General features: G+C 37.6%; 1 protein-coding gene across 2 annotated transcripts; it reads right to left on the reverse strand.

Annotated features, from left to right (window-relative positions):
* Nucleotides 1–5470: 5470 nt before the first annotated feature.
* On the reverse strand, nt 5471–41756 carry ZBTB10 (zinc finger and BTB domain containing 10). Of its 2 annotated transcripts, none has more exons than XM_028112017.2 (6): nt 41575–41756; nt 28630–29515; nt 15289–15387; nt 11031–11207; nt 10650–10822; nt 5471–10393 (listed from the first exon to the last, which is right to left on the reverse strand). In XM_028112017.2, exons 1-6 carry the CDS (start codon nt 41671–41673, stop codon nt 10088–10090), a joined length of 1740 nt encoding a protein of 579 aa, XP_027967818.1. In that variant the 5' UTR covers nt 41674–41756; the 3' UTR covers nt 5471–10087. The 2 variants fall into 2 exon arrangements, with proteins under 2 accessions (XP_027967818.1, XP_027967812.1); XM_028112011.2 differs by lacking the exon at nt 41575–41756 and adding an exon at nt 39665–40692.
* Nucleotides 41757–72089: the final 30333 nt, after the last annotated feature.

A 72089-nucleotide genomic window follows, 5' to 3' on the forward strand; every position in this document is an offset into this window, starting at 1 on the left:
AAACTCTGAACAGAGGTCGGTGGTGAGAGTCCCCAAGGCTTGTCATTGTGATCATTTGGGCTGAATAAGAACACCAAGGGAAAGAACACTGGGTGAGTGCCTGGCACAGAATTAAGGCAATACCAATACTTATGGGGCCAAGTAAGAAGAGAGTTGTATGAAGGAAATTAGTCATTAACAGAACCAAACGCTGCAGAGATGAGGATTTGCAGCTAGTCATTAGTGGCCCTTATGAAGATAGTTTCAAATACTGAAGTTGCAGTCGAGATTGCAGTGGGTTGAGTGAATGGACTGCCCAGACAGTAACCCTGCTGCATTCTTAAGTGACTATGTTCTTCCCAGAGTTGTATCATATGTCCTTCCCGAATATATCTGATGCTCCTGATGGGATAGTATCTTACTAGAAGAGCAACAAAACTTCTTCTAAATTCCTTAGAATCAGACCTCTGTTGTTCTGATTAACTTGGGCCTTAATAATAAGAAAAAATTCTTGAAACTATTTTAAGTCAACGTTGAAACTTTTTGTAAAAGATAGAGAGAGCGCCTGTGCACAAGCAGGGGGAGGGGCAGAGGGAGAAGGAGAAGCAGACTCCGTGCTGAGCAAGGAGCTAGATCTCAGAGCGGTCCCAGGACCCCTGGACCATGACCTGAGCTGAAGGCAGACGCTTAACTGACTGAGCCACCCAGGCGCCCCTGAAACTTTTAAATAGAAATTTTGACTATGAAGAGTTGTGTTCAATACTCGGTTCATTTGACATGTATTTAGTAAAACCCTATTTGCAGGAAACTGAGGAACATGAGACAAGGCTATCCTCAGTAGGGCTTACAATGGGAATTAGTGTCTGAAACAATGACAGATTTCCGGTTCAGTTTGGTAGTCTTCAGTCTTGGGAATGTTTCCTCAAGGGCTTGATGGAAAGTATTTTTCAGGTCAGATTCTTTGGCTCATTTACTCACAAGCTTAGCATTTTCAAGCTATGTCCAAGATGACTGACAAGTCTAATTTAGTGACATCTTTTATGAATGGAGATATTGAAGACTCCCAAATAGTTTACATTCTAAAGGTTATGGAAAGTCAATATTGTAGAACATGATTAAGGTTGAGGCCTGATGTAAAATAATCTTTTAACATGGGATCAAGTGGCTAAAAGGGTCTAGATTAGAAAAGTATGTATTTTTATCAGCAAGTGGCATTTCCTCTTATTAAACACAATGTATTTCTGAACTGGATGTACTCTTTAATTCTCTTATTTAGGAACCAGGGAATGGGGTTGGGGGAGGACACCTCTGTACTGGGATATAGTATTTAACTGAGTTCAACAGGTCTTACTGTCTAATCAGAGCCAAGATGGTAAGGTTTTTATCCTTCTCAGCTAAAATGGTGCCACCAAAGTGTTACATCTTGTTGCTACTCCAGGTCTATAATTCTGGAAAGAAAATAATTGATATTAAGAAGGCACATCATTCTTTAATGTATATATTGCAAGGACAGAGAGAGTAAGCGAGAATGAGAGAGAATGAATACACGTGGAGTGGAGTGAGAACTTACACAGATCAGGGGTCAGCAAAGTACAGCCTGGGGCCTAATCTTGGAAGTAAAGCTTCATCAGAACACAGCCACATTGTTCATTTACATACCGTCTATGGCTGCTTTCATGATACAACAGCAAGGTTGACTAGTTGTAACGGAGACCTTGTGGGCCCACAAAGCCAAAAATATTTCCTATCTGGCCCCATAAGGAAAAAGCTTGCTGACTCCTACAGTTAGCATCCTGACCAAAAAGCAAACTGTGAAATACAAGGCAAACATGTGCGGAGTGAGTAAGATTGGAATTTTGAACACTGATTAGATATTTGATATTGAGACTTAGGTGTAAATATACTATGCTAAAGAAAAAAAGGCGCATCAAAATTGATTATGATACTTAGGCTATTACTTTCCTTACGAATTAACTTTGGGTGGGGGGACTACAGAAGCTTGTGATTTCATCCTTTGAGAAAAGGTGATGTTCTTTCCCTAAGGCAAAAACTAAGTGGACTGAACATTAACTCCAAGGGCTTGCAATTGTACTGAACTGCTTTCCTGTATAGGAAAACAACTCTAGGTCCAAGTAACTTCATTATCCCCCCCGCCCCCCAAATCGGAGGTAGACTCTGTTAAGGTGTCAGTTTCCCTGAGTACATAAATGAATCTTCTGAAGAGCTCGTCTAATCTTACAGACTTGTCCAATATAGTTCTTGTCCTATAGAACTAGGAGGCACCTAGGAAGTAATATATTCCTATCCCAGAAAAAGATAAATAGCGGATATAAACATTTTTGTTTGCCGTATAAGGTCCATGCAAATATTTTCAAGGTCAAACTATTTTCTATTATGTTGAAGGGAGACAATGCAAAGTGCCGTATATGCATTTTCTTAAATTGCGCCATTTTACGTTTTTAGTTATCCTACCCATCCACAATTCCCAATCATTCCTGCTTTTCAAGAAACCACTGAAATGAAGGACCTATTGGTTCCCTGCTTGCTTAATTTTGAATCTCTTTCCTTGGCAAATGGCTTGTAATAATTGAGAACAGGATAGTGTGTGAGGTCATTATCCATCACAGGTAACCATTTTCTCACAAATGAGTCTTCAATATTTATCTGTTGAATACATATGTAACCAGAGAGGAGTCCATAGGCTAAAAGGGTAGCTCACATTTTGAGTACAGAATAAGTCACCAGTAGTTAACGAAGGGGCCAGAAAATAGACTGGGGTGCCAATTAAGAGTCAGCTGCCTTCAGAAGGCACAAGTAAGGGCCAAAGTTTAGAATGCCTCCCCCAAACTGCCTGAAATCTAATGTAGGATTCTAACAAACATCTTTTAAGTCTATGAAATGACAAAATGGGGCAAATTTAAGACTACCAATAAAAGAAAATCCATACCAACGTATAAAAAACGCTTTCAAATTTCCGTTGCTTTGGGTGACGGTAATTCCCTGGACTAGTACTCTTGGTGGACAAGGACTCAGTCCGTAGACTTGCCCTTCTCTGGAATGACCTCACCGATTTAATGCTTTAGGTGACAATTACTTGAAAAATTACTGTGGTAAAATGTACTTCGGAGAATTAATTACCCACATTGTCTATGTGAATGCCAACATCCAAGTTTAGGGATCCAGGTTTTAAGAACAGGGAAGAAGGTGAGGGTGACATAAGTACTAAGTTCCGTCTTCCACACGAACACACATTTGTCCTGTTTCATATGGTATAAATGCCCACTCAACATGCCTCTCTAACAAATACAAAAATCATTATTAGCGACAAAAGCATCAGATCTAAATGATCTTTATTGACGCACTGTTGCACTCTCCATCAAGGTATAAACTCCAATAGGGTTTTCTCTAGGTTTTCACATCCTCCTTATATACAGTGAATATTAGACACTTAAGATATTAGTGGTGACAAGCCAGCCATTATTTTCAAACAAGTATTTTGCAGCAAATGGTTAATACTTAAGCTTGTCAATATTCCAAGTTCGGCAGATGGTGTAGGTTAAAAAAACCCAAAGGCTACTTGCATTGAGATTTCTGTAGTCATATTTGCTATAGGTTGGGTTTGGTCATTATGTCTTCAGATACGGTCACCTAGGGGTGTAGTGGGGAAAAGTGCCAAGGGATCCCACATACCCTGTACTTGGCAACACAAACTGCTTGTAAACCAAATTAGCTTATTAACTATATGCCATTAGATACTAGCAAGCAAAATCCTAAAAAGGTTGCTGACATCTTTTAATCATCACTTAGTGAACAACTTTGAGCTCAGATTTATGTGCCAGGAATTGCACCTGACTATACTTTGTAGTCCAATTTCAGTTTTCCCAAATCTTAAATTACTTATCCAACGAGTCTTAGATACAGATAAAATACTGAAATGAAGTTCAGAAGTCCTGGATCCCAAAACGGACTGTAAAATCATTGTAACCTCTCTGGGAATCAATTTTTTTCTCAAAATTTTAACCTGAAACATTCTACAATTATCTTGCAATATTTTGTGTTTTCCTACTGAGTTGACTGTTGAGACATGTGCCAAGAAGATTGTCTTTTGCTTATCTTTCACTAATATTCTAAAACATAATTATGCTTGGAAGATTAGTAATTTATTGCCAAACTTTGGTTGTGTTGGAAAAAAGTTACCTGGCTGGCAGTCAGAAGGTAGTATCAACAGCATGTAAAGGCACCATGCAGTCATCCAGCCTATTTTTTATTCACTTTAATTAAACTGTATAGATTGCTTGTGGTTCATTTATTTCCTTCTTTAGTTCAAAATTCAGAAAAGTTTACAGGACTACGATCCAAAGGACCTTTAATTTTCCCATCGAACCATGGATCCAGTAATTTAATTTCCTACACCAGCTTCCAAATACTGGTCTGTGATGATTTGCAAAGTGAAAAAGAAAAAAGCTCAAATAGCACTTTTTTCTATACAGTTAAGCATGATTTCTAAATGTCCACCGAGTCCTTTTTGGTGTCATGAGATATTTATGCGTGACTTTATCAATGTTTTTGCTAAGCAAAACAAAAAGCTGGTTACCTACAATGGTCCAAAAACTTTTAAGCAAAAAAACAAAAACAAAAAAACACCTATAGACAGAAATGTTTGGTGAATATTACCTTAGCCAAAATGCTTGTCAGGTAATCTTTCACTTTCTCTAGAACATCTCAAACACTAGGATATTTCTTTCTTTCTGAAGCAATCACATTTAATCTTTTGGTAATTATTAAAAGCTGCTTTTTAATCTTGAGCCAAGTGGTCCCAGTCTTAACCTCTCAAAACCATACAGTATACCTAATTATTCTGCCACAGCTCTTTTATAATTTTAAGACACCAGGCCTATGTGTTACATGGACAGCCTTCTCCAAACAAAACTCTCATTTCCTTAGGAGAGTATCTAGTCATTTGTACGATTTCCTTTGTTCTATTACTAACACCACCACAAAAACCCAGGTTAAGTATGTTTTCTCTATACTATTAAAATTTCAAAGACTTGAAACATGTATTTACTTATAATTCATTAGTCTGCTAATATGCAGTAAATATGGGATGTAGTTTACCTTTGCTTTTCAAACCACTTCCAAAATTATGCACACATGTAAATTAGAGGGGAAATAATGTTTTCTAAAACCTGTAGAGAATTCCCACAAGTAATAAAGATGAATAGATGAAATGCTGATTACAAATCACTTATCTATTAAAGCAGCTTTCCAAGCATCACTAGGAGGTAGTCTGAGTCATTTATGCACTTCATATAAAAACATAAAAACCAAAAAACCCTAATATTCTGTAATTCAAACTTGTAAACCTTAAGTACAAAAGTATCTGAATTATACATAAGTCAAAGTTTACAAAGGTGTTCCCCTACTCCAATTAGTCTAAATTAGTACACTTTTAATGCAAAGAAATCTGAATTAAATGTCAGTCAACAAAATTCACAAAGCCAGAAGCAAGTTTAGTGCTCACAAGTTTATATTTTTAGGTTTGATAAAGATTCTTGTGTATTTTCTAAATACACAGACAAAACAGTTGTGGAAGTTTACATACATGTCTTAGGACACTTATACTAGGTAGGTAAATTACATTTAAAAAAATTGGTCTTCGTAAAAGATCTTCCCAAAGAGCTTTTACAAACAGCAGGCAGAAGAAAGCGTTCTTTTATGTTTACAGTGTTTAAAATGCTGATTCTCCCATTTCATAATGGCCTCAACCATCCCTCTCTCTCCTCAACCCAAAATTTTGTTCTCAATAGCCAGTGTACTCCAAATTAAGTACCCAATGTCCTAAAATTCAGGGCTAGAAAACATCTGTTAAAGTGTGCTTATCCCTAACACATTTTAAACTAAGAACGGTTCAACTTCACTTGAAAGCAGGGATAGAGCAGGAAAAAAATTTTCCACTTAATTCCTAAAAGTGACTACGAAAAAACACCTGTTAGTTCTAAGCACGTAATTTATGTACCATAGTTAAGTTTAAGGATCTGGGTGACTGAACGGCACAAAAACTGGGGTTCACGTCTAGTTCTTCACTTTAAAACCATCCTTTTAAAAATGAAAATGCCACAGCCAATTAATAGCATGTGCTACACTGAGGTCAGGTATCTTATTTATAGCCAGGTGACAAAACTGCTTTATTAGGAGGAAAAGAGTGATAAGGGTATTTGGGGAAGGAAAGATTAGACACTCAAATTCCTAACATAGATGGTTTACAGGGAAAATAGGTCTCCATACACAAACTCCTTTAAAGCCCTGAAATTCTATAAAGTTGTTTAATGAGGCAGTTAATAGAGCCCCCTAAAAAGAAGATGGGCTTCATTCAAAATCAAATCTGGTCAAAGCCCAGCTCTACCACTTAGTAGCTGTGTTATTTTGGGCAAGTTCTATTATGCAAATTTCTTGGAGCCTTTCTCTTCCATAAAATGGAGACAATAGCACCTACCTTATCGGGAATTAGAGAAAATAATGTAAAGCTCAACGGCACATGTAGGCACTAAAAAAAAAAAAGTTAGCTTTTGGAATCATTATTCAGAAAAATAAACTATGTTGACAAAAATCCTAAAAATATACATAAAGCTTACCGAAGTTTTAAAATTTATGACTTTTTTTTTAAACTCCTCTTCCATCACACTTTCCCGTCTTCAGGCCTTTATACTTTATCGTAGGACTATAGATTTCCCATTTTCTGTTTTCTCCCCTTTTCCTCTTGGTTTGCATCTATTCTTAAACTAAGATGTATTAGGCCTCTATTATGTACCAGTGTTGGAAGCACTTTACGTGAATTCACTCATTCTATCTCCCTCTTCTCCATCAGGATGGCTCTAACAAAACCAGCCAGTGTCTTCCCCCCCCAAATTTCAAAGCTATTTATTAGTGTTCAGTTTCCCTTCCTACAGTTTTTTTAAGCTCTTAATTGCTAGGGCACTAAAATTAGCAACATTATCTAGTGAATATGAAAAATGAGGGTCAGGAACAACGACAAAGCAGGGACCATATGGAAGTAACTGTCTCTGAGAACCCTAAGAAAGAATACATGATCTTAATTTATAGGAGAGGATCTGTTACTAGAGTGAATAGGAAAGAAACAGTTTATATTTTTCCTCTTCATTAAAATTACAGCTCTAAAATATGTTTCATTTAAAATATAAGTTACAAGAGAAAAATTCAGCAAATGTGTAACACATAATTCTGCCAGGGCTCCACAGACAAAATTATGAGTATTCCATTGTGACCTCTGAGACCAATCATAAGTTCTTAGTATCTATCAACTTCCTGAAATTGTACTGTAAGTCAGAAAAAGAATATACTTAAAAAAAAAAATAGAAACGTCCAGTAGTATACCTTAGTACTAAAACTATTTTTAAAAAAAAAGACCTAGAAGGGAAAAGGCAGTCCCTTGAGATCATGAAACAAATAAGTTAGGCAGTCAGCAAGTAGAAAAATCTGTCAATTCTGTTTCTGGTAAAATGTTTACTTTAAAGAAGAAATTTTTATATAGGCTGAGGCTAATATATTCAAGAGTATAAACATTCCTTTGGATTACCTTTCTAAAAACAAACTTTTAAAGTATCATATTTCAGTTGACTAAAAATATAGCCAAATCTGTCACAATACAACATAAAAGGTAATGGACAATTATAGAATATTTTAAATTAACAGTAACAAGCCATCTACATCAAACCTTGTTTCCAACTAAAACCAAAACAAAAGCACAACAATCCCGTAGTGTACCAAGTGTGTATTTCAATTTACTGTATGCAATCTAACAAAAATTTGGTCATAATTTACCAGATATACATAAATGATTTAAGTAGTAAAAGAAAACTCAGTTTAAAGAGAGTAAGTTCATATCTTGAGGAAAAGTAAAAGTACATTAAGAAGTAAAGCCAAGTCCAGTTTCTATGCAATAAGTGAACTGTAGTCTAATAAAGCAGATTTAGGTGATTTTCAGATATATATCTTTTCTCTTTAATATATATTTATATATAGACAGATCTACCAATTGTAAACTATGGTTTATTTTAAAGGAGGGGGATAAATGGGATGAAAGAAATCTTTATACTATACTTACATATTCACAAAGCAGAACATTTTACGTTTAAAATACTTTTTCATTCATAGTATCTTTGCCCAACTAACGTCTACTTTGGACCCCACCAGAATTACATTATACTCATTTGTCTAGAACACTGAGAAATAAGATGTACTCTTCAGTCTTAAACAAAAATCAAACCAAACTATTCATGTCAGTTTTACAGTTATGTAGAAACTACAATAAAGTTTAGATGACAAAATATGTTATCTAACCATATAACTGTACTTTTTATCTTTGATTTATTCAAGCAGAAACATCCATGTCTAACATTAAACCATTATACTACCGAAATTGGAGACAATGAGAAAGCTTGTCTCTTAAAAAAAAAAAAAAAAAAAGTATCAACCTTTCAACTTTGATCAGATGGAGCACCAAAGGATTATGTCTGTCAAAGTGTACTTAGCAATTTTTTCCACACAAATAGCATAATTTAGTGACCTGATATAAAATAGGAAAATATACTCAATTTCTATTTAAAAGAAAGCTGAAAATATGATATCCCTCAATCTTATATAATATACAATATGTTCCTGATAAATGTCATGCATGTTAATATTATGTGAAATGCTGCTGTGAGTTTATCAGCTAATTCATCTGTCATCAGACTGACAATTTCAATTTAATCTGACAATTTCAATTTAATATATCACCCCTTGTACCTTGAAGAATTTAGTTAACAGAATAATTGTAAAGCCTCTCAATATCTTATTTGTAAGATTTTTGCAGACTGTTGAATCATGGTGACTACCAGAAAGACTATGTACCAAGATGTAGTAAAATGTTGAGAAATTGAAAAAATAATTATCTATCATAATTTCAAAACACTCAATATCCCAGTAAGTATCAAACAAAAGAGAATGCACTTTTTGTGGTTTTTTTTTTAATGATAAAAAGGGCACAGGAGTAAAAACCTGATTTCACTTATATCGCATAAGAAGCTAACCAAACTGGACACGGAGGTCAAATTAGGAAACAAATCATTTTACTTAATTGTTTCTATGACTTTTCTTTTGATTAGATTTCTGTCTTTTCAAATAGGACTGAGGTATAGTACACTGGCAAAAATAAAGAGGCAAACAAGAATAGTGCCAAAGTAACAGATACCCAAAACCGAATACCATGTCAGAAAACGTCATGTAATAACCATTTATCAGATTAGAGCAGCAGGAAAAAGTTACTTCTAAATCATAATCATTTTAGTGGTATTTGTCAACTTCGCCACATTAACTTTGCAACATCATTTCTTCATTTGTGAAGTAGTAAAATTCATGTCAAAAAGGAAAGGGGGAATGGAGGAAGTCAGTTCATTCCAATAAATTACCTCTCCAGTTCTTATAAACATGCCCATCAGCACAAAATTGAGAAATAATATCTAAGACTAGAAGAGAATTGGTTTAAGTTATGAAGCAAATTAAAATGGAAAAATACAGAAAAGTAGAACCAATGGGGTTAAAAAGGCCCCTCACTGAAAATCTGTATTAAAAAAAATAAAATTAATAAAAATAAAAATAGAAACAAAACTCTACTAGTACAAACTAGCCTGAGTGGTTTGATGGACAGAGTAATTGGGTCAGCTGTCACTGTAGTCTTAAAAATGGATTTTCTTCATTCATGTTAAAGTGGCACATGAACGTAAGCTCTTTAAGGATAGGTACAATATATTCGTAGGACCCAAGTAGTTACTGTATATCCTATAAATAAAAAATATTTTTACTTTGATAACTGACTGAAGATGTGGGGACTCCATGTAATCCAACCACAAGGTTGTTTGCTGTACAGTCCTGTGCAAATATAAAAAAAAATTTTTTTTTTTTTGCTATAAGGCTTTTTGACCCTACAGTTTTCACAGCAACATAACTACCATCCAGCATGTACCATATTTTGCAAGCCTTCAAGTTCAACAATTCAAATTGTCGATTCATATTATGTCCAAATGCAGCATCCTTGAGGAGTATAGGTCAGTTAATCATCTAGAGACATACAAACATCTCCTGATTCATCCCATCGAGATGGATCATTCTGATCTTCTCCATCATCAACCAGCTCTTCATCAGCTTCTCCTACTTCATTCTCTTCATATTCTTCATCCCGAGGGAAATCTGTATCCTGTCCCTGATCTACACCTTCTTGCCCTCCTGGCTGTGATTTATCTGCACAGTCTACACAAACACCATAGCGTCGAGATCCATGTCTTATTCCAACACTGGCTGCTAACATGAAGATCTTCTTACACACCATACATTTGTATTTTTTATCCTTTTTATGCACCTAATTAAAGGGGGGAAAAATCCAATATAAGGACAGTATAGACAGTAATGCATTTCAACCATTCAATTAAACCACCCATTTAATGAGTGAATGATACCCTTGTTTTTCTGTATAAAGTTCAGTTCATAAACCACATAATTTGTTTAAAGCAATTTAATAATCAACCTTCCCTAGATTTCAGGTAACTGTTAAAATACCTTAAACTTCACTGACATGTATTTTATCACAAAGATCAGTTATATTTAAAGTTACTTACCAGGGAATGTCTTTTCACATGTTCTCTGCGAGTAAACAGTTTTCCACAAATATCACAGCTAAATGATCTGACTCCCGTATGAATGAGCAAATGCCTTTTTAGTGTTCGTCTGTATTTGGCTACATAGCTACAATGAGGGCATTTTAACTTGTTCATGATTAGAGATGATTCACCTTTGAGAATAAAAAAAAAAACACAACACACACAAAAGCAATTATATATTGAACAGAAAACTTGCTATCAAAAGCTTGTCTATCCCTAAGAATGAGGATTATTATAGGACTACCAGTATCTTAATTTTTTAAAACCCAGAACATGGAAGCTTTTAACTGTGAAAAATCATTTTAAAATTTCTGTAGAGTTTAGTTGACTGATACTTGCCATTTTCCCAAGTTTCTTGTTTTGGCCAAGATTCAGGCAATAATCCATACTTGAAATCGTTTGAAGCACCTGGTATCAATCCATACTTGAAATCATTTGAAGTACCTGGTAGCAATCCATACTTGAAATCACTTGAAGGGCCAGGCATCAGGCCATACTTGAAATCATGTGAAGTACCTAATACAATTGAAAAGTGATTTTGATGTAATGATGGTAATGAAAATCTCTTATTAGAATTAAAAAAAAACCCAGAAAATAAATTATCTTATGAGCATTATGATTATTATAAATAGCTAGATAAAAATCTCTGCATTGTAGTCTGAAACCGAAATGTCTTCATGCTTCATTTAATAGTGCATGGAGACCACATGGAACTACTCTGTATTTCAAACATATTCAAAACAGAACTCTCTTAATAACTGTCACCCTGAAGCCCAGCTTTGGAACAGGATAGTCTCCTTATTGTCTTCAATCACATAATCTTGTTTTAAGACTTATCAGTATAGAAAAATGGACTAAGAATGAAGAACATAAACCTCTAACTCCATCCTTAAATGAAAATCTGAAAAGTAGAATCAAAATAGTCAATGTCCCTTAAGGAATTTGTGTCTAAGGGTAAGAATTACCTCCTCTGGATAGCATTCCCTCCACCCCCCCCCTTATTTTTTTTTTTAAGATTTTATTTTTAAGTAATCTCTACACCCAATGTGAGGCTCCAACTTACAACACTGAGATCAAGAGTTGCATGCTCCATCATGAGCCAGCCAGATGCCTCCTAGATAGGATTCTTTCTTGAATATGTATGTCTTTACCTGGCTCCAGGAATCCTTTGGCAATGTGAACATATCCAGTGTTCTCCATAGCTAGCTATTGCCACCCTGATCCTATTGACCATTAACTCTTGCCTCTGGATTATTTTCAATAGCCATCAGAGTTTGTCTCATACTGTTGCCCTCTTAGAATTTGCTCTCAGCACAGCAATTATAGATTCTTTCAGAACTTTAAGTGAGAGCCTGGCACTCAAAAGCCTGCAAAGACTACCCATCTCACTCATATGAAAACCAAAGACTTAAAATTATCTCACACAGCCTTACCTAATCTAGCCCTTGATCTAACCACCCACTTGGGTCACTATTTCAGCCATACTGGCCTTTGTACTATTCCTCCAGGGGAAAATGGCTCCCTCTGAAGACCTTTGCACTCTTTTCCTCTGCCTGAACACTCCTTTCCAGGCTATATGCTAGCTTACTTGTGCAGTAATTTATTAATTTTCCTTCCATGAAAACCATGGATTTTATAAAAGAATGCTTACCAAAATGGGTGTTCTAAAAATTCATTTTCCTCCATCTATCTGCCATATATACTACTTCTCTAAAAATTAAAATAACCTAGTATTTCCTCTTTGGTGAAAGTATCAATACCCAACAATGCAAAAAGGTCCCTAAGGTATTTAAAAATTTCATTACTAATAATATAAATTACATTATACTTGGAATATCTTCACCCATTTTTTAAATGTTAGGAAAGCCTTCTGATTCCGTCATTATAACGTATTTTTGTTTGAGGGAAAGCTTTCAGAATCCTAAACTGAGACACCATTATCTGTGTGTGTGGGGGGGGATGGAAATTAGGATGGGGGTGGTAGCCTGTGAACATGAACCTATCAATTTTCAGCTTTACATTAAATAAAGTTTGAGCTTTGACTCATAGTTCTTGATCAAATCAGTGCAAAAAGGAAGCTCTGAGAGCAAGGACTGTGCTTGTTTTACTCACCTTTATATTTCTAATGTCCAAAGCATACACCCTTCAATTATTTGTTGAATAAATGTATGTTAGCAAATACCAACATGTATATATTTTTGATTTGCTCAAAATACTTGTAAAACTAATGTCAATCATGTTAGGTATGTTAATAACCTCAAGTTAGTATTTTCATTAAAGTACAAACTAGCCCTAAAATAATTTATAGGGGCACCTGGGTGGCTCAGTCAGTTAAGCGTCTGCCTTCGGCTCAGGTCATCATCTCAGGGTCCTGGGATTGAGCCCCACATCAGGCTCCCTGCACAGTGGGGAGTCTGCTTCTCCCTCGCCCTCTGCCCCTCCCCCCCACTCAGGCTTGCTCTCTCACTCTCAAAAAAATCTTTAAAAAAATTTATAAACTGGTAACCCAAAATTCAGAATTAAGAGTACTTGAAATTCCATGTTTCAAAAACTAATTTAAAAATTGATGACCCAAGATTCAGAATTAAGTTCTTAATACTTGAAATTCCATGTTTCTCTTAATAACCTAAAGGTTAATAAAAAGCATCCATGAAAACAGACAGGAGACACCATATATCTAGAATACCAAAATGGTAATTCAAATTAAGAAAACCTCATCCCAAACTTCTCTCATCTGGCCAAATTCTTATAACCAGTAGAGGTTACTTATAGAAGTATATGAGCAAATTAAAGGTAGTGCTTTTGTAATTCAATCACTGAAAGATCTTTAAGGTCATTCAAGATCTACTTGAAAATTGTGCTCACTGCTCAGTAATATCCTTCAGGGTGCATTTTTCCATAATGGCAAACTAAGAAGAAAGCAGCATTCTTTTGAAATCAAAATCAGAAGACAAAGGCTGATCTCAGTTGCAAAAACAAAAATGGATCAAAATCTCCCCTGAAGAGAAATGACTCTAAATTAAGAGTTTACTTTTTTGAAAAGGAGATGAATTATATGAACCATTCTCCAATGAAAATGTTTATGTGCAGAACTGAAAATTTTACGTATGAATTCACGTACCCTGTCTAAACCCATTCTTCAACCAGATTCCTAAACCAAACATAAAATACCTTGTACTATTACTGATTTTTTGTACAAGGAAAAAGTCTTCAAAATTCAACCCATATGATCTGTAAATGGCTTATTTCAAAACTTTCTGTAAACTCTTTTTCAACAGTTAGGAGAAACCACCTTAAGGCAATTTCTTTTCTTCAAAATTACATGGCTTAACTTTGGTCAGTGCATACTACATTCAGAAACCTGTGAAAGCTTTATGTAAAAGTACCCATAGCTGTCCCCCTCCCCATCAGTTTTTTAAACAATTCCAAAGCTATGAGAAGTTGAAATCAATGAACATCTATATCCCTTTATGTACCTTTGACAGATGTTTGTTTTGCCACGTGTGCTCTCTATAAACACACATACCCACCTTTTATGTATTATAGGTATTATTTGAAAACTTGCATATCATTGCTTCCCCCTCAATATAGCATGTATCTTCTAGAACTTTCTCCTACATAACCACAGTACCTTTATCACATCCAAGAAATTTAAAATTGTCTATTTAATCCATACTATACATTCAAATTCCCAACTGTTCCCCAAATGCCCCTTTAGTCATTTTAGAACCCTGATGTCATCAAGACTGACAATGCATTTAGTCAGTTTCCTTGAATCTAGTGGTTCCTCTGCTTGTTTTTCATGGCATTAACATTTTAAAATTCAGAGTAGCTGGATTTGTGTAGACCAGTCTGATGTTCTCACCCCTCAGGATTAGATTTGGGTTAAACATTTTGGCAAGAATATTACATAGGTGATGTTGTGTGCTGGCTAGTGCATTATGACAAGAGGCATGGTATTTCTGCTTCTATTATAAAGCAATCTTTCCTCTTTGTAAATGAAGTAATCTGTGAGATGATACAGAGACCATGTGAATATGCTATTACAACAACAGCCTTTGGCCCAATCATTGTGAGATAAGCGCTTTAACAGTGGCTTAACATCCATGGATGATCTTCAATTATTTCCTGTGGGGTATTTTTTCAATTGTCATTCTGTATTTATTAGCTTGGCATTCTTCTCTAAAGAAAGCTTTTTCCCTTCCTTATTTATTTATACTCATTTTGTTCTCTGGAATATTTATGGATTCTCTGCCTCTATGTGTAGGATACTCCTCCCAAAATACAACTGATAGAAATATATGTATATACTAGCAAGAAGCCACCAGCTCTATTAACTTAATTACTTGATATTTAAGAATTTTAAAAGCTCTAAATAAATGGCTCCCTCAAACAATAATAAACACCCATCCATTTGTATTTACCAGACTTCCAAAGTGTTAATCATAAACACAGCTACCACGGATTGAAAGTATTTACATAGAATACTCTCTTTTAAGGGAAAGAAACTGCAAAAGGTCCTTAAATATGTACACAAACACTTGCCAATCTTCAAATCCTCTTTAACATACTCTTACTAAAATCCTACTGTACCTACCAGCATCACCTCCATCCTGGCTGGAGCCGGCTTCAGCCAATAAATTTGTATTCACATTCCTATCACAATCTGGCCCTGAGAGTAGAGCACCATCCAGATCTGAAAAGGAGATGTAGAATAATCTGTTATTTACAACCACACTATAGCCATCACCAACCACTCCCTTCTTGGTATTGTTTCTTATGCTGACTAAATAGAAAGATATCTGCAAATTATAATATCTACTACGTGCTTAATACTACTAAGGCACAAAATCATAAGACAACTACAAGAACAAGTACACATCCAACAGTAAGAACAGTGTACTGAATAGGAATAAGCTTTAAGAGGCAGGGTGAATTAGGTTACTGGCTATGTGAGCATGTGCCTCAGTTTCCTCATATGCTGCCAACCAGATCATAGATTTGATCATAGAAATTAAATTAGATAATCCAAGTCAAGTGTTACAAATTATGGCGTTTGGCACCCAATAACAACTGCTGTTAGTACTATGTACTAGATGTGTAAAACATTGCTGTTTCTGTATGGATTCAGAAGTGGAAAAGACCAATTAAAAAACTAGAATAGTAAAGGAAGACTTTGAAGGAGCTAATTCCTTAATCTTGATATGGAAAGGTTATACAGAGGCAGCTTAAAAGACATACTAATGAGATGAATACTGGTTCTAATCTGTTAATTTCTTTTAAATCTGTTCCATCCCTTCCATTTCTCTACCATTGCCTTAATTCAGTTACCCACCACCGTTCTCTTATATTAGTGAATTACTTAAATAGTTTCTTGGTCTCCTTGCTTCAAAATATAATGCTCATACTTCTATTTGTAATGCCAGAGAGATTTTCCTAAAACACAAAGCCTAAATCGCTCCCTTAACTTAAAATCTTCAATGGTTCACCAGAGCTTTTTCAAACTCTTTAGTTTAGAATATAAGGTCCTAATGTTCGAGTTCCTACTAGTACTAGTGAATCCAGCATCATCCCACTGATACTATCTACTCTCCTAAATTAAAGTATCTGAAGACAGGGCACCTAGGTAGCTCAGTCTTAAGCGTCTGCCTTCAACTCAGGTCACGATCCCAGGGTCTTGGGATCAAGTCCCATGTTGGGCTCCCTGCTTGGTGGGGGATCTGCTTCTCTCTCTGCCCCTCCTCCCACTCATCTACTCAATCAAATAAATCTTTAAAGTATTTGAAGACATTTAAAAAATGCCACTTTTTATGGACAATCTGTCCTCTGTCATTTAAGACTCATCTTTGATATCGCCATCCCGTACTGCTCTGGCTTCCCCCAATACTCAAGATGAAAAAAGAAAAAAAAAAAAAAAGAAAAACACAAACTCCTCTCTACATAAGCAGGTACCTGATTCAAAAAAACTGATGGTGGGCAAATAAAACTGTGGTACATTTACAGAACAGAATACCACCCAATAATGGTTCTAGTGCATAGTTATAAAACCCCAAATCACTGAACAGATCTAGTGATTATGTTCTAAGAGGCCAGCAGATTACATAATTGCATAATGAAGGAGAGAAAGAATAGAAAAAAATAAAATGATCCTCAAGCAGGCGTAGTTAGGTCATACAGAGCACTGCACGCCTTTACTCTAAAAGCAGTAGAAGGATTTTAAACAAGGCATTAATCTCATTCACCTTTTAAAAGGACTATTCCTGGTATTGTATGAATGAATTAAAGGAGGGCAAAAGGAGATATAGGGAGATTAAGTCAGGAAGCTATTTTAGAAATCCAGATGAGAACAAGACGGTGGCCTTGACTTGGTTGATGGCAGTAGCAAATGGAGGAAAGTAGCTTGTGGAAGAAGAACCGACAGTGCTTGGTGAGACTGAATATGGGAGAGGCAGGGTTTGAAGGTAATGAGGGAAGTTTCCATCCTATACTAATGGCAGTTAGGGTCTCTGGCAGAGGACCAGTTTAGGACCAGTTTTAGGTAGTTATGAGGGTACTGAGTCTGAGATACTTAAGAAAGAGGAGTTTAATTATGTTTGGAGTGGGAACAGTGGGTTAAATGGGTAAACTCTAGATACTGCCTGGGACCAATTCTCAGCTCTGCCACATCCCAGCTGTGTGACAGTTGTGAAGCAGGTTATTTTGCTTCTCTAATGCAGTGGTTCTCAAAGTGTAGTTCCCAAATAAGCAGCATGGGCATTATCCAGGAGCTTGCTAGAAATAAAGAATTTCAGGCCCCATCCCAACCTACTGAATCAGATACTATGGAGGTAAGGCACAGAAATCTGTATTTTATAAAGCCCTCTAGGTGATTCTGATGCTTACTAAAGATTGAGAAAGGTTTTATTATACAAGTAGAGAAATTATCAGGAAAAAAGCTATGTACTTTTCATTTATTATTGTCCAAGGACCAAATGAGATAAATGAAAAGTGCTTAACTCTTTGCTTGCCTGGTATATAACAAACACTCAAAATTTTAACTATTTCTTTTTTCATTTAAGCTCCCAAGTGGAGAAATTAACACCAAAGGCTACACAGATACGATGCTTAAGCTGGTGATAAAAATGAGTTGTCAGAATATACTGGTAAATAAGGTAATGGAAGTAAATAGACGAAACCATGAGGAAAAAACTATAACTGATAAGTTAAGGAATCCTAGCATTTTAATAAACTAGAAAATGATACAGATTTTAGGAAGAGTTATTTCAAGAACTAGTCCACTGTGACAATGCTGCCAAAAATTTAAGATACGGACTGAAACATCTATTACTTTCATTCCACAAATACTGAGCACCTAGGAAGTCACTGGTGATCTTAGAGCAAGTGACTCTGGTAGATCAGTGGGGCAAGGAGAAAAAAGAGTAGCCTATGTTATGAATGGAAGATGATGAATTATAATCTATAATACAATTTGAGAAATTTGGTTGCAAAAGGGAAGACAGTAATTTTTTTTTTTTTAAAGGTGAAACTATTAAACCTTTAAATGCTGAAATGAAGTCACTAAGGAAGGGAGAAGCTAAAAGTATTGAAGAAATTCAAAGAGAAGGATTCTGGAATCATGAAGCAAATGTTTAGGTATTTAGGAGAGAGAGCAAAGACAATCAATATATAGAGAGAAGTTTGAAAACAGGTACTTAAGGACATTCATCTACCAGCTTTTATTTTCTCTGTAAGGTGGAATAGTAAAAAGTGAGATTATTGCCTAGAGTAAATGGGTTGGAAGTCAGGAGAATGAACAAGTACTTCATGTGGAGAAGAGCAATAGTAAACAGACTCCTTTACCTGTCCCCTGAGAGGTGGGATACTGGTTAGGTTTTATTTTCCCAGCATTCATCACAATGCTTGACAAAACATTTTTTTTTTTTTGAAGATTTCATTTATTTGAGAGAGAGACAGACGAAGGGAGAGAGCACAGAGGGAGAAACAGACTCCCCACCTAGCAGAGAGCCTGATGTGGGCTTTGATCCCAGGACCCCGAGATCATGACCTGAGCTGAAGGCAGAGACTTAACCAACTGAGCCACCCAGGCGCCCTGACAAAATGCTTTTCAAACAAGTGTTGTTAAATGTTGGTTTGAGTATTTTTCTCTCTGCAACCTCTATTACTAGTTTAGTTAATGGTATTTAAAGACTAATTTCTCAGTTTTCTGGTGTATAGTAACACTAAAATATAACCACTAACTGAAAATGATTAACTGAAATTTAGTGGCTTTATTTTCCTATGAAAAGCTGAATGTATTTCAATAATAAATTTAAATCAATATTCAAACAACCGTACTAGGTTTCCCAATATCTTTTTTAAAAAAAATTGTGGGGGCACCTGGGTGGCTCAGTTGGTTAAGCATCTGCCTTTGGCTCAGGTCATGATCCAGAAGACCTGGGATTGAGTCCCGCATCAAGCTCCCTGCTCAGCGGGGAGTCAGCTTCTCCCCCTGCGCCTCTCATCCAGCTTGTACTCTCTCAATTGCTCTAATAGAATCTTAAAAAAAAAAAAAAAAAGTCATTATTCTGGAGTGTACAGTCTGTTCAGAGGGCACGTCTTAAAATTCTGCCAAGTGGGTTTGTAAATACAGGCAGGGTGTTTCTATTTATATAACATTCTATAGTGATTTGTTGAAGGCTTCCTCAGCTAGTTCCTAAAATAGACATTTCCTGTCTCCTACCCTACTGCTCTTAAGTATTAGAATTTAATTTGTGATCTTTAATCCTACACTAAGCACAGAACACCTCAACCTGAAAGCTTAACAGGTGATAAATATACTCTTCCTGTGTACAGTGTTTCTTCTTGAACACTTTGAAAGGTTATTACTTGGATCTTGATATCAAATACAAATCTCAGAATAGGTGAGCTCTTCCAGGTTGACAATAAGCTTTCAAAAATAGCACACTTAACTCGGGAATCAATACATATCACTGCTTGTACCTTATTTGAAATCAGCCAAACTGCTTAGCAACTCATTTTTAATCACTTGATGTTAAGTGGGATAGAAGTGAGGCAACCAACCATTCACTTGAAACAGAAATGAATTTTGTTTCACTAGGAAGTGAAAGCAGTAACTCTTGGTCATTATCTTTTTCTCTAAATTATAGGATTAAAAAATAAACTCTACTATACTTGGTTTTTTGACATCTGTGACCTTCCTATGGAAATCCTTCACTTCATTTAAACTTAGCAAAAAGGGCTAAGATATCTCTGCAAACAAAACATCTTTCTGAAGAGCTATTAAAACAGTTTCAGGGGCACCTGGGTGGCTCAGTTGTTTAAGAGTCTGCCTTCGGCTCAGGTCATGCTCCCAGGGTCCTGGGATTGAGCCACGCATTGGGCTCCCTGCTCAGCGGGGAGCCTGCTTCTCCCTCTCCCACTCCCCCTGCTTGTTTTCCCTCTCGCTGTCTCTCTCTCGTCAGAAGATAAATAAAATCTTTTAAAAAAAGTTTCAGGAGATCAAAAAAAATCCTAAAACAACAACAACAAAAACCCACAATCTGCAATGCTAGAAATAAAAGAGTGAAGAAGTAGACCCATCCTTAACTTACTTTCCTAGTGATACTTCATATACTTCTTTGCTAAATGAACAAAAATAAACCTTACACTCTGGGCTAAACCAAGATTCACTTCAGTAACTTCTTTATTTAATAAAACTATTTCCAAAATCTTAAGTATACCTAGATATCAGCTATTTTTGTTCTTCATAGTTAATACATTTGTCTATCCTAAAGCAATCTTCAGGTTCATTTTAAAATAATTCTGAATAACCATGTTTTTAAAAAGACATCTTATTCATGGATTTAAAAAAAATCAGATTAACAAGCAATGGAAAGAAAATGAGATTAAAACGAATGATAAAGTAAATCTGTTTCTACTTCTCAAAATTTTAACAATCAACTTTATTTTTCTCACATAAAGACTAGCAATGTTTGCCCACTTCACAAAGCTGCCATGAAAAGTGCCACGACTAAGTGAAAATAGCGAGTAAAATGTAAAGTGGAATATAAATGTTAAGTGTCATTAAGTGAGGTTAATCTTGGTGCCTGTGGTTACAGGTTTCTCTGGGACCATAGCTGGTTAGCAATGCTTCCAAATCATCTGGTAAGAGAGTAGCACAGCACCTGCTTCTAAGTGCTAAACAAAATTAAGTTTGGAAGAAGGTTTCCCTGACCATTTTCTTTTGGTTCTCAAAATTCCAAACATGAGGCAGGTGCAGACTAACTTAGATTTTCTTAAAAGACAAATATTCTTGAGAAGAATTAAATGAGAGAAGACATCAAAAATCAAGGTTTTAGAAATAAAAACTCAGATCTTTCCCCACTTTCATTTTCATGTTAATAAATATATATCAACATCAAGTTTCTCTTCTCTGAAGACAGTTTCAGAACTATTTTGTTTTTTCATAAACAGGTATAATTTTTATCTTTTTTACTCATTGTGATCAGGTTTTTTCCACTTTTCATTGGAGTAAATTCACTTACAAATTTATTCTATAAAGCAACCTTTAAGAGTTCCTGTAACAGCCTGGAGATTCAACATATAATAATTTCCATTCACAACTCACTGACTCAAGTGACTGCCCGACTGCCCCATCACTAAGCTCTACTGCTTCTTCCTTGCACTACTCAAACAAGGCTGTTATTTCTGCTCAGTAGTCCTTAATAAAGGTCTACCCAGATCACTCCGCACTGCAATCCATGAACACCCTTCAAATGTTTTTACCTAAAGGCAAATATAAATGGACCTAAATCTCTAGTTAAAAACCTATTGCCTCAGTATGTAAAATAAAATCCACAAACTTACCACGGAGAACAAAGAGAATCACAACCTGGCTCTAACCTATCTACCCAACCTCATTTCCCCATTGCATTCTTTCTATTCTTTTACCTATTTAACCTGATTTCTTGCCACCTGGTGGTCAGTGAATGCCCTTCTCTCTCTCCTGCCAAACTCCTACACAAGATCCAATTCTTACTGCCTTCTCTATATAGCTTTCTCCACATCTTCTGAGCAGTTAGGAACCTCCCATTGCACACCCTGCCATACTTCTTATTTTAACATTTGTCACAACACACTGGGTATGTTTCTACCCCACAGCAATCCTATTATGAACAAGTTCCAGGCAAGGAACTCCTCAATCTTGACATCAACATCATCTGGCAAAATGCTTACTTTTGGGGGGATTTAAATAAAAATTTAATTACCAAATTTCCTATTATGATGTCAAAAGCTATTCTGGTATCCCAGGAAAAGTAATATTCTCTGGAAAGTAAAACTATGGATGAAGATTTAAGACCATCTGGTCACACCAGAATATTAAAACTACATCAGGAATCAAAATTTCAGTTCTATAGATCTCTCAGGGATTGACAAAACGTTTAGACAACATGATACTTTGAGCAGGCAGAACTCAAAAAATGCTTTTATAACTGATCCATAAGGCTTCTTCAACACCTAGTCTGGCCACACAGATTGTTTCTTTAGGGTTTCTCACTGGCAGGTTAATAAATAATACGTACCACCATCTTTTGGGATGAATATGGCAGAAAGGGCAGGAAAGGAACACTAGGCAGAGGAAAAGTAAAGAAGGGAAAAGAAGACGGCAGAATATTCCTACTACCTACTATCATCCTCTTAAGATTAAACACTGCAAGATTCTTATGTATTAGTGTATTTTACAGCCCATGAACTACTAGGGGACCTTTATTTTTTAAAAATGAACATCACAGAGGGAGGGAGAAATGAAACAAGATGAAACCAGAGGGGGAGACAAACCATAAGAGACTCTCACATCTCAGGAAGCAAGCTGAGGGTTGCTGGAGTGGAGGGGGGTGAGAGGGATGGGGAGGCTGGGTGATGGACATTGGGGAAGGTATGTGCTATGGTGAGTGCTATGAATTGTGTAAGACTGATGAATCACAGACGCGTACCCCTGAAACAAACAGTACATTATATGTTAATAAAAAAAATAAAAAAATAGATAAAATGAACATCAGGCCTTCAAACTACCATTTAACACCTAATTTTCAGTTTCTGGAAAAAAGTAACATTGTAGCTAATCCTTCATAACATTCAACCAAAAGGATTCCTGGAAGGTAGAAGAGAACATCTGGAACCCCCTTAGATAAAACAACAACAACAACAAAACAAAAAAACTAATCCAGATCCATAAATCTATCTGAAATGTTTAGAGTAAGATGTAGGATGCAACAATTTTCAGATTTTAGAAAAGTAAGCGGGGGTGGGGGTGGGAGTGTGGGGTCTAGGGTAGCATCCTATAATCAGAACAGTATTTTGGCAACAAAACATGAATATTCACATTTAAAGAAATGCGTAAAAGATATAAATAGCTGGTTTTGCTGCCCAGTATTGGGTTTTGTTGCCAAAATGATTAAGGAAAAGCTTTGGGTAGTTTTTACTCATTTCAAGATATCAGAATTACAAAATATTTCTTTCTTCTCCTTAGAGACATTATGTGGGATACACTCAAGGCTAGTTATGGTCAAGTAAAACTGAGTCCAAAGCCTACATCTCCTTAAACAAAGCCAAGTTCCATGATTTTTAAACGTATGTTTATACAGTAAATTTATATGGCATGGTCAAAATATTAAGTCTCAAATGTTATGGCCAGTTTTCAAAATCCTAAAAATTCAATCATTTAGAAAGCATTTTAAGATTCTGCAAGATCTGAAAGTAATGCCAAATTATCAATTATCATCCAAAACACAGAAGAGCAGAAGTGCTGGTTAGTAGGTAACTCCAAAGAGTTCGCTATAGAGTAATTCATTACTTCAAATGACTAATGAGACTATCTTAAAGATATTTAGCTTGAGCATTCTGTTCTCAAGGTTGTCTTCTAAATACTCAAATTATGTGCTTTTTACCCAAAAGGCAAATATACAAATTGAAACTGTAAAGCTGAAACCTGATTTCAACTCTACTTATAAGGGATTAATAAAAATTTACAAATGCTTTAATACTGTTCTCCCCAGAAGTACGTATGAAAGAAAGGAACTTTTAGATTTAAAGAACTCTAAATTACATTCTTTGGTCAAGTAAAAAATCACCTCGCATCTGAATATTTGTATGACATTAAGAAAAAAATCATCTACATAGAATTATATCAGCTTGTATTAAAGATAGAAAATCAATTATATACTGCTTCATTTACTAGAAAATGTTTTTGAGGAAATTGTTTTATACTACATGTTATCAACTATATAAAAACCCCACTGAAAAAATTCCTTTCAAAATTCAGTACCAGAGAAGTTTGTCATCTTCCAGAATTGGCATCTTTCCTCCTCCTGAGAGGCTGCTTGTTATCTTAGAGCCAATTAAAAGCTTAATTAGGGCAACTATATTAACACTCTCGACTAGCACACAACTTCTTTATTGCTGTATGTTATTTGTTTTGCTGATGTTTCTTGTCAGTCATTTCAAAAACGTCTGTTCAAAATTAAGTATGTATGCATTCAAACGTTATGTGTACACATGCAGAGCAGTTATTTATAATGGGTGCAACCAGCTATTGTGACTGAAATAACAGAAAAATCTAGATTCAGAAAATCATGTTCCTTATAATCCCAGAGCATCAAAAGATCAACAGTAAGATTAACATGTGACTTGCTCTGATTTAAAACAATAGCATGTGTGAACACACTCTTGTAAAACAATTTTAGGTATATTTACTCCTACAATTTAATTCCTAATCTCAGATTTTTATATACTTAATATTTGGCTGAAATTTATTTTCTGGTTGTGAATCAGCAAGACAAGGATTTGAAATTTTTATAGTACCAGAGCAACTCATTAATGACTACCTTTATAATTATCCCATAAACTCCAGTAAAACAGTAAAAAGGACAGAAGTTTCTAACCTTTCCTAAGTTCTATTTGAAGTATCCTCATATATCAAAAATGATTTGAAGCAAATTCCAGTAGTGAGTCAAATAATGGATATACTAGTTTAAGATACATATATTTTAAAAAACCCCATCTAAATCCCTGATATTGGGGCGCCTGGGTGGCTCAGATGGTTAAGCGTCTGCCTTCAGCTCAGGTCATGACCTCAGGATCCTGGGATCAAGTCCCACATCTCAAGGTTGTCTTCTAAATACTCAAATTATGTGCTTTTTACCCAAAAGGCAAATATACAAATTGAAACTGTAAAGCTGAAACCTGATTTCAACTCTACTTATAAGGAATTAATAAAAATTTACAAATGTTTTAATATTGTTTCCCCAGAAGTACATATGAAATCAGGGAGCCTGCTTCTCCTTCTGCCTGCCATTCCCCCTGCTTGTCCTCTCCCTCCCTCTCTCTGGCAAATAAATAAAATCTTTATAAAACAAATAAATAAATAAATCCCCATTTCTAGGTATACCTTATCTCAGTATCTTACAACACTTCTCTATGAGGCATTGGAACACGAGCTTCAACAGTATGTGGCAAGAAGATATTTAGAGCTGTGGTTTACAGACTATAGGCTTAAGAGTCTAGGGAACTCAGTTCTTAAAGGGATCTACAAGTTCAAATATGCCAAGCACTGCTCATAGACCATATAAATAACTTATCATGACTTTTCAGATATTTACATACATAACTTTAAATTCATTTAAAAGCATTTACTCCACTGAACATTTTCAGTATTTTCTCAATAAGTAGAAATCAAAGTGTAACCAATGATGGTGCAGTTCATAAAAATGTTTTGAGGTTTTAAAAGGGACCAGTTTTTTTTTTTTAAAAGACTGAGTCTACCAGTTCATTAATTACAAGGTTTTAATGTGAGACGGTCTTAAACATGAAACCTGCCTCTATTTTTACTAGCTGAGTGACCTTGAGCCAGGCCTTAACCTTGATAAACAGACCCACTGTGTTCTCTATTGGTCAGAATTTGCCTCCAGGGTTGTAGTTAATTCTGTACACCAAAATTTCTGGGTGGGAAAAAAAAAAAACATGTCTATGACTGTAAGAAAGATGGTAAAGGCACTTGGAATTCACAAGGAATTCACTTAGTTTAATAAATTATAATATCTGAAGGGTTGGTTATCAGGTAGATTAGAGAGATTAGAGGTTAGGCTCTGATTATACTACTCAAAATGACAGATTCATGAAGTTAAAAAGAACGAATTTTGGCTCAATATAAAATAACTTTTCTAGAATCTAGTAGAAAGCACGCTGCACTGGAAAACTGATTTTAAATAATCTCAAGTCCCCCAATTTTAAGGGGATCTATAATGACCATGACAGCTGTGCTTTTGTCATTTAATTTTTTTTTAAAGATTTTTCATTTTTCATTAGAGATAGAAAGAGTACAAGCAGGGGGAGCGGCAGGCAGAGGGAGAGGGAGAAGCAGGCCCCCCACTCAGCAGGGAACCCGACGTGGGGCTCGATCCCAGAACCCTGGAATCATGACCTGGGCCGAAGGCAGCAGCTTACCCGAGTGAGCCACCCAGGCGCCCCTTGTCATTTAATTTTCGTAATAATTCCTTAAAATAAGTACCACACTTTAAAGATGAAGAAACTGAAGACAGGAGTTTAATTTAATTTGGTCACGGTCACACAGTAGGTTAAGTACAGAGCTCATTTTCAGATCATGACTCAATTTGGGCTCTTTCCTCTTTGTCAGTGGATCTCAACCTTTACTCACTGTGTAACCACCGACAGAGCTTATAAAAATTCCAACAACCAGGCGACATCCCAGAACCAATTAACTCAATCCCTACTGGAAAGACCCAAGCACCAAGGTCTGCACAATATGCAGCCAAGAAAGATTAAGACCCACTGCTCTATACCAAGGGTTGGCAATAAAGCTTTATTGAAGCATATCCATGATCATCTGTGTATATCTAATACCGCTTTCGTGCTACAATTAAGTAACTGACTTTATGACCAGCAAAGCCTAAAATATTTACTGTTTGGTCCTTTACAGAAAAAACTTGCCAAACTCTGGCTCTGCATCATATTATGTCCTAATCATAATATTCTTATAAAACCCCCATTTCCTGCCATTCAGTGAGGCTGGATTTAGAGGCACTGAGATGTTGCAAAAAGTTTAACAGCTGGAATATAGCATATCACTGATAAAATCAAATGTCAATTAAGCAAGGTTCAGAAACCAAAGTGATACCCGTTAACATAATACAATTTTTATAAGATGTAAGAGATAAATTGAAAGCATATTAGACTACCAAAAATTTATGATACACCTACTCCATTGATACAAACTCAGCTCAGGGGGTGCTTGCCAAGATAATAGCTAGTAATGTTATTTTTTAAAGTATGCGTTGTGGGGGCGCCTGGGTTACTCAGTCGGGTCCTGGGATCGAGCTCCATGTTGGGCTCCCTGCTCAACAGGGAGCCTGCTTCTCCCTCTCCCTCTGCCTGCAGCTCTCCCTGCTTGTGCTCTCGCTGTCAAATAAATAAATGTTTAAAAAAAAGAAGTTTGTAAAGTATGCAATGTGGTTCAATAGTAATGCTTTTCTTTGAATCACTCCAATTATGTGGCATTAAGAATGGGTTAGCTTTGATTAGTTTTGCCAGTTACTACTACCCCAAAAACCTGTTTATGCCTTACATGGTATTGTGTGTGTGTGTATTTTAAAAAACACCACAGGGTTCCCACCATACTATTAAACTATTAAGCTCTATAGCAGAAAGACAATGTAGCTCACTTTACTTCAAGGTCTTCCGTATTAAAAATTAAGCCAAAATAAAATGATGCTAAGAAAATCTACCCTATTTTAATATTTAAAGAAACTGCCTCTGAGATTTAATTATTAAACAGTAGACAAGTATGAGGGAAAAGATCAGTAAATCACATTCATTATGCAGATATGATTTTCACCTAAGTAAATCTGAAAACCAATGAAAACTAAATCCATGCCTCAAAAGCCAGTCAAACCATTTCATAGGATTACTATGGCATTCTGCCCTTTAGAACTAAAAACAATGATTCTTTTTAACAAAGTACTCCATCCCCAGATAATCACCATGATGTAAATCAGACACTGAATAGTTATAGAGCTTTGAGACAGCAAAACAAACACTGAATCATATAAGACAGTGGTAGACATATACCTCAAGTCTGGGATCTGCAAAGGAAAACCTCAAATCCACTGCTTCTTCAAATATAATTAAATGAGGCAAAGGCAATTAAAGTTTCAAATCTATTTATACTCTGTAACAATGGTCCCCCATCCCATTAAAACCCATTAAAAAAAAATCCACAGCACAAATGTGATATGCTAAGATTTTGTATATATCCTTTTAGTTATATAGTGAGGAGAAAGGTCTCAGAGTCCTCTCTCTTAATGAATGGAAATGAAAATGAGGGGACAGTGGAACAAATCTGAAACATTTCAGCTTCTGTAAGATTTATGGTAAGAATAGAATAGTAGCTCTAAACAAATTGGAATAATCCCACTGTCATTTGCAAAATTCTAAAAAACACTTAAATGTTTAATTACCAATAAAAAAACTGGGAATAAAAAATGTTAATTAGGTCTCAAAAATGTTCTGAAATGACAAACTGATTATATATTACAACTAAGATTTGAACTAAGATTACATTATCTTGTATCTTTCCAGCACTGGGTGCAAAAAAAGTGATCATAGAGTCCAAAGATCAGAGAAGTCAAAGAGCTATAAATGAAGAAGAGTCCACAGGCCACATACATGATTAACACAAACTTTGAGAAACTCAAGAGAAAAAACATATACCAAAATTATATTTTCTCCTTTCTATGATAAACACTCAAATTTAGTATCTGTTATTACTTTTGTGTATTACTTTTATAGTTTAAGAAATACTTTAAAAATATACTTCAAGATTATAATATCCAACCATAATTAATTAGAATGAAAACTGAAATATCTTTGTATATAAAATATTTACCTGGTTCTTCCTTGATGAATGATAAATCTTCTTCTGGATAGGCAACAGGTGGCTGCATCACTGAGCAATCTTCTAAATTTGTTTCATTAGGTGGTATATTATAAATAAATCTCTTTGTAGTTTGGTTTTTCCTCCTTGTTTTGCCAGTCTCTTGAATTCCCTGGGAGCCCATATTATTCCAAATAAACACTTTTGTTTGACCTTGAGATTCATTTTCAGCCAGTTCTGGTGAACCATCCTGGACCCAACTACTGTCATTCATTTGGTAGTTTTCTATTTGGCCCTCGTCGACATTACAACCATCATTTTCAATTTTTACATTACTTGCCAAATTGGTAAGATTCCGTGTTGCCCAAAAACTGGCAATTTTTTGATCCCGTGATGAAGATAGACCATCTCTATTAACTGGTTTTCTGTTATTATAGTCCACAACTACAGACTCTGGAGCTTCCGATTTAATGCTTATATTTAAGGCATCTTTAATGAAATTTCGGCAAGTTTGAACAACTTCACTCATTTGAAGATAGCTGGCCACTGTCATCACTTCAATGGCATTTTGGCTTGTGAGCACCAGGTTACCAGAATACAAGAAGTCCAAGATGACTGAAAAACCTTGAACTGCAGCAATATCTAAATGGGTAGTATTGTTTTGGTTAGGGCTTTCTTTGTTTGAAAAGCAATATAAAGTCTTAAAGAAACGGCTGCCTGCAACCAGGATGTTCTTATGAGCTTTAAAGATTTTTCCGCTCACCACAATGCTGACATCGCAAAGAATACCTTTCTTTCTTTGTTCATTTAGTTGTCGAAGAAGTTGATAGCAGTAAGAGTTCTCATTTGGCCTACTATTAAAGTCACAGTACCCCTCCTCTGATGGTATTTCTGTCTCCTGTAATTGGATGGAAAACATTAATATTAAATTTTATTTACTTTTAAAAAACCCCCAAATGAAGAAAATATCAATTTAACGTTTTTAAAAAGCGCTTATCAAATACACTAATTTGTTAGCAATCATGATGTATTGAGACTGAGGTGTTCACAATCCCAAATACTGGGAGAAGTGTGAAGAGCTTGGTGCAAGCTACTATTATTAAGAAAAGCCAAACACAGGGCGCCTGGGCAGCTCAATTGTTATTCATCTGCCATCAGCTCAGGTCATGATCCCAGGGTCCAGGGATGAGCCCCACTTCGGGCTCCGTGCTCAGCGGGAAGCCTGCTTCTCCCTCTCCCACTCCCCCTGTTTGTGTCCCCTCTCTCGCTGTGTCTCTGTCAAATAAATAAAATTAAAAAAAAAAGTCAAACACATCTGAATTAAGGATCAGCAGGATTTCATTTAAAGAATAACATCATGTATAAGCCAAGGACATGGATTAAGAATTATTTAAAATTAAAATAGCAATTACTTTCCTATGAAAAGAAACTTTCATATATAGAAATCTAATTAGTTTGCCTTATCTCTGATAGGAATGCAGCAGCCTTTCTGATTGAACTTAAAATATCCAAGTTACAATGTTGGGTATATCTCATCCTATTTAACACTACTAAAAAAGTAAATTTTAAATCTTGGCAAACATCCAATCAAATAGTTTAGATAGATCAATGAAATTAATTAAATCTAAAGATAACCTAAGACCCTGATAGGAAAATGTGTTTCAACTATAGGATATCCAGCTATGTAATTTCCCAATCAACTTTCAAAATGCCTTATCTTTTTAGGGGCATAAATGGTAAATATAAGGTAAAATTCCTGAACTAAAAGTTCTTTTAGTATTATTTTTTTTTTTAAGATTTTAAGTAATCTCTACACCCCATGTGGGGGCTTGAACTTACAACCCCGAAATCAATATTCGCATGCTCTACCAGCTGAGCCAGCCAAGAACCCTGGAACTCAAAATTCTTAAGTTTATAATTTTCTTTCTTATCAATCTGAAAAGTGTTCACTGTATGTTTAGCATCACTTAAGTTATGGTAATTCCTATAAAACACAGCACACTTTAGGGGCGCCTGGGTGGCTCAGTTGGTTAAGCAACTGCCTTCGGATCAAGTCATGATCCTGGAGTCCCGGGATTGAGTCCCACATCAGGCTTCCTGCTCAGCAGGGAGTCCGCTTCTCCCTCTGGCCCTCTTCCCTCTCGTGCTTTCTATCTCTCATTCTCTCTCTCAAATAAATAAATAAAATCTTTAAAAAAAAACACAGCACACTTTAATAACGGTTGTTAGATAACTGAAGTAATCATTTTTTCCAATCAAAGTTCTTAGATATTTCTGGTAGAAAAGATGGCTGAAAATGCTGACCCTGAAGTATCAAAAATTCATTATTTTCTTTGCATAAAATATTAATTTAAATACAGACCATTTCTGTAAAATAATGACACACACATCTATGACTATATGAGCATGGGGAAAAACATGGGAAAATACATACTAGACTGTAAACATGCTAGGAAAACTGATATGCTTGGGTAAGAGAAAAGAGGAAGGTAGAATTCAAGAAAAAAATAGAAAGGTGTTGGGAACACAGTTAAGGTTGCAGAAGAATTTTCATGGAAATAATATTTTAGTGGTGAGATTCCTAAACAATCCCACAACTCTATTTAACCTCACATGGGTATGGCTAAATTACAAAAATAATTAGGTTTAAGTCTGAGTACTGAACACAGGAGGCCATACATAAAATAATTTCAACTCCCTTGAAACTAAACCAGGTCAGTAGTCCATTTAAGAATTTTTGTGTTGCTTTTAAGTATGAGAATTCAAATGGAAGAACCAAAATATTAGAATTCCAGCCCCCTTCAATATTTCCACAGGGGTAATGAACAGTACAGATAACCCTGCAAATCTGGGGTAATATGATCACTACAAAGGAGGATTCATGGGAAGTAGAGATTTTCCTTTTCATTTCCAACTGACCCTTGGCAGTCTTACCTTCCCAGTGCCTCACACACATAATGCCCTTACACTGTAACATCCTACTCCCCCACGTGCTTGATAATATCAAGTCTCATGCTCTAAATCAACCTCCTACCAAACACCCAATCTTCATCAAAAACTGATTATCAGCCAAGGTTTGAGGGAAGTAAGCAAAACAAATTCACCAGTAAGTCCCAAATTTTTGCTTTTGAAGGTGTGGAGGGAAGGAAGTGAGATAAAAAAAAAAAAGGACAGTGTTTTAACCTTAGAGCTTGTACATAAACCAGTACGTTGTCAGATTTCAAACTTAGAAAAGGGAATGAAAACATGTGAATATATAAATAACTAAATCAATACTAAAAACAATTAATGCTACAGTATGATTTTCTATAAAAGCATCAGACTGTTTACTTGATGTCCCTTTTATGAGACTATTTGGTTAAGACTTTTTACTAATTTACTTATGCTTTCCACTCACTAAAGAAACAGCCGAAGTTGAAGAACCTTCCATTAATGCAGCCTGAAACTAAGCTTTGCTATGCATGCCATACCTGCCCAGCAAAGCTCATTTGGTTCAAAGTTCTGATGTTGCAATAACAGTATAAATACTTGAAGAAGCAAAAATTTTAAGCACTGATCAAAATTTGGCAGCACATCATCAAGTATTTGTGGAAGCAGTGAATTAGCATTTGCGAATCAAGAACCCACCTAGAGTTTATACATCTGGCAGTTCAAACCTTTGAGGAGGAGGCTGTGTCTAACTGTACAGTCATTTTAGGCGATGGTCACTGTGTTCTGCATTTTCTGGGCCAGTCCCAATTTCTAAAGTTCACAGCCATTATCAGACCAAATGTCCTAATTTTTAAAAATAACTCAGACAAAAGCCTATCCACCAAAATATTTGCCCATTCTATTTTAACACAAAATATACAAATCAAAATAACTATTCAACCACTATTTTTTTCTCATTAATGTTTTACAAGAACAGTAATATTCCTTGCTTTTATAAGCACCACCAATTTCTTTTTCACTACTTATTAGGGCACTGTGCCTTGTTTCTGTAGCACCTATTAAATATGCTCTCCACAATGAAGGCTTTCCAAGTCAAGAATATGTGTACTCTCAAAGGGGAGTATTATTTGGGCACGGCAAATCAGAGCTTAAATAAGCACATAACACTAAAACAAATTGCTGGTATTATTTGCCGAGCTAAATAAATTAAGAAAATCTTAGTACTAAACATAAAAACCTTAAAGTAGTTCCCTAAGGAACTCATGCCATCTCTGTCTCTGGTTCCTTCTTACATTCTAAATGCCCACTGAGTATACGGATAACAGGAGTTCACTGATATGTAAAATCTACTGTTGAAAAGTATTTCTAGAATACTTTTCAGATGCTGGGAAACTTTTCTGTTCCTTTTCCCAAAATGGAAAACATAATTTAGCCCAGACAACAGTCTAAAATGGCTAAACAAGATTTTAAGAAAATGGACATTCAGGGCGCCTGGGTGGCTCAGTTGGTTAAGCAACTGCCTTCGGCTCAGGTCATGATCCTGGAGTCCCGGGATTGAGTCCCAAGCCCTGCTCAGCAGGGAGTCTGCTTCTGCCTCTGACCCTCCTCCCTTCTCATGCTCTCTGTCTCTCATTCTCTCTCTTGCAAATAAAATAAAAAAAAAAAAAAAAGAAAATGGACATTCAGGGGTGGCTCAGTGGGTTAAGCATCTGCCTTCAGCTCAGGTCATGATCCCAGGGTCCTGGGACTGAGTCCCGCATTGGGCTTCCTGCTCAGTGGGGAGCCTGCTTCACCCTCTGCTTGTATGTGCACACACTCTCTCTGACAAATAAAATCTTTAAAAAATTAAAAAAAAGGACATTCAGACTTCAAAAAAAAAATCAGACAATTTGTTACATCAAAGATTCTGTAAATGTGAAAAGTTCTCAAGTTTCTTATTTGTGAAGATGCCCGTAAGTAAAATTTTAATTTTAGATCTGTAAGAGACCTTAGAATTAACTCTTCTAAAATTAAGAAAATATAGGGGGCGCCTGGGTGGCTCAGTCGTTTAGCATCTGCCTTCAGCTCAGGTCATGATCCCTGGGTCCTGGGATAGAGCCCCATGTCAGGCTCCATGCTCCACCGGAAGCCTACTTCTCCCTCTCCCACTCCCATTCCCCCTGCCTATGTTCCCTCGCTGTGTCTCTGTCAAATAAGTAAATAAAATCTTTAAAAAAAAGAATAAAAAATAAAATTAAGAAAATATAAAAAAGAAAATTCATCTTTGCCTTTACTTCCAGAGAATCTAAAAAAATAAGTATTTTACTCACAGAGGAAAAAGCTGCTAAAAGTTTGAAAAATCCTGACTTCACTCAATTATGTAATAAGCATAAAGTGAATGCCTACTTTAGACAAGTTCTACAACGGGGGACCCAAAATGAGTAAGTACAGCTCCCAACTTGAAGATCACTGGTGGGCAAGACTCTTAAGGTACTAAAGAGTGTAACAAAGGTGTTAGGGGAGCAGAGAGGAGGTCTATCTAGTCCAGTTATTTTTGGTGGTGATGGGTGCGGGGGGAATGCTTTTTGGAAGAAAGACCTGAGCAGAGCCTCAGAGGATGAAAAAATGGGATGGAATGGATGAGCATTCCAAGTAAATAAACAGCATTAAAATGAAAACAAGATGGGTCTTAAGAGCATCCTAACAATTCCAGATTTATGAAAGAACTTCAAGGTGATCCCCCCAGAAGCCCAAGAAATGCAAATATGCACTTATGAACATTTCTAGAGGCAAGTGTCTATAGCTTCCATCAGTTATCGAGAGATTCAAATCCCCCCCCCAACAAGATTAAAAATCACTGTTGATAGGTGCCTTAGAGAGCTTTAAAAGCAGTGATCTGACTGGATTAGAAGATAAAAGAGACAGTTGTGACAGCAAAGTAGGGAATATCAGCAAACATTTAATAGATACACTGTGACCCCAAGGAAGGTACTTTTAATAGTGCAACATACTTGCAAGAAACCAGGACCTTAACTAACCTAAGATGGAAAATGTTAATGGGGGGAGGGGTGATGAGTCAGAACCTGGAAAAATATCTGGAAGATAAAAATTAACAGAATGTGAGTGATCAACTAGATGTTGTGGGGGTGTTGTAGGATCAGTCTTCTGTACTCTAGCTTGGGGGGCTTGATAATGCCACCAACTGGGCAGAGAACCCAAGACCACCACACAATCTCCCCCACCCTTATGAAAGGAGAGTTGGAGAGAACTTCAATTGCAAACAGCTGAGTTCATGTGCAATCAATCCGCAAAGGATAAGAAAATACTATTTAGCTAAAAAAATCAACAATTAGTATTCACTTTCCCTACCCAGAATTATAATCCTTTCAATAAATGGATTAGCAGAAAAAAGGCATTTCCAATACAAAACATCAAAGTGTAAACTGAAAGCATTAAAAACAATAATCTTGGGGCGCCTGGGTGGCTCAATCAGTTAAGTGTCTGCCTTCAGCTCAGGTCATGGTCCTGGGTTCCTGGGATAGAGCCCCCACATTGGGTTCCCTGCCTGCGGGGAGCCTGCTTCTCCCTCTCCTCCCAACTGGTACTCTCTCAAATTAAAAAAATAAAATCTAAAAAAAAAAAAAAACTTTACTACTTTTGTTGCAGGAGCCCACTGGAACACTATATTTAAAGAAAAAACATTTCACTTCCAAATCCAAATTTTTGAAGAAAATGGAAATTCTAATTCTATAGGTCAGTAGTAGAAATCTTCAGGTAATTTTAACCTCCAGCCAATTTTAGGTACCAAAGATATGCTTTATTACCAGCTGTCTTCTCAAAACACACACACTACCCAGGTGTCTCTGAACGGCAACATATTTCTTCATGATCCTCCCATTTTAAAACTGCTAAAGAGTTTGCCCATTTGTTAACAGAATAAAATACAATCATTTTAGCATGACAAAAGACCCTCCATAGCCCATTATCTATTCAAACTTGATTTTTCATCCTGTTAGCAACCAAATTATCCACTTCTCAGACACATCAATTTTATTTTCTTAATGCTGCTTCCAATTGCAGTGCGTGGAATGCCCTCCCCTCCCCGTTCAACACCTATTCATTTAACACAATGGCGATCAAGAGCCAATTATACAAGCTTCTCCTAACTTTCACAAGTAGAATTGATGACTCCCTTTAAGTGTTTTCACTGTAACCTGAACGTATTTCTAACATGGTACCTATCATTTTATTATGTCTGCCTCTTCTTACTAGACTACAAGTTCCTTGAGGGCAGAAAATGTCTGATTTATAAGTTTTATCTCCAGTGCTCTGGATCTACCTAATGTAAGTTTATAAAGAGGAAGAAGCCAATCCTAGATACACTGTATAAAGACACTACTAAAAAGTCAAAAACACAAGGGAAATGAACCAGCTTAATAAATCAAACATAATGTTAGAACCTATATATTATACAAAATGCTTATTTAATGGTCCAGAGGTTGGTTGTTTATTTACATAGGCTCCACACCCAGCATGGAGTCTTGAACTCACAACCCTGAGATCAAGAGCCTGACGCTTAACCTACTGAGCCTCCCAGGTACCCCTATCTTTAATACTTCTTAGGGAAAGGGTTTTCAGACTATCTTCCCAAATTGTTAAAAACAAAAAACCTTTAAGCCTTATCTTTGTCAAATGCAAAGAAGGCTTGTAGACCATCTCACTTTTGCTTTAGTTATGACCTCAACATAGTCTCATTGGTAATGTCAATCAGATCACTGACCTAAGTTCAATATTTACTTTCTATAAAGATTAATGAAAATTATAGTAATACATTTGACTGTATGTTTTAGACTTAGTAAACTGGAGAGAGTTAAGTAAACTGGAAAAGAGTTGACAGAATGTGTGATTTAGGCTAAGAAAATTTCACAATTGGGTAGAAAGTGATCTGAACCACGATACAGCAGTAACCACTATTATTAAAGCAATTTTAAAGTCCTCTGGGCCAAATGGTCAAATCCTGTATAAGCTAATCATTGAACTTTCTTTGATGAAGACAATTACTCAAAATAAAAACTGTATGTTGCCTCTTACATCCTTATAGAGAATATAGGAAACTGTATGTTGCCCCTTACATCCTTAGAAAGAATATAGGGATCTTTCTGAAACAGAAGGCTCAGAACAGATTCTGAGCGCATATTTTGACTCTCCCATGAACAATCTTAACCAACACCCAATTAGCAGAACAGCAAGCTTTTTAGGAATGTGTTATAATTCTTTGGTCACCACAATTTAATGAAAAGGAACTTTTCTTACTTTCAGAAAGCACAGAAAGAAAAGTAACACTTAGTGATTTGGCCAACCTCCTCTCAAAAAAACATCCCTCGTTTAAAAAAAAGCGGGGAGGAGTTGAGGGGAATAAAGGGTGTGAACTACCCTTAGCCTCAAAGTGAATTCCTGCCCGAAGAACTACAGAACTCTCATTTCATCATTTTTAAGACAGGATAAAGCTAATCAAGATATTCTTATGAAGCGGTGAAAAAATTTGCATGTATGAGAAAGTCTCAATGTTAGTCTCTGAAGGTATAAAAAGGAAAACTGGTTTATTCTCTAGAATCAGGATTGATCCCAAGAGATAAAGTGGTTTCCCAACTGTCAAAATTGGTTAACAACTGAGACACGAGGTACCAGGCTACCAAAAACAACTTATTATTGGTGATAAATATACACAATGATAATAAATAATGGCTAGCATTTGCTAAGTGATTACGTGCTGGCACATATACTTTGCATACACAAGGGAACTAGAAGTTAAACTCCTTTGCCTGCCAAGAAAAGTAGAGGATTAGGATTCAGGTGCCCCTAACCTTAAGCCCAAGAATGCTCTTACAGATTGTGTTATACTGCCTCCTACCGGTAGTCAAAGGCTACAGGGCAAAGAAAAAAACTGAATTCTACCCATATGAATCAGTTCTTGAAAAGGTCACTGATATCAACAAGACAAAGATATGTTGGTGGTACCTGGGGTCAACAGCAAGGTTAACATCCCAAACTAACGTTGCAACAAATATAGAGAAGTTAGATCAATTCAGAGTGGAAACATCCAAAATCCAATCAAGGAAACCAATATATATCCTTAGACACACAACTTATTAAATTTTATTGTCCTCAGCCTAATGAAAGAGTGTCCTAAGAGAAAGATGGTGTGCACATTATGTCTTAAAAAGGGGACTCTTGTAGTGGGCAAAGGGAAAAGGAGGGGTAATTGAAGAGATCAAGTTTAGAAAAGGTTTTACCTAGGGAATGAATTCCCTGATCCAGATAATGCCTAGGCGAGGAGGATACACCACACTAACTAGTCTCTATCATAAGGTTATCCGACTAATTCCCCTTCCCCTGATTTCAGGTTCACTAAGCAGCTAATTATATTTTGCATTCCCCCTCAGATTTGCCTACAGGGACAGACTATGCTGATAAGAGTAACTGGTCCACTGTATATTAAAAATATTCCTTGTAATTGTCTTTTTAGAATTTTCTAAATAACCAACCTACCATTATTTGGAAAAGTACACTTTCATTTTCACAAGTCCCCCACCTCCATCATCTTACAACATTATTACTTAACTCTTTAAAGCCCCCGACTCTGCATCGATAAAATAAAGATTACTTTGCAGAGTAAGGTAAAGTGTGCTTGGCATACAGAACACAAGTAAATGTTAGTTATATTTCACTCCATTACCCAAGGTCACAAAGCTAGTAATTGTAGAAAGATTTACTCCAAAACCCATTCGTGTTCTTTTACAACATTCCCTACAGGCTCTAGTCTCAGTTGTCATCAAGGACTAAGACTTAGAACTATTTACTTAACCTTTTGGGACTGTACATCTTTAAGAGACCTTCCTTGTAGGGCTTAGGCAACTCAAATTTGTGCAAAAACTATTACCATTTTCCACTGGGAAAAATAACCCTATGCTTTAAAGTTAACTTCTGAGAAACTACTGTGCTATGGGGTTATTGGATAGCACCTAATTAACTCCAGTGTAAGTGTTTTGAACAGCGAGATCACTCCAATAAACACAGAGGGACTAATATCCAAAAGCTGACTTTCTAAAATCAGTGACTGGCTACCAAAACAAAAGAATGAATTCCATCTTCCACACAGGTTGTCTGAAAGACTTAAAACAAGAACTGCTCAACATCATCTCTTTTGGCTTGAAAAAGGATCACCAAAATGGTAAGCCTACTATCTTTAAACTGGAAATATTAAAACAAGAAATAACTGAAGTATAGCTTACCTGTTTTGTAACTAAAGACTTATGTTTTCAAGGACTTTAGTAAATATATTCTCTACCAGCCTACTACCTGATAGAAATAACATCACAGGCAACATCCTTAATATGCAAAGTTTAAAGTAAACTGCATTTACAAGGAACTTTTTAAAAAAGGGAGGACTATAGAAAATCTCAGCGCAAGAATCTGGGTAGAAGGAAACAAGTAAAAACTCCAGTAGTTTACCAAAGCATGCCTTTGGTAAGAGAAAGTTCAACAGAAAGTTCAAGGAAGATGAATTTAGTAAAATAATTCCCAAGGAGTGTTATCCAAATAGCTTCCTCTACATTTACATACTGCTATCATATTTCACATTATCCTGACCTGATAATAAAGAAATTTTCTCAGCTGAATGTTTTCCTGAAAGGGTTAGCGTCAAAGGTTAAGGGAATTCTTTAATTCATTCTTCAAAGAGTCGCCAGATTTGACTTCCATCAGCATGCTGGAAAGACCGAAACGTAAGGCAGCTTTTCTAAAAATCACAGCTAGTAAGATTTTTGACCGTAAAGTCCACTTTTTAGGGCTTAAAACCTTCAACCTCGCTTTCTTAGACTTTTTTAAAAATCTGATGGGCAAAAAAAGGAATCATTAAAAATAAATTCAGCGCTACGATTAGAAAATTGTCATTCCATCCCCCACCCCCCAACACAGATTAACTTTTGAAAACTCGTTCTCAGGCTTTCTAAACCCCCACGTATCAGCTCCCTGCAATTCCACAACTGGAACGATGCCTTCACCCAAGAAAAGTGTTTTTTGCCTGATAAGTCTTTCCCTAAAAGATCCGAAAAAGTAGGAGCAGGATATACTGTACCTGGGCGTTGGCTTCGTGGAGTTTGTGCTCATTAGAGACGTGGTGTCTCAGAAGAAGGGTTTTCTTGTAGTTTCGGGTCCCTCGCGAAAGCTCATCGTGCCCCACTTGAGGAAGGTCCCCGCTTCCCCCGTCCTCTGGGGTCTTTTGGCACCAGCCGCAGGACATAAGGCCAGTATCCTTGGAATACCGCAGCCAGGGAAAATCTTTGAGCCAAGAGGTCTGGAAGGAGCACTGTAGCTTCTGCATTAGGGACTTGGGCCGCGCGAGCGGGAAGTGCTGGACAGTCTCTCCTTCGCCAGCTCCCACACCGCTGCCCTCCACTTCGTCCCCGCCATCGCCGCCCGACCGCCTGCTGCTGCTGCAGCTGCCGCCTTCCGCCCCGCTGCCGTCGCCCAGGCTCGCCCCCTCCTCCTCGTCCTCGGTGCTGTCGCTCAGGGACGCGCCGTCCTGCATCAACTCCTTCCCCTCCAGCGCGTCCAGCTCCAGATCCACAGCCGCTGGCCCTCGCCCATTGAAATGCCTCAGGGGCCACGCCGAGGTCTCCGGGCGGCCGCGGCTACTGCCATTGTTGCCGAGACCCCCGCCGCCGCCGCCTCCTCGGAAGGCCAGAGTCCGACGGTTCCTTTCCGCTAGCAGGGGGCCCCCCGCGCCACCGCCGCCCAGCGAGGTGGGGCCGCCCGCGTCTTGGGGGAGCAGCAACTCCTTGGTTTCCTCGGCGGCGGCGGCCGCCCCAGCGGAGGCCTCCAGGTCTTGGGGCTCCAGGCCCTCCAATTCCACTTCCTCGTCGGCCCCCCGCCCATTGAGCTGCTGAGGCGCTAGCGGCTGGGGCTGTCTTGGCTGGGGCTGCTGAGGCCAAGCCGAGGCCTCCCCGCCAGCGTTATTGTTCGTGGAGCTGCCGCCGCCGCCGCCGCCGCCACTGGCGGTGACCAACCCGCCTCCTCGGAACGCCAGCGTCCTGCGGTTCATTTCACTGAACGACATGGCGCGCGCCGCCGCCGCCGCCCGGTGCCCCGGCTCGCGCCCGGCCTCGGGCCGCGTCCCGCGCGCTCCCCGCCGCTCCCCCTCGGCTTCGCCCCCGCCCCCACCCCCGGCGTTCCGGTCTCGCGGGGCTCGGCCTCGCCCTCCCGCCCGGCCGCCGGGCTCGCGCTCGCTCCCGGAGCTGCCTCACGCGTCCACCGCCGCCCGCCGGGCCGCCGCCTCCGGCCGCCTCCTCGTCCTCCACCCCCGCCCCGCTGTGCTCCGGGCAGCGTCCCGCGCGGAGAAGGGGGCGGGCGGCGGAGAGGTGAGCAGCGAGCCGAGGGCGCGTGGGGCCTTCGAAGTTGAGAGGCGGAGTGCGGGGAGACCCTCCGCTGCCCCCTCTTTAAAGCCGCGCGCACACACCGACCCTCCAAACAGATATCCTTCCTCCGGTGCGCCGAGGAGTCCCGACGCCGCCGCCGGCTTCCCAGGCGCTGAGGGCGAGAGGCACGTTAAACTGCTGGGCTCCGCCACATAACGAACCGACAATAAAGCCGGCGGAGCGTTTCCGTCCGACCAGGCCCTGGCGGAGGTCGAATGGCAAATGAACAACGGACCGTGCGCCCACAATGCACCGGGGTAGCAGTAACCGCTGGAGGGGGAAAGGGTGGGGGCCGGGCTGGGGGAGGGGGGCTGGGCTTGGGGCTGGGCTGGGGTGGGGTGGGGGCGCCAGGGGACCGGGAAAGGGGCTGGGCCGCGCCTCCGGCCTGGGGGCGGGGGTGCGGCTGGGGGGGAAGGAAGTCGGCCGAGGGGCGGGGGACAAAAGGCCGAGCTGCTGGCTGGGGGTCTCGGGGAGGGGGCGGGCGTGTGCGGCCGGGGCCGGGCTACGCGGAGGACAAACAGCTGGCTAGTGTCAGGGTCTGGCCGCCTCCCCACTGCCCGCACGCACCTACCCGCGCCCGGGACGCACATTTTCCTTCTCTCGCCACGAGTTCACCTGGGACTTTGGAAATAACTGTGCGGTGGGGGCTGCTGCGCTCCAGCCTTGTCATTTGCTAGGGGTGGGTGGCGGTGCCCAAGGAAGTGAACTTATTTTGTTCCTTCACAAAGACTGGACCAGGCGGTGCCTTTCACACAAGGAGGTTACAACCACCGACACCTCCTCGTCTGCAGCATTGTGTGTGCGACGCAGCACCTCAGGCCCAAGGCAATAATCATTTCACAGAAAATGCACCGCCCCGAGTGTCTTATTGCTGTGATGAAATGGAAATTTAAATAAAAGGTCGAACACGTGCGTTCACTGGGAAGTATTGACATGGGTGTTACATCACCACCAGCCAATCAGATAACTCCAGTCGTGTTTATACTTCTACAACCACCTTGTGAGTATTACAGTATGTCATAACGTTATAAATATTAGGCAGGGTTTTCCCCAGGAGCGGGGAGGAGTCTGCTTATACGGACGTTGTGTGCGACTCCAAGGATTGTGTATCTAAAGGCAAGAATTAGTTATTAAGATTTATTTTTTAATTGTTTACATTGCATATGGAATTTAGAATGATTAGAAGAACAGATTGAGCTAGAAATGAAACTCATAATCTTGGTCGAGTTTTCCAACTTAGAGCCCTTATACTCCTATTCTTGAAATTTTAAATAAACTAATATTTAAAGTGTTTAGACTCGTTTTACTATTTTAAAATGTGAAATAAATCTTATTTTTTATTCAAACCTATTCCAGGTTTAAAAAAGATGTTCTCAAACTATGGTGAGGCTTTTTAACTTTAAAGAAATTTATTAATATTAAAAGTTTAATCACAGGGGCGCCTGGGTGGCTCAGTTGGTTAAGCGACTGCCTTCGACTCAGGTCATGATCCTGGAGTCCCGGGATCGAGTCCCGCCTCGGGCTCCCTGCTTGGCAGGGAGTCTGCTTCTCCCTCTGACCATACCCCCTCTCATGTGCTCTCTCTCTCTCATTCTTTCTCTCAAATAAATAAATAAAATCTTTAAAAAAAAGTTTAATCACAAACTAATATGAAATATATTCAAGACAATTACTCTTGAAAAAGGGAAAAAGGGCATTTATATGGCAGGGTACACTTTTTATATTAAATACGTTAGGATGTGCATAGAAAAAATTGGAAATATGCACAAACTCTTTCACTTACAGATTATTGTTAGAGGCTTTAATCGTCTGCATTACGTATTAATGGAAAATTATATATGTTTAATAAAGAGCATGTGTTACAGCTTTTAGGCCCTCTAGTTTTATGGTTCTGTTCTCGAAATTTGTATTTTTAAAATAAGAAAAATATTATAGCTTTGAATATGTAATGTGGAGTATGGACTATGGTATGTTTCTGAAGATTAACTTTAAAAAACAGATTTTCTCAGACATAAAATACCATTAGTATTAATGTTCTTCAATGGATAAGCACATGCATGCACATCGAGACTCATATATACTGTTGATTGTATTATACAAAGCAACTTCCACTTAAGTCACTATAATTTTAGTGTCTGTAGAAATAAACAGTATTATATATCAAACAAAAAGTATTAGTTGTATCTTATAGACGAAATATGATTTTAATGTAAAGAATGATGCTGATAACCTGCCACAGAAAGGCTTTGGCTTTGAGTTATTTCTCCAGTAATAATCATATTGTCATCTGCCTACCAGTGATCAACAGCTTGAAATTCTGATAAAGATCCTCACTTGGTACTGTTTGTGGGGTTTTTTCTTCTTCTTTGTGTCCTGCTTTGTTTTAATTGTTGGGAAATCTAAGACAGTAGAATCATGACACTTACCTAATTTGTACCTTGGAGAAGAAAGGATTCTGCCTGCTTGGGCACATATAATATCTGCTTCCATGTAATATATAGAAGAATGTTATAATAATACTGTACTTTGTCCTTAACGCATTTTTTCAATTCCAGGTACTTTGCAAATAAAGGCATTATTTATTGTATTTTAACCACCACTGCCACCCCCATAAAAAGAGAGAAGAATTACTGAAGTTAATTGCTTATCTAGGATTAAGGTAATGGTAAGTGAAAATGGACTTAATTTTTATTTCAACTTTACAAATTGTTTTCGTTCCCAAACTGTTAAATGCGTATCTTTGCTTCTTGTCATCTTATATGTCTAGTACCTAATAGGCATTATGTGAGTTTATGCTAGTAGTATTATTTTTGCTTTCTGGTAGCACCAGAGTCACCAGAAGTGTTTGAATCCCTAATGGTGTGAATTGTGTCAGGACTGTGTTTTCCTCAGACATATATCTTACCTTATATTTTGTAAAATTCACCTTGTTTTCTGTCTGGAATTATATTTAAACATGGATTAATTAGGAATGAATACTAGATTCAAATGGTACAAATAAATGACTTAAATCTAGGACTACTGAACTTCCAACAACCAAATAGTGTGACTGTGTGGTGTGTGTATTTATATTTTTATCATTTATTGTGTATAAATATATATTCAGTTGTCTTTCTCTGAATCCTAAGGCAGATGGAATCAGAAGCAAAGTAGAAGATAGTACTCACAAATGTCTCAAAACAGCCCTAATAGGGGACTTTGAGTAACAGAAGGGGATCTCCTGTTCTGTAAATGGAGTTTTTAAGAATTCCCCCACCCCTTCCAGTCTCCCGCTAGCAAGCAGGGATCTGTTCTCCCCTAAGCCCCTACATTTGCTGTTGGGGGTTCTACCATATTTAAGGGGATTCCCCCTTATGCTTACCAGGGGAACCCCTCAAGAATGGGGCATTCCCCAACCAATTTATCTCCTAATTTCACTTTAGGCTATGTAAAAGTGCTGTAGGTTACCTTGATACCTTGATACCGGCCCACTAGAACTGCTGTGAGGCAGAGATCCTATACCTTGGTCAGCTGATCTTTGATAGCCAAACGTGACTGTCGTTTACTGCCCTGGTAGGGACACTTTGCCTCTTTAGTTTCTAGGGTCAGTGGCCTATGATTCTGTCTGTGGGATTGACATGTGTCATCCACCAGAATGAAGTACCTGAGAGTGTAACTGTGTGTTATTCACTCTTATAATCCCCTACCCCAATCCCAGCTTGGCACATAGTAGGCAATTAGGAAATGTTTGTTGAATAATTTATCTTTCCTTGCAATGTGTTTTGCTAGGCAACTTTTTCTTCTGTTTCTTCTTTTTTCTTTCCTTACTAAGTAAAAGGCGTTATTTTTTAAAGTACTGAACTAATGTTTCCGCTGAATTTACGTTAAAAAAATAATCATATATATACAATGGAATATTATTCTGTACTAAAAAAAGAAGGAAATCTTGCCATTTGCAACAACATGGATAAAACTGGAGGACATTATGGTAAGTGAAATAAGCCAGACACAGAAGGAAAAATACTGCATGATACTACTTTTATGAGGTATTCAGTCAAACTCCTAGAAGCAGAAAAGTGGAGTAATGGTTGCCAGGCGTTGGGGTGGGGGAGGAAATGAGAGGTGTTAGTCAAAGGGTACAAAGTTTCAGCTATGCAAGGTGAATAGTCTTAGACATCTAATGTATAGCATCGTGCCTATATTTAACAATACTGTACTGTATAAAATTCTGCTAAGAACGTAGGTCTTAAGTGTCCTTCACAAAAAAGTAATAACAAAGTGGGCGGTAGAAAACTTTTTTTTTTTAATTTATTTATTTGACAGAGAGAGACACAGCGAGAGAGGGAACACAAGCAGGGGGAGTGGGAGAGGGAGAAGCAGGCTTCCCGTGGAGCAGGGACCCCAATGTGGGGCTCGATCCCAGGACCCTGGGATCGTGACCTGAGCCGAAGGCAGATGCTTAACGACTGAGCCACCCAGGCACCCCAGCAGTAAAAAACTTTTGAAGGTGATGGATATGTTCATAGCATAGATAGTGGTGATGGTTTCACAGCTGTATACTTAATCTCCATATTCATCAAATATAAATAATATTATTAACACCATTTTCTATGTAGCTTACAGTGAATTACAGTTTACACACTGCCTTGTAAGTTAAATCAAGGTAGGTATTATTATCCTCGTTTAACAGATGATGAAACTCAAGTACAAAAGGGTTAACCAACTTGCTTAAGATTATTGGATGAGGCAGAAGTTACATTTGTAAGGTTGAAGACAGTCTCTAGTCTAAGGCATCCTTCCCTACTAAAACACACATGATACACTATATCTGCATAATTATAGGCTACACTCAATTTTAAACTTTTTTCATACTTTAAACATGCTCATAGCAAAAATAAGAAAAAAGATCACTCATTTTTTCTGGTAACAAAACTAACCACTATTGTGTACATCTTTTTCTGTGCCTAGCTAAAGTGGTTTTTTTGGTGTTTATGAACTGGATCTTAGCATATTTGTGCTTCTAGTTATTAATATGTTTTAATATGATTAAATATTTTTAGTGTCATTTTAATGGCTATGGATATACCATAATTTATTTAACCGGTCTTCTATTGTTGGATTTATCATTGTTTACATTTTTTTTGGTGATTATAAACAATTCTTTAGTGAATATTCTTGAAACTAAAACTTTGTGTCTATTATTTCTTTTGGATAAATCCTAAAAGGGGAATTTCTTGCAAGAGGAATAAACATTTTCATAAAGTCAGTATCATTTGATTGCCCTCCAGAAATGCTCTCAAAAGTAAAAAGTACCAAAAGAAAATACAATTAGGGAAGTGTTTTTTTTTTTTAAAGATTTTATTTATTTGACAGACACAGCGAGAGGGAACACAAGCAGGGGGAGTGGGAGAGGGAGAAGCAGGCTTCCTGCTGAGCAGGGAGCCCTACACGACTCGGGGCTCGATCCCAGGACCCTGTGATAATGATCTGAGCCCTGAGCCAAAGGCAGACGCTTAAACTGAGCCACCCAGGCGCCCCCAGTTAGGGAAGTATTTTGAATATTGGCCCGTGAAAGACCTAGTTCTAAGTAGAACATATAAACCAGAGCTTTAAAGAAAAAGCTCTGTCAGAATTGACTATATAAAATTATAAAACAAAAGTTTTTCTTTTTTAAGATTTTATTTATTTGACAGAGAGAGAGACAGTGAGAGAGGGAACACAAGCAGGGGAGTGGGAGAGGGAGAAGCAGGCTTCCCGCTGAGCAGGGAGCCCGATGCAATGAGGGGCTTGATCCCAGGACCCTGGGATCATGACCTGAGCCAAAGGCAGATGCTTAACGACTGAGCCACCCTGGCACCCCAAAACAAAAGTTTTTAAAACAAAAGTTTTTCAGAGACATAATAGAGGTTGTTTTTTTTTTAGGTGTTCTAGGAAAAAGAAATCTGGGATATATATGACAAAGGCTTAATATCACTAATATACAAAGAGCTCTTGTAAATCAATAGGTCAAACACATATCTAGTAGAAGGTAAAAATGTGCAAAAGACATAGAAAACTATATAAGAAGGAATACAAATGACTAGTAAACATACTGGAAGGTATGCAGACTTGGCTAGTAATCAGAGCAGTGTGCATAAAAAACACCAGTGGGGGGGGGAAACACCAGTGGATAAATAATTTTTTAATCCATCAGAGGTATAGTAAAGTAAATATAATTGGGAATGTAGAATAACTTATCTGGTAGTCTGTTTGGCTGTATGTATCAAAATAGAAAAAAATATATATCTTTTTACCCAGCAATTTTCCTTTCTAGAAATTTATTCTAGACAGGTATATTAAGATGTTTGTGCAAGGACATTAATTGTAGCACTGTTTATAAGCCTAAAAAACTTGAACTTTTATCAATATGGGGTTATTTACATACATTATGGTACATGCTTATAATGAATTATTGACCAACCATTAAAAAGGTTGATGTGGCATTTTATGAGTCCAGGGCTTAGTGTTGAGTGAAAAAAAGCAATAATTAACATATATAATAGGAATAATTAATTCAACCATTAATGTTTATTGATAGCAATGGTCCCTAGAATATATACATAACTTCATATGTGGATACTAGCATGGAAAGTAGTTTAAAAGGATAGTCACCAGAATGGGGATGATAATAGTTGAATTTCAGTTTTGAAAAAAATTTGACACATTTTCTGTACTGCTGTATATTGAGAATATAATCTATATTGGGTATATAATCCCAAAAAATCAATAGAGCTATTTTCATTTTGGGAGAAAAAGTTAACTTTGATGATCAATGACATGCTTTTTCCCAGGACTTCTGGGAAGGAGTACTATTCATTCTTCTTTTTCCCTGCTCACTGTGAACCCATTTTGCCTTGCCCCTAAAAAATAAACATAAAAGATTTAAAAGCCAAAAACCAGTGTTTCTTTTCTTAGAAAATCCCAATCTCTTTAAAAGCTGAAGTTTCAAAGTCTCAAGTTTACATGCAAATATTCAGAGAAGCATCTATCTCAGTAAACCATACATTCTCGCCCTGCCCTCTAATCCATTCCTACAGTGAAGCCAGTAATCTGTTCAGAATGCAGATCTGATCCTATCACCCCACCCACACTCATGCTTAAAACCCTACAAAGGTCTCAATTATTTTCTGTTGGTCTACATATCAAAACACTTTCAAAACACTGGCCTGTAGAGTCCAGGGAGGTCTGGCTGACTTTCATACTCTAGCTCCATCTCATGTCTGGTTCCCCCCCCCCCCCCCCCCCCCCCCGCTGCTGCTGACACTCCTCCTGAAGCTAGCCTTTTTCTTTCCTTCATGTTTGCTTTGATATCTACCTGCCTGGCCTTTGTACAGGCTGTTTCCAGTCAGAAATGTTTTTCCCTCCTTTCTCCTAATTAATTCACAGTCATCCTTAGATCACTTCCTCAGGGCAGCTTTTCCTAACCACCCACACCCACCAATATTCAAATATCCTGTTGCAGATTTTCCTAGCATTTTTTAATTCTCCTTCACAGTACTTGTCATAATTGCAATTTTTAAACATGTGTAATTATTTGATTATTGCATGCTCCCTCAGTAAACCGAAACTCCATGAGGGCAAGGAGTATTTCTGGCTTTGCTCGATATTGTATTTCCATCATCTAGAAACAGTGACTGTGACATCACAATCAGTAAGGATTGGTCAAATGAATCAATATATGAATGCACAAATTTGCAAACACTAGGTATACCCAATCTTGGACTTCAACAAAAGACTAAAACGTAGATCAGAATAAATTGATCAGAGCAGAATAAACTAGTAGAGCAGAAATACCGTAGGTGTGAAGTGCTGATAATATTTGCATGCTATACAATGTAAGGCATTTCTATAAAGTGTACAGTTGTAGGAAGATTGTTTTGAGGTTTTTAAGAACTAAAGCTAGTGAATAAAAATAATTCCAATTACATCTTCTATACTAGGTTATTAAAAATACACACAAATGAAATGTTGCTTAACTGTGAAGTTATGGTTTTATTTTATTTATTTTTTAAAGATTTTATTTATTTATTTATCAGTGAGCACAAACGGGGAGCCTCCAGCAGGCAGAGGGAGAAGCAGGCTCCCCGCTGAGCAAGTATCCCTATGCAGGACTCGATCCAAGGCCCCTGGAATCATGAGCTGAAGGCAGACGCTTAACCAACTGAGCCACTGAGCCGTCCCTGTGAAGTTATGGTTTAGTATCAGGGGTGCTTTGACTGGCTTAGTCAGTAGAGTATGTGACTTGATCTCAGGGTTGTGAGTTCAAGCCCCATGTTGAGTGTGGAGCCTACTTAAAATTTTATTTTATTTTTTTTAAGATTTTATTTATTTATTTGAGAGAGAGAGAGAGAGAAACAGTATGAGAGGGGAGAAGGTCAGAGGGAGAAGCAGGCTCCCCGCTGAGCCGGGAGCCTGATGTGGGACTCGATCCCAGGACTCCGGGATCATGACCTGAGCCGAAGGCAGTTGCTTAACCAACTGAGCCACCCAGGCGCCCCTACTTAAAATTTAAAAAAAATTAAAAATTAGGTGAGTAGCGTTTAAAAAATATTTGAAAATTCAGAGTTTAATGATAGCTAACCATTTTGTGATTGCGGTTTCTCTGCGTTTTAATTACTCACAAATAGGAGTTAGCTCACTATTCTCTGAGAAAGATGAAGTAAAAAATAAAATGCCTTCTTCGTATATGTGAGTTGTACAAAAATAGATTATTTTTACAATATGAATTTTTTATATTGGCTGTAAAGAATGAGAACTATGAAGTAGGGGTAGAGGTTTAATATTTATTTATGTATTTATTTATTTATTTATTTATTTGACAGAGAGAGACACAGCGAGAGAGGGAACACAAGCAGGGGGAGCGGGAGAGGGAGAAGCAGGCTTCCCGTGGAGCAGGGACCCCGATGTGGGGCTCGATCCCAGGACCCTGGGATCATGACCTGAGCCGAAGGCAGACGTTTAACGACTGAGCCACCCAGGCGCCCCTTAATATTTATTTTTATTGAAAATTCAGTTACTGGAGTGCCTGAGTGGCTCAGTCGGTTAAGCGCCTGACTTTGTCTCAGACCATGATCCCAGGTGGGATCGAGCCCCAGCTTCTCCCTCTCCCTCTGCCTGCCTCTCTGCCTACTTGTGCTCTTGCTCTATCTCTCTGTCAAATAAATAAATAATCTTAAAAAAAAAAAAAAACTCAGTTACTAAAACCACATATACATTATCAATTTTTATAGGAGATCCATCTCAAATATTTAGTTTAAAGATACTGTTTGGTTCACAAATTGATTTTCCTGATAGGTTGATTAACTAGGCTCTGATCAGTAGCCACAGATTTCATGCTAATCCTTCTTTCCTAAGTTTACAAATGCAAACCAGTTACCTTCAGAAGGACCATGTGAGAAAACAGGGAAGGGAGAAAGATGGCCAGGGCCATAAAGGTACAGTGCTATGAAGGAAAGTCCTAAAGCAGGGCTTTCTTTTTTTTTTTTTTTTAAGAATTTATTTTATTTATTTGACAGAGAGAGACACAGTGAGAGAGGGAACATAAGCAGGGGGAGTGGGAGAGGGAGAAGCAGGCTTCCCGTAGAGCAGGGAGCCGGATGCAGGGATGCAGGGCTCAATCCCAGGGTCTGAGCCAAGGTAGCCGCTCAAGGACTGAGCCACCCAGGCTTTCTACACAACTTCATGCAATAATTTCATAGGGGGCTTAAATTCCAAATAAGTTAACTGCCCCTAGAATCTGGAGGTAATGTCAAAGTCAGAAAATACCACACTTTGGGGGCGCCTGGGTGGCTCAGTCAGTTAAGCAGCTGCCTTCTGTTCAGGTCATGATCCCAGAGTTCTGGGATCCAGCCCCAGCGTCAGGCTCCCTGCTTAGTGGGGAGTCTGCTTCTCCCTCTACCTCTGCCCCTCCCCCTGCTTGTGCTCTCGCAAATAAATAAATAAAATCTTAAAAAAGAAAATATCACACTTTGAAACTAAAGCTAATGGAATTCGTATACTTTCAGGTCTAGCCCAGTGCTCTTCAAACTGGGGTATACTCAGCTCTGGAGGTACACCAGGAATTTCTAAGAGATGTGTGAGCAGCACATAGATAGTTTTTAAGAGAATTAGTGGTTAGGTTTTCAACTTCCATACGCCCTGTTTTTCCAAAACTGAGCTGCTAAAGAACCCGCCTCACCTTGCCCAATCATCCTTTTTTCCCTTCACCAAAAAGAGGCACACCTTTCACCCACTCCTAATCTTAACTGTGTTAACATTGTCCTAAGATGGAAAAGGGGCACCAGAGACAAGTAAAATGTCCCTAATTACTTGGTAGCTACACTTTTGCAGATGGTTTTCAGCTTTTCCTTTCAATGAAACTGAAGGACTTAACCAAAGTGTCAGTTAATCATTAAAAATAGTTTTCAACAATAGATCACTAAGGATTTTTTGCACATAACTTGGAAGGAGTTTAAAGAATTTTGTGACGTAGCTAAAACAAACTTCTATTCCCATCATTCATAATTTTTCATGAACAAATAGTCTCAGCACGTCTTAAAAAGAAGAAAAAAAGGAATAAAATGTATGACGAACCCTTTCTCAGCCTAGCAAACAAATTCTGACCACATTAATTAGTTGAAGAAACTTAGCTAATTAAGAAATGTATTTTCAATAAATCTTTATATCATGCTTAATATCAATATATTTATGTTGCTTTGACCAAATGTACACTAGTAATTATAATGGTAGCTCATTTCAGGATATTTTTAGGACATATAAGGTCCAGAAATTTTTGAAATTAAATTTCAATTGATAATGGACTTCTGAGTATAAATGTCATATTGTAAAACTCTGGAAGTAGAATGGAAATAAAAAGGAATAATGTAAATTTTTCAACTGTTCATATATTTTTAAATGAATAATGGTGGGTATTAAATAATTATGGTATATAGATTCCATTGGATGGATTTTCTAAGATATTTTATTTTGTATTGTGAATATTATAACATGCCAGAAATGACATTCATTACAACAATTTGAACTTACAATGAAAATATCTCAGATGCTACCCTAAAAATGTATAAAAGGGTACATAGTATTTCAGAATTATTTTGGGGAGGACATTGATCTATTTTTCACCAGTTGATAGTGAAATGAAAAAAAAACTAGAGAAATTTTCATAAAGTTAAATTTGCTCAATTTAAAAGATTATTATATTAAATTATATCCTTTCTCATGGTTTAGACTTAAGATATATTTTGAAATTATGATGTTAATGGACCGTAGCTTTATTTGTAATGTTCTTTTCTTCATTGTTCCCTAAAATGTTTTTAAAAAGTTATTTTTACTAACTCACAAAATTCAAAACCCTGAGAGAACCACTGGTCTAATAGAATGTAAAGAGGAATGTTTATTTTATAAAACAGAATATTCTGAAATTACTGAGGAATGGAGATAGCCAGTTTACTATCTAGGTTAGTGGACATAGCCAACAATCACTTTAAAGACATTTTTTGAGTTTCTGCTATGTACTGAACATCAGGATTTAGTAGATAAATAAGATTGTCCCAACCCCCAAGAAACTCACCTTTCAGTGAGGGAGAGGAATATGTAAATTGATAATTATAATGGTCAAGTATTGATAGAGATATGTAAAATTGCTGTGGAAACATGGAGGATAGAATGACTATTGCTGGTTTTAAAAGTTGAATTGCTAGGGAACATAGATGAAAATAGGAATTTGGCCAAAATAAAAGGATATTTATATCCTTTAAAAAGTAAGTAAGGCCATTTTGGAGTGCCTCGGTGGCTCGGTTGTTGGGCGTCTGCCTTCGGCTCAGGTCATGGTACCAGGGTCCTGGGATGGAGCCCCAGATCAGGTTCCCTGCTCAGCAGGAAGCCTGCTTCTCCCTCTCCCACTCCCCCTGCTTGTGTTCCTTCTCTCACTGTGTCTCCCTCTGTCAAATAAAGAAAATCTTAAAAAAAAAAAAAAGTAAGGCCATTTTAAGTTCAGTGTGTTTAGAGTCTAGGACTGCTCGAGGTGAGATTTGTAAAGAAAGAATGGGGAAACATCAATAAAGAGTTTGTTTTTTATCCTGAAAGTGATGGAAAGACTGAAAGACTTTTTAAGCAGGGAAACGAGTAAATCAGACACTTCTTAATAACATCTAATTCTAATTATATGCTCATTCAACAATTTCGTCTTTAATTTGGCTTCCTATGTAGATTCACCCACTAGGAAGAAATTCTCTTAGTAAACATAGACAAGGTAGGTTACTCTGCCAGGTAAATGTTCTAGTAAAAAATAATGAATTGCCAAACTCTTCTGAATTAGTTTGAGATAGTGTCCAAAATCTAATATATTTTAAATATAGTGAAAAAGCCCAGTTTTGGGATGCTCCAGACTGAGTTGCAGATCTGAGACAATATTATTGAGATCAACGAATTACTTCTACTTCTCGAAGTCCTGCCTGAAAAGCTAGTGGGACTTCTAAAGACTTTCTTGACTGTAACCTAAAGATTACATATCCAACAGCCTCTCAGGTCTATTGAGAATTCAGTAGTCATGATGAAAATAATTTCATAAAAGATGATAATGATAAGTTAAAAATCCTTGATGCATCTTCCAGAAATGAAGATGAAGCTCTTCCAAGTATATTCGTGATCAGCCAACATAAAATTTGCCTCAACCTTTGAGATATTACTCCTGCGACAAGAACCATAAAGAGTGGCTGTGCCATCATGACTCTATTTTCAAAAGGAGTGGACCAGACAGTGTGGGTGGAGAAGGAAAAAAATTCATAAGCACTTTCGGATAAACTGCTCAAAGTAGTTGCACTACTGACAAGGGCTCAGCAGAGGCTTCTGCATGGACGAGGACAGTTGACATGACTGAGGTAAGTTGTTTTCTTTTTGGTGAAATGAGAATCAATTCATTCATTTTGACTTGATAAGTTTTTTGACTGCTCTGAGATCTATTCCCCCCGGCCAGTCACAGTCGGTGTTGTACTGTGCAAAGGTATTATGCCTCACTGGTCAGTGGAACCAGTAGGCTCACTGGTTTGAGCCTACTTTTTTTCTTCTGTTTAAGTAACCTGACCTAACAACTGTGGGATTCTGTTGTTGACTCTTATATATTTCAGGATTTTCGGGTTTGCTTAAGAGACACAAATGATCAGTTCATGATTCAGAGACTTCTTCCTGCTCATGTGCTCAGTGTCACATTAGTTAATACACACGTGTGCAAAGCTATCCACAAGTGATGGGCTTATTGTTTTACCATAGAGGACTTCAGTTTTCATTTTTCCAGACTTGGGAAAATTACCGAGTATCTCTAGACCCTGGTTTTCTCATTTCTAAAATGGAGCTAATAATAGAAAGGTAGTAACCTTCTAATTCTGTTGTGAAAATTCAATGAAATTATACATGTAAAGCACTTAGCTCAGTGCCTGGCAAATATAAGCCAACAAATTAATTTATTCAGTTCTTCAAACACTACATGCAGGTAATAGAGATAAGTACTAGAGATAAAATAGTGAGCAAGAATAGACAGTTCTTGCTCTCGTGATGCTTACAGTCTCATGGAGGAGGTTGACAATCAAATAATCACAAAAACAAATGTAAAGAAGAAGAGAGGGAAGAAGGAGAAAAAACGTGGTTTTGGAGCTTATAACAGAAAGATAAGACTTGGCTTTTGAGGGTGATTTTCAAACCTGAAAGTTCTCTGGGAAGGTGGCATCTGAAGGATGATGAAGAGTTAACTGGGTGACGTGGAGAAGAGAGATGGCTTTCCAGCCTGTGTGGAGGCCTGCAGAAGAACGGGTCAGCTCAGGTTTGAATGACAGGAAGCAAGCACCAGTGGCCAGAGCAGTTGAGGGAGAGGGAGCAGGATGTGAGAAAAGGCGGGTTTGAGAAGAAGTGGATGTGATCCATTGAATAGCAGTTTTAAATTTATATTTTTGATAAGAGCAATGGGAAACTGCTAAAGGACTTTTGAATTCAGTAGGAAGAAGGGACAGCATGAAGTACCATGAACAGATTTGGGTTTTCAGATCATCTCGGCTGCAGGTAACAGATAAGATGAGGACCAGAGGAAATAGAGGTTTATAAGAGATGATGAAAACTTGGACTAGATTAATAATGGTAAAGGTGGACAGAACTGCACAAGTTTAAGAGAGAATCTGGGAGGGAAAGTTTATATAAATTGGTGAGGGATTGAATATGGAGATTAAAAAAGAGCAAAGTGTGGACTCTTAAGTGTCCGACAGCAGTCACTAAAACAGGTAACATCAGAAGAGCAAAGTTTGGGGGTAAAGTTATGAATTCATGTTTGGAAATTTCATTTTGAGTTTCTTTTGAAATATTTGTGAGCATGTTAAGTAGGCTACAGCTCATAGGTTATATGTCTCATAAATATATGTGTATACACACATGCACATACATATATGTCATCTGTGGACAGGTGGTGACTTTTTCACCTGTAAAATGGGCACACTAATCCTGCCTCACAGGAGTGATGTAAGAAATGAGTTGGAGAGGATGCACATAAAGTGCCTAAGTACGTATCCATAATTGTGCCAGGCCTAGAGATGGAAGAAAGGGCACTGGGCCCAGTAGTGGCAAAGTGATATGGAAATGTCTGAGGAAATGATGCAAGGAGTGTCAGATAAGCAGCAGCTGGAATCAAGTGTGTAAACACAAGAGTCTGGTATATACCACTTTTGAAGGTTGATCTCTAGATTTTGTCAGCAAGCTACCTAGATGTTTTCTAAATGAGCAATTACTGAATCTGAAGTCTGGAAAGGCTCTTACTAATACAAACAATGACATTAAAGTATTCAAGGCAAGTTTTCATGGAAATTCATGAGCATTTATTGAGGGTCACTAGTCCAGTGTGGTAAGGTCAGTGAAAAATTTCTGGAACTGAAGAGTAGAAGTTGAACACAAAAAGAAGGGGGAAGGTGTGTTCTAGGAGGAGTGAAGAGTACCAAGACTCACAGATCTGTAAAAGCACAGTGGGATGAAAGGAGTGAAATTATCGTGGAATTAATAACATTTGGGGAATGACAAGGGATGATATTGGATAGGTTAAGGGACCAAATGATGGAAAGCAAATAAATGATGGGATCTATCAGAAAATTGTAAGCAGGGAAATGATTGGACTTGCTTATAGATAGAAAGGTTCAGACCATCATATAGACGAGAGAATGGAATTCAAGACTGAGAGACAGAGTTATCAGTTACGATGCTATTGCAGTAGAACAGGTAAAGGATAGAAGCTTGATGTCCAGGAGGCATTTGGAAAGTAGTCTGGATTGGACATATATATAGTATATATACTATATTAAACTATACTATAGTATACTATACACACACCGTACTATACCAGAGTACATACTGTATATACTATGTACTGTGGGATACTATATACTGTATATATACTATTTATACACTATAATATATATTATATATAAATATCCCCAAACATATGTGTTTGGGGATTATCAGTTATAATAGGTAATTTAAATCAGTGTAAATGAAATAAATTAAGGACAAAGTGAAAAGAGAAAACATTTAAAAATGACCCTGTGAAACAGTATCATTTAAGGAACAGGTGTAATAAGAGGATCCTGAGGTCTCTTATCCACTAATCCTCGTTCTTAAAAGTTCTTCCTTATGTCTAACTTAGATATTTCATGCTGTAATCAAAGTCTATTTCTTCTGTCCCCTCTCCAGTTGAGATAGAAAGCAACTGTTCATCATCTGGTATATAACAACCCTTCCTATGCTTGAATACTGTTATTAAGAAACCTGGTAGTCTTCTCTAACTTAGGCTAAATAATTTCTAGCTCCCATTTTCCTAACCCTTTAATCATCTCTGTGACTCTCTGTTGAATCCCTTCCACTTTCTCCACATCCCTCTAACTTGTGGAGTCCGTTGCTGGACGTTGGACTTTTGAGATTCATTTTGAGGATCATGGAAGAATTTTCTTAAATTTTTTATATGGTAACTTCATGCATCCCAGTGCTATGCTTGGATTTGCTCCATGTCCAACACAGGATCTCTAGTAAACCAGTTATTTTGGCTCTTTATGCCTAACTGGCTAAATTTTTGTATTTATTGTTAACATTAAATCTCTCTTAATTGTGACATTTTGAAGAGATCATTCTCAGTATGGTGACTGAATGAAATATGTTCCCCCCCCCCATTGGAAATATTTATCTGTATTTAGACTTCATAAAATTTACAGCTGAAAAAGCAGAGTCAAATACCTGCATTTTGAGTGAAATACGTTTATCTGCCCTGGTCTCAGTTTGGGTAGGAGGTAGAAGCTTTGTACTCCCATGTACTTGCATAGGATGACATAGATCAAGCATGTGTTCTTTCCCATCTCCCCTTTCTTGTTTATTTATTTATTTTTAAAGATCTTATTTATTAGAGAGCAAGCACTAGCAGGGGAGAGTGGCAGGCAGAGGGAGAAGCAGACTCCCCACAGAGTAGGAAGCCTGATGCGGGGCTCGATCCCAGGACCCCGGGATCACGACCCGAGCCGAAGGCAGATGCCCAACCGACTGAGCCACCTGGGTGCCCCTCCCCTTTCTTGTTTAAATTGTACAATCAGATTAAAGTGTGAATGTGAAGGAACTTCACTTATTCCACATATCTGTCCCCCATACTCCACTGTGAGCTCTTTAAAGGAGGAACATAATTCTGGTTATCTTTATATTCTCAGTTCACTTTTTTATCTCAAGGAAAATTACATGATGCCTGCCTTAAATCAAGTGTGGAAAAGGAAGGTCTTGACCAGCAATGGCAGTCAAGTTCCATCTTGCTTGTCAGCTCCAGTTAATTGGTAGCAATTTAATTATCGCTGAGCAATGTGATTAGAAGGATTCCGCAGCAGACTCCTAGATCATCAAAAAATGTTGTGGCAAATTAGAACTGTCAAAAATTAGAACTCTGAATTGCCATAGCAATTGTTTACCTTGGTTGGACATGGGACATAGGAGAGGAGGCATAGGTAGTCCATATTTGCTGTTAAAAAAAAAACAGGAGTTATGCCTTCATTCCTATACACTGCCTTGGTCCTATACAAGTAAAGGACTACTGCTATGAGAAAGAAAATAGCACTTTGTTCAGTTTATAGATCATAATGAAAACAACAGAAGATCTCAGAGGTCACGGCCCTACTTAAAAAAAAATTATCCACCCACTCATTTTGCCCAATTGCATAAGGTCTATCTTTAGTAGCTCTTGGACATTGTGTCAGTGCTAATCTGCATGGTTGCCACACATGATTCTGAAATGTCATTATAAGAGTTTTATTCATGGTTCTTTCCTTGAAGCTGCTCAGGAAATAGTTTTGATTTAACTTAAAAGTCAACAAAAGTAATAGTTTTTTTTTTTTTAAAGATTTTTATTTATTTGTCAGAGAGAGAGAGCACAAGCAGGGGGAGCAGCAGAGGGAGAGGGAGAAGCAGGCTCCTCAACTGAGCAGGGAGCCTGATGCGGGGCTCGATCCCAGGACCCTGGGATCATGACCTGAGCCGAAGGCGCTTAACGACTGAGCCACCCAGGCATCCCATCAACAAAAGTAATAGTTTTTTTAACTAATCAAAGAACTCAGCTACTACTTTAAAAGTTCCACAAGAAATCTTATGGTACTACTGCTAATTATTACTTTGATAGCATATTGTCAAATGATGTATTAATAGACAAAGAATTGAATCACTAAAAATTTAGTAATATCTTTGCCAGACAGGTAGAGTTTGATTAAAAAAAAAAACTGAACTAAGAACAAACTGAAGAATTAGTGTGTTGGAGGGTATCGTTGAGCCCCTGGAATGTAAGAAATAGCCCTAATTTTAGATATTTTGTTTGCTTGTCTTTGTCGCTGTTCTGCACTTCTTCACTCAACATGAGCCTCCGTGTCTAGACTCAGAAGACAGCCTCAAAGATACACAAATTAATGATGAATCAAGTAGATTGATCCAGTCATGGTAGGCATTGGAGCTAAAGTCTACAGTTAATCGTGGAGATAAGCACTCTAAAAGAATAACTTCACAGTGCATTGAGAGGGAAAAATTCTCTATAGTCTTTCTGAGTTGCTTGACCCATTGACATGATTTTAACTGTCACTTGGTAATGGCATCAAGTCTACAGCTGTACCTCAAAACTTTCTGCAGAGCTGCTGATTGGCTGCTACATCAGTGTTTCAGTTACACCTCAGACTCAACAAAGCTAAAAGTACTGGTCATCAATTCCTTTGAAGACTACTCCTGTATTCTCTATTGTACTTGGTATGGTGCTATGCTTCATAACTGTCTTTGACTCTTCCGTTTTCTGTATGTCCCACATTCAATCAATCACCAGCTCTTACACATTTTATCTTCTAATTAATTATTGAATCCTTTTCCTACTCCCCACGTCTCCTGTCACTGTCCTAGTTTAGGCTCTCATCTTTTTTCATCCTGAATACTACATCCTCTTAACTAGTCTTCTAGTCTCTTGTCTGGCCCTGTCATTATCTTACCCTTTTGTCTCCCTATTTAAACATTTCAGTGAATCATCATTGCTTATGAGATAAAGTTCAAGCTCCTTAACGTGGAATTCAATAATTCTATGATCTGGCCTCCATCCGACGTTCTGTTTTAATCTCTTATCATTTCCCTCCACTTATCTTTCATTTTGCTGTCTAACAGTTGTGCTATTTCTATCTGGAACACCTTCCTTTCTACCCTCTTTCTCATCATTTGATTAATTACTAGTTATTATTTAATGAAACCTACCTCAGTTGTCATCTCTTCCTAGAAAGTGTTTTCTACCTACCTACACACACACACACACACCCCTTTGTGCCTTTGTTAATACCCAGGACCCCTACCTATCTTTGCCCTTACCACATTATATTAACATGCCTAGGTATGGATTTGTCTGTACCACCACACTATGAATTCTCTAAAGGAACATCATGTCGTATTTACTTTTGTATCCATAACAGACTAACATAGTGTCTTACACTGGCAATCTTTCTATAGATGTTGATTGAAAAAATGACAGTGTATCATTATTAGTGCATGCAGCAGAACACAATTAGAAGCAGTATATCATCAACTTTAATTTGCAACAGATTATATTGATATGGAGAATATAAAATAAAGTGACTAAGCAAGGATAATAAGTCTTGTTTGTATTTTAAATCCCCTAGAAATCACTGAAACCTATAATTCAAATGAATATAGCAAATATGAATAATTATTCATCTTTAATGCCAAATTATCATAAATGACTAAGTAATATATTTAAAGGTTGCTAACCAAATCAGAACTATTAAATAACACACTTCTAAATGAAAGTATTTAAACCAAAAAACCCCATTTTCCTGGAGAAGTACAAGCCGCTCTTACAAGGGAAATCTGCAAAAATATATTAGTGTTTTTTAAATTAATTAATTAATTAAATTTTTTTTGAGAAAGCCTAAGAAATTTTATTTGAATACACATGCATTACTGTTATTCAAAGCACAGGACAATTAGAATCATCAGTATTGGGTGCCTGGGTGGCTCAGTTGGTTAAGCGACTGCCTTCGGCTCAGGTCATGATCCCGGAGCCCTGGGATCAAGTCCCACATTGGACTCCTGGCTCAGTGGGGAGCCTACTTCTCCCTCTGACCCTCTCCCCTCTCATGTTGTTTCTCTCTCTCTCTCAAATAAATAAATAAAATCTTAAAAAATCATCAGTATTACAAAATTAAAAAGAAGGGCTGGTTATGCCCTATTCTTTCCTTCATTGCTAGTCTTCAATAAAATACATCATTTGAGTTCTAAAAGTATATATTTTTTCCTCCCAGTAATTCTATCTACATTTTGAATGAAAAATTTTAAATATAGTCATAATATTTTTATTTTCCCTGCATTATCTCCTAGGCCTCCCCCCCGCCACAAAAAAGAACCAAGATTCTAAAATAAAATGAACAATTTTATTTGATTTTATGAACAATTTCTTGTTTATGGGGGTCTTGGAATCCAGGCCTTCCCTTGCCTGGTTAACTTTCCCTGTTTATTCCCCCGGTTAATTATTTTCCCTGACAGCATGTTTTATGGTTGTGTGTGTTTGTTAAATTGTCTACAAATGTACTTGTGCAACAGGTTTATTGAAAAATATTAAATATTACAAGACAACTATAATTTTTTTTAAAAGACAAGTGCAATTTTAAGGTCAATTAAGTTTCAGTTTTGAAACCGTTACTGATATTTTTGTTTTTAAAAAGGAAATCATGAAAATACTTCTTTGCTTATTTTGGAGTACCTGGTGAATTTTAACAATTCATTCTTTGAATGTTTTGGTTATTGTGCATTCTGTTTTTGCTAGAAAATAAGTTCTTCATATTTTGCTCACAGAAAATTATGCAAGCATATGACCATGACTAAAATATCTATCTGCCCAGTCTTCAGTTGATTAGTAGGGATGTTGGATGAACGTTAGTGCCTTCAGAGATTTCAGTGAGAAGATACTAAGAAGTTGGAGGGGTCACGGTTGCTCTGTTAGAGCTCTTTATCATCCCATTTAATTTTTACCATAGATAAATTTAAAATGAGATCATTTAATATAAAATTGAGTTTTCATGTCTAAGGGACAATCTGAGTCAAAAGTGCCTCTTTCTTGAACTCATATGAAACAAACAAGATGTTCTCTGTCTTCTGAAATATGTGCGATTATGCCTTTTGTGCTTCTTTCTAAAGGACCTGTGCCTACTTTCTGAAACGTATCAGTGTTTTAACACTCATTCTCTTTTCAGTTCGATAAAGTAAAAAATCTTTAGGGAATGAAGAATTTCATATAAGTGTATTTTTTTTAATTAACTTTTACAGTCGGAATAATAGTCCCATGCCTATCAAAGGTATTTTTTTCTCTTTAAATTTTTTTATTGTTATGTTAATCACCATACATTACATCATTAGTTTTTGATGTAGTGTTCCATGATTCGTTGTTTGTGCATAACACCCAGTGCTCCACGCAGAATGTGCCCTCTTTAATACCCATCACCAGGCTAACCCATCCCCCCACCCCTCAAAGGTTCTTAATAGATATGTGTTGAATGAGTAAACAAAGCAACCAATCAATGACATGGAAAGGATGACGTGCTTTAAAATTTTCTGTGTCATCTTTTAAATATGTTATTGTGGACATCTACTGTTTTGTCTACCCTGCGATTGTTCTTCTCGGATAGCCCCTCCCTTGATTCCTAACAGAGCTGCCAAGTTCCCATGTGACACTGCTGGACAGAGTGGTGCGCACTTGAAACAAGCTGGACCAATAAATCCCAGGCTTTTTGAACTTTTGATCTAGAAAATAACGTCAGTCACTTTCTAATGGTTGAAATTATGAGACATAAAGTCTGGCTGGTGTTAATGGTAGCTTCGTAGTCTGAAATGTGGGCTCGGAACTTAAGGAAGTTTCCCGTGGCCAAAGGTGGGAAAATATGGGCATCAATAAAAATAGGAAATGCAATGCATTGAAACAATCAAATACGTTAGAATCTATGAGTTCGTAACACTACCAAAAAATACTAATTGCGTACTTTTGCTAGGGAATCAACTCATCATTTTGAACACTGGTTAATAAAGGAAAAGAATTGAGGATTTATGTTGCCTTCCTTAAATTTGCTATACATTAAGATAGTTAAATAGTTAATGAAGAAAATTTTAATCTATAAAACTATTCCAGCTCATAAACAGAGAAGGAATGATAGAACAGATTACACTCAACTGCAGGCCCCATAATGGGCTATGCAATACAATATCCACTAGCCATCCATGGTTATTGAGTGCTTGAAATGGGGCTGGCCCAGGGCGCCTGGGTGGCTCAGTTGGTTAAGCGACTGCCTTCGGCTCAGGTCATGATCCTGGAGTCCCGGGATCAAGTCCCGGGATCGAGTCCTGCATCAGGCTCCCTGCTCGGCAGGGAGTCTGCTTCTCCCTCTGACCCTCTTCCCTCTCATGCTCTCTATCTCTCATTCTCTCTCTCTCAAATAAATAAATAAAATCTTTAAAAAAAAAAAAAGAAATGAGGCTGGTCCAAAGTGATATGTGTTATAAGCAGTGGTGTGCTGGTAAATGTTTAATAACTGGCTCTCTGAGATGGAAAAAAAAAATCTGCTTTGTGATATTTGCTGTAGTATAAATACTACCACCACAGCCAATTTTTAGGTACCAGTGGGATGTCCTGAGTGTAGAGTTGGGATGAGATGCTTAGAATCAGCTTTCATGGGCCAGTGCAAGCAGGTTCTAATGCCTACCAGCTATGAGTGGAAAAAATACACAGGACTTTGAAAAATTAGTATGATAATAAGAATATAAAATATCTCAGTCATTTTAGTAAGTGTTGAAATGATAATATTTTGGATATATTGAGTTAAATATATTATTAAATTATTTTCACTTTTTAAAAATAGGGGTACTATAACATTTAAAATTACACATGTAGCTCATATTATATTTATCTTGGGCCGTGCTGCTGTGGACAGTGATCATTACTAACTGCCAACATATCAGATAGATAGATAACCAGTTATGGTGTGACTCCTGATGGAAGTATATAACACCACCAATGAAGTAGTCTTTTTAAAGAACCAACCCTGTATAAGATCAATCCTTTAAGATATCATTACTCAGTTAATAGGAAATACAGAAGGCAGAAGTACGTTACATGAAACCCTAGGGCTATGGTCAGCAAAGTCAGAATGTAGGATATACTGTAGAATCCAGTTTCTTCAACAAATATGTACATTACAAAGGAGGGAAAGAGAAATGGAGGGAGAACCTATACAGTAAAAGAGACTTAAGAAACTATCAACTGGGGGCGCCTGGGTGGCTCAGATGGTTAAGCGTCTGCCTTCGGCTCAGGTCGTGATCCCAGGGTCCTGGGATCAAGCCCCACATTGGGCTCCATGCTCAGCGGGGTTTCTGCTTCTCCCTCTCCCTCTGCCTCTCTCCCTGCTCATGCTCTCTCTCTCCCTCTGTATCTCTGTGTCTCAAATGAATAAATAAAATCTAAAAAAAAAACAACTATCAACTGATTATAATTTGTAGACCTTACTGGGGACTTCAGTTAAACAAACATACTGTATGAAAAAGCCCTATTATGAAATTTATGGGACAACTGGAAATTTGAACACTGGATAGTTGATGATATGTAGGTTTCGTTGTTAATAGTTTAGGTGTAATAATGGCATTTTTATCATATTTTTAAAAAATCCTTATTATTTTAGAGATAAATACTAAAATATTTATAAATCAAATGATACCATGTCTAGAATTGCTTCAAAATAATATGGGAGAGGATAAATGAGTGGGGCTATATATGAAACAAGATTAGTCATGATTATTGTTGAAGCTTATCAAGGGTAATATGTCAACTGTCACATGTTTAAAATTTATCATAATCAAGTTCTTAGGAATTTGTAAACTAGTTAGGTATAAATGTATTTTCATCTTTTGTGTATATTTGAGCATTAGATCTCCTAGATACAGAAAAGTATTTGAGTGCTTAGAAGTATGAGAATCCTTTGTCATTTACAAGGGATGTAATAGGTATCATGTACTATCCCACTATATTTTTTTTAGAACAATAAGATTATTCTTGGTGATTTTCACCAACAGTTATTTCTGAATTCCTATCTTACTTTAGTTCTCTAAGTCTTATGCCATATGTCAATTTCTACCTCAAATATAACTATTTAGGTCTTATCTAATAAAGTGTAGGCTCTTAAAAAAGAGAGAGAGACTTAAGCGATATGGCAATCAAATGTGATGTTTGGGTACCATTTTGATCCCAATGCAAACTAATCACCTATAGAAAAAAAAAGTTGTGAAACAACTAGAAATGTTATCATTGACTGGATATTTATGATGTTAAGAAAGTGTTGCTATGGGCACCTGGCTGGCTCAGTCGTTAAGTGTCTGCCTTCGGCTCAGGTCATGATTCCAGGGTCCTGGGATCCAGCCCCGCATCGGGCTCCCTGCTCTGTGGGAAGCCTGCTTCTCCCTCTCCCACTCCCCCTTCTGTGTTCCCTCTCTCACTGTGTCTCTCTCTGTCAAATAAATAAATACAATCTTTAAAAAAAAAAAAAGTTTTGCTAATTGTTAAGTCTAATATTGATGTTGCTGTTATATTAAAAATTCTCTTTCAGAGATATGCACTGAAATAATTATGGATGAAATTAAATTACAGGATTTGCTTCAAAATAATCCAGTACCCATGGGGAGTTATTGGCAGGGGTATATATGAAACCAAAGTGAGCATAAGTTGATGATTGTTATAGCTGTGTGTGTGTGTGTGTGTGTATGTCCTAGATTGTCATAGCTAGATTAGTCCATGCATGGGATTAATTGTGCTAGTCTTTCCACTTTTGTGTATCTTTAAACTACTCCACAATAATAAGTTAATGGACTCTGGCAATTGACTGCTTAGGTTTGAATCCTTTATGTGCCACTTAAGCTTATGACCCTAAACAACTTACTTAGGGTCATCATCCTCATCCATCAAATGGAAATGTTACGTGTTTTTTTTTAATTTTTTTTTAAGATTTTATTTATTCATTTGAGACACAGAGATAGAGAGAGAGAGAAAGCATGAGCAGGGAGAGAGGCAGTGGGAGAGGGAGAAGCAGGCTCCCCGCTGAGCCAGGAGCCCGATGTGGGGCTTGATCCCAGGACCCCGGTCATGACCTGAGCCGAAGGCAGACGCTTAACCATCTGAGCCACCCAGGCGCCCCTGGAAATGTTACTTGTATCTACTTCAAAAGTGATGAAAATTAAAGTAATTAATATAAAAGAAAGGAAGGAAGTAGATGTATAAAGGCACAGAGACTTGAGACAGTGGGAACTGATGTAATTCAAGTCCCTGCGTCCAATCCCCCAAGCCCATGTTACTCTCTTTAGGTCCCATCAAACACTCCAGAATCCCCCTAATCAATTCCCTTCTTTGCTCAAACAGGTTCAAATGTGTGTCTCTGTCTCTTGTAGCTAAAACAATGCCGGCTAATAGGTAAACATACACTTCCGCTCTAATATCCAGTGAATTTGAAGTTTGTTGTGTGTGGGCTGGGAGCAGCCTGTCTTTGATTGGTTACTTTTCTGGAGTTGCTACTTGGGCTTCAGGATAGTAGCCTCTCAGTTTGGGTAAGGTATTTGATGTTTAGCTGAGAACTTCCTTTGTTATCTAGTTTGTTTGATTGAGTGAGTGTTAATCTTAAGAAGCTTAACTTGACTGCTCTAAAATGTTATCTATATATATGTTTATCTATCTATCTATCTACCTATCTATCTATCTATCTATCTATCTATCTATCTATCTATCTATCGTCTATTTTTAAATGTGTCCTTCAACAAATGTTTGTTGAGGGTTTTCTAGTGCCGGTAGAAACTGGAGGAGATAGCAGTGAAGAAGATCAGATGGTCTGTACTTCAACTTCACGCATCTTATACTTCAGGAATTGTATGATTTAGGAGTGCATCCGACTGCACTAGCAGAAAATTTTCCTGAGCATGGAGATAGCTCCGGGTCTCACATAAAGTGAAGTTCACAGGGGTAGGCAGAGCAGGGCCAGAATTAGGTTGAAATGAGTGGAGGCACTTACTTCAGGTGCAAAATTTGAGGGGCTGCCAAAGCACTTGGTAATCAAGATGAATAATGGTTTACTGTCATTAGGGGGAAGGGGGGTGCCCAAAGGTTATTTATTGATAGGATCAGTTCAAAGACAAATTTCAAAGCTTAATATTTGAACTTCACTGCATGTCGTGACCTCTAATTTCATTTAAATTAAAAGATTTAAGATGGCTTTGGTTCTTTCAGGAGTTGTATGTCTGAAATAATAGTACTTTGTTTTTCAAAATTCTGTAGAGCCAGTTAACTTCCAGAGTATCATGATTTATTGGGGTATATGAAGAAATTGAGACCATTTTTATCTCTATTTATTTTATTTATACAATCAATTAATGTAGATATTAGCAATATTTTATGATTATAGTTTATGGGACTACTTACTAAAAATTTATTTTTACTCATAGGCATGAAAAAACAAAAAAAGTTAGATCAGGGACCTGCAACTAGAAACAATCTGGCCCCTACCCCACTCTCCCTGGGAGGGACAGAGTCCCATAGCTTTAGGGTCCCCTCCAAAAAAGAAAAAATTCACAGACATCACTGTTTTCAGCCAATGAGTTTCAAACCTTCCCTTATCACAGTAGGCTTATACAGCCCACCCCAAACCTCAACTTCAGCTGGTTACTTCTGCAAATTGAATTTGTGGTATTCACTCCCCACACAATTCTCCTTCCATCTGGGGTCTCAATGCCACTAATTAATACGACCTTCTTACTCACTTTGGAAATATGGCCATTCCAGAAACCTTCCTATCTCTCATATGTTAGTGCAGTCAGTCATCAAATCCTATCTATTCTATCTCCTAAATGCTTCTTGAATCCATCCCATTCTCCCTACCCAATGAGATATATTACCAAGTATCAACCTATACTGTTGTAATGACCCCTCCCTTCACCCCTCTGCCCCTAGTTGTCTTTCTGCATTCAAACTGATTTCCCTCCAATTTGTTTTCCACCAAGCAGACATAGTGATCTCTTTAATACAGATCTGGTGTTGTCTCTCTGTGGTTTAAAACCCTTTAATGTCTACTCATTGCTCTTAGGATAAAACCTCAGATCTTTAAGTCCCTGCATGATCTCCCTCACTCCACCTCCCCACTCTCTTTTCCATGTTCCGTCCATAGTGGTTCCTTTCCAGTTTTCAAATACCATGCTGCTTTCTGCCTTAAGATGTAATGGTGTAATGTTGAATGTAATGTTCACTCTGTCTTGAGTGCTCAATGCCTACTTACTTGCCAGACAAACTCCTCTTTACTTTTCAGGTTCTAACTTGAGTGTCAGTTGCTAAGGACCCTCCAGAGTAGCTCAGATCCCCAACTTTCAATGTAGCCTGTGCTTTTCTTTCAAAGCACATATATATTAATATCTACTACCCCATTATCTCATAAGTTTCAAGAGAACAGGAACAATGTCCCCAGTGCCAATGTCCCCAGTAGCCCCCAGCATCTGACCATTTGTTGCATTAATGAATAAACGAGTATCTTTAGTGGTGGTTAATTCCTTACCCTGCCCATTTCCTTAAATGACTACTTTAGGTAAATTTTCCTTTCTCATTTGTTTACTCATTTATTCTATAAATAATTGTTCTAGGTACCACTTTCTTTCAACTGATTTGTAGTTCTTGTTTATGTTTCTCAGGATATCATTGATAACCAGACAATTTGTAAAGGTTAATGTTTCTATCCAAACTTGAGTGCTAGTCACTGTACTACCTACCACTTACTAATTGTGGGGATTTAAGGGAAGTTAATTAGTTATATCTTTTTAGAGGGTTATCATGAAGTTTAAGTAATGGAAGGATAATACAACAGTACAGTTCATAGCACCTAGTTGGAGCTCCACGAATGTTCTTTTCTGTCTAGTCTCAGTGGTTAAAGAAAAAGGACTCAGTCCTTGCTCCCTCCAGGGTGTAATTCTGAATCCCTTTTACCTAAGCACTAATCAGATAGATCTCTGGGCCAAAATTCAAAGAGATCTCTCCAGTTTTAATCCTTTATTAACTTAATGAGTAATTAAGTTTTTTGTTTGGCGAATAGAAATTGGACCTGAGTTCTGTAATTTAGGCTATTATCTGTGTGCTTAACAAAGGAGAAAATCACAATTTTCCACGGATCTTATCCCATCTTTCCCACAACAATCAAATAGAAGATCAATTTAGTGGTAGGATATGGAGTTAATTCTGGAGCCTGGAAGCCCATCCATTAAGCTGTTATGCTAATGTAGGCATGAGGTGAGGAGGGCCTGTTGGCAGGAGGAGAAAGAAAGGGGAAAGACAGGAGAAATATCCTAAAGGGAGGCCTTTTCTGACGATTAGCCTAAAGTAGCTACTCTCTACTTACCATTTTGTTCTAATTTTCCGTGAAGCAATTATTATCTGGTATTTTTCTTTACTTCTTTGTTTATTAGTTGTCTCCTTCCACTAGAACGTAAGCTCCAAAAGGTAAGAACCATGTGTGTCCTGTTTGCTATTAGAGACCTAGCACCCAGAACAAAGCATGGCATAAAATCGGTATATATTGGTGGAATGATTAAGTTGTTACTGGAAACAAGAAGCAACCAAGTATAGTCAAAATAATTTCAAGGTTTAAAGCTTGACCAAGATAATAAGGTACCAATAACAAAGGGAAATACTCTCATAGAAGGAGTAGGGAGGTTTTTGTTTCAATTTGTTTGTTTTCTTGTAGGAGGAGATGAGTTTTAATAGTTGTAGATACGGTGAGTTGAAATGTTGGGAAATCCTGAAAGGTGAAAATTTCTGACAGATGGCTACTTATACTCAGGACTCATTTTAAAATTGAGATTTAGGGGCACCTCCGTGGCTTAGTCGCTAAGCGTCTGCCTTCGGCTCAGGTCATGATCCCAGGGTCCTGGATCGAGCCCCGCATTGGGATCCCTGCTCTGCAGGAAGCCTGCTTCTCCCTCTCCCACTCCCCTTGGTTGTGTTCCTGCTATCTCTCTCTCTGTCAAATAAATAAAATCTAAAAAAAATAAATAAATAAAATTGAGATTTAAACAAAACAAAACAATGGGGGCTTCTGAGTGGCTAGTGGGTTAAGCGGCTGCCTTCAGCTCAGGTCATGATCCCAGGGAAGCCGGCTTCTCCCTCTCCCTCTCCCTCTCCCTCTCCCTCTCCCTCTCCCTCTCCCTCTGCCTCTGCCTGCCACTCCGCCTGCTTGTGTTCTTTCTCTCTTTCCCTCTCTCTTTCTTTCTCTCTCTCTCTGTCAAATAAATAAATAAAATTAATTTTTAAAAAAGGACATTTTAAAAATAAATAAATGAACAAAACAAAACAAAACTCTCTTTAGTTCCAGGCCCTGTCCTAGGCCATAAGCACACAAAGATGAACAAACGTCTCTTGCCCTTTGGGAGCCTATAATTAACAGAAGGAAATAGATAACCAATTATGATGTAAAGTAAAAGCTGCAGTGATGGAATGATAGATACAGTGAGATGGGAACACAGAGGAGGGACTATATAATTCGGCTGACATTGTAGAAGTCCAGGATGTCTTCCCAGGGTGAAAAGATGAGCACTAAATTCTGGGAAAATAAAACTGGGGGGAAAGCCCTAAGTAAGAGAGTAGGAGTCATGTACAGCACACAGTGTATGCGCAACAAATCATTGCAGGTGATCGATGGGCATGAAACAAGGTACTGGTTCACTTAAAAAGAGAAAATCCAGGGCGCTTGGGTGGCTCAGTTGACTAAGTGTCTGCCTTCAGCTCAGATCATGATCCCAGGGTCCTGGGATTGAGTCCTGCATTGGGCTCCCTGCTCTGTAGGGAGTCTGCTTCTCTCTCTGTTCCTCCCTGCATTTGTTCTCTCTCTTTCTCTCTCTCTCTCAAATATATAAAAATCTTTAAAAAAATAAAAATAAATTAAAAAACGAAAATCCATATCATTGTCTATTTTGCTGATATTAGAAACCATACATCTGAAGAATTTTTAGTAATATGAGAAAATGTTGTTACTAAGACAGTTTTTAAAAAGTAGAATATAAAATTACACACATAGATTCTAAAGATTTATTTTTTTCTTTTGGAGTTTCCAAATGTCTCATAAAGGGAATATATTAATCAGTCTCTTCCCATTCATAACCAACATGTTTACTAGGGTAGAGGAAAAGAAAGAAAGTGGAAGAAATAAAATTGGAAAAGAAAGGTGGAAGAGGGAGGTATATAAGAATATTAATCATAGCTCTCAGGATGGTGGGGTTATGTGTGATTTTTGTTTCCTTCTTCATACTCTTCTGAAATGTCAAGGTTCCTACAAGGAACTATAATTGAAACATGAAAAATGTAGTTATAGATTCCATTTACTTACTAATTCGTTTAACAAGTAAGTATGTGTTTAGTGCTTACCATGTGCTTAGCACTTTCCTCAGTGCTAGAATTAGAAACTTGGAGGTCATTTAACACAAGCCATTTGTTTGAGTGGTTAGAAAGACTAAGAAAGGGGCATCTGGGTGGCTTAGCTGGTTAAGCGACCAACTCTTGGTTTCAGCCCAGGTCATGATCCCAGGGTCCTGGGATCAAGCCCCATATCAGCTCCCTGCTCAGCGGGGAGTCTACTTGTCTCCCTCTCTCTCTGCCCCTACCCCCACTGGTGTTCTCTCTCTGTCTCTCTCAAATAAATAAATAAATCTTTTTTTTTTTTTTAAGGGATATACAACAACCTTAGGTAGGTAGGTAGGTAGGTAGTGATGGAACTCGAGTAGGGATCACTCTCCTCTGGTTCTGGACTCTCCTCTTTTTATCATCTTAACACTACGTGCAGGAAGGATGTGATTTGACAACCACATAATCAAATAGCAGTATGTCCCTTAGTGGATATCCCTCCATATCCCTTTGATACACTGACCTCCCATTCTGCATTCAAAAGTTCCATTTTATAAATATCATTTCTCTATTCTGAAACCTTCACAGGCTGCTCTTTATCTCCCAAATAAAGTTTGGATTTTTCTACCCTAACATTCAAGGCCTTTTCCAGTCTGGTTTTTGCATACTTTTCAGATATTATATTTGGTCTGCTCATTGCTCATGTATAGAAAATAACAAATTTATCATTTGTAGTCATCATGTTCCATGACTATTCTCAGCTTTCCTCCTATTATTAAGTAATGTTCTCAACACAGGTGTGTGGCAAGAGGGAGAGACAGCCAGTGGCCAATCAATGAACAGGATTGAACCTTAAACTATCGATCATAAAGGCTTAACTTCTGTTTAGGTCCCTACTTAACAGGTGTATGATCATTGCTAAATAATTTTGGCTTCTTTGAAAAGCCTATGCACATTATAGGATGGTTGTTTATTTCTTCATTTATGAATTCTCATGTCATGAGTTTTATATTACATATTTCCTATTCACCAAGCTCTGTTTTGGGTCCTGGGCATTCATCAGAACAAGGTGGGCAGAGTCTCTGTGG

This window comes from Eumetopias jubatus, unplaced genomic scaffold (genome assembly GCF_037043125.1).
Source record: "Eumetopias jubatus isolate StellerSeaLion01/CBP00866 unplaced genomic scaffold, mEumJub1_p1.0 scaffold_4, whole genome shotgun sequence".
Lineage (NCBI taxonomy): Eukaryota > Metazoa > Chordata > Mammalia > Carnivora > Otariidae > Eumetopias > Eumetopias jubatus.

What these genes read in the sequence shown, in the direction of transcription:
- ZBTB10 (XM_028112011.2), bottom strand. Translation starts at nt 40,645, where the DNA reads ATGTCGTTCAGTGAAATGAACCGCAGGACGCTGGCGTTCCGAGGAGGC. An exon ending in TCCACGAAGCCAACGCCCAG is followed by an intron (nt 29,516 to 39,664) that starts GTACAGTATATC and finishes ATCCAATTACAG; the next exon opens with GAGACAGAAATACCATCAGA. An exon ending in ATTCATCAAGGAAGAACCAG is followed by an intron (nt 15,388 to 28,629) that starts GTAAATATTTTA and finishes TCTCCTTTTCAG; the next exon opens with ATCTGGATGGTGCTCTACTC.